The sequence below is a fragment of the Cebus imitator genome, unplaced genomic scaffold, assembly GCF_001604975.1.
Source record: "Cebus imitator isolate Cc_AM_T3 unplaced genomic scaffold, Cebus_imitator-1.0 Scaffold151, whole genome shotgun sequence".
In the NCBI taxonomy this organism is placed as follows: domain Eukaryota; kingdom Metazoa; phylum Chordata; class Mammalia; order Primates; family Cebidae; genus Cebus; species Cebus imitator.
This window is the reverse complement of record NW_016107466.1, coordinates 908,289-980,377: the sequence shown is the minus strand read 5'-3', so window position 1 is coordinate 980,377 and position 72,089 is coordinate 908,289. Positions and strand designations below refer to the sequence as shown.

The following is a 72,089-nucleotide window of genomic DNA, read 5'->3' as shown; positions in this document are numbered from 1 at the left end:
GAGAACCATTGGCTTAAACTATGTTCACAGCTTGATAAGTAATCCCTTTATTACACAGTCCAGAATCATCCAATTTGAATGTTCTGTGGGTTCACCAACTGAGTTAACATGCCACTAAACTCTCTGGGACCCAGCTTCCTAATCTGCTTAAATAAGGTAAATAGTAGAATTGTTCCCATCTTATAATTCAATGGAGGGATGAAATGAGAGAATGGGTGAACAGTATGTGGCATGAACCAAAGGCTGCAGATGTACTAGCTATTGTTACCAAGTTGCAAAATCTCATTCTTGCCTTCTTTCCAAGGCATATTCTGTATTTCAGCCAAATACAAGTAATTAAAATTGCTCAAAAATAAACTCTCACATTTCTATGGATACCATAGTTAATGTAGGTACTTTAGCCTGAAGTGCTCTCTGGCAGCTTTCCTGCCTCTTATATTTGTAATTTAATGCTTCAGGACTCAATTCAAGACTCTGGTGCATTCTTAGGATGAATGCTTTCACTTTCACTTCCTGATGCCATCATACTTTTATCCTAACTTGGTTTTAAACTTGCCATAGGACACTCTTTTCATGCTGCTCTTCCTCACTGCAGTGTTGTGGGTGTAGCCATAGTGTTTTATGCATCTTGGTAACCACAGTTTCTTGTCTATTACCTGAAGCAGAGTAAATATTCAATAAAGTTGAATCAAATTAATGCATGAATTATTTCTAGACTTTGTTTCCTAAAAGTGACCATGTTATTTAGTTTTGCCTATGACACTCAGAAAAATAGAAACCCAAACCCAAAATGTCAGAAACCATTAGCACTGTAGTGGCAATCTGCACCTTTACTGTCACTGTTTCTCATTATCTGAATAAGACAGCACAAGGAAACAGATGGTTTGGGAAGGCATAAAATAAACATGAGTAACACAAAACCTGCCATTCAATAACACTAATCACACTACAGATTTTGGACAGTGACGTCTTCTCCACTTGCTAATAAAACTATTGTGAAACATATGTTCTGGGAAAAGTGAAAACAGATAAAGGAAAGTTAGAAAAATTTCAATCCTGCCACTTGCTTTAAAATACTTGTCTTTCTGGGATGCTTTGCTACAAATTTAAGTGAGTATACATAAAAACTTCTCCTTTTCAGAAGGCTCTTGTAGCATATAACCCTTCTCTTATTTACTTTGAAAACCAACCTGTGCTTTCTCTGAAATCCTGTCATTTTGTTTGTGAAAGTATTTTATATTCTAAAGCTGAGATGATTTGCATAGGTCCAGGGTTCTTATTTTGTACAGATCTGACAGCTTTTCAGCAAAAATATTTCAAAGCCATTATGTAGGATTATTATTTTATAGCTTTTCTAAAGGATCATTTTGACTTTTAAAAGTTTTATGATTTTGCATGTTTAGAATTTAAATCTTCAAATAGATACATCAAGAGGATCAGTGGAATTTTTGATTCTATGCAGAAAATTTTATAATATAATGTATTTGAAATAAAAGTAGCAAGACCCATTTCTGTACCAGAGAACATGGCACCAGGTCAGTTTCACTATTGGAAAGCATCATATATAATTTTTTCCTTATTAAATTTTTTACCTTGGTCAAGTCTCCACTTCTTGCTCCAGTTAAAACCCTGGCTTTAGAATACCATATCATTTAAAAAAATGTATAAAAGATAGTGTCTGAAACCATTTAGCGTTTGAAGATTTTTAACTCAAAGATATTTGACTCTTAGAAAAAGATACTTGATAATAATCCAAACACAGAATGGATTCAAGTTAAATTCTTCTAAATTCAGCCCACAAATACTTGGCACTACTTAAGTCTCTGGGTAGAATGTAAAAACTGGCTCATCCTTCAAATATTTATTTGGTACTTTCTGTACTGCAGGCATTGAACTTGACCATGATGGTACAAAGAAGAATATCAGACTTGTATCACTTATTTCCTTGGGTTTACCAAAAATCATTGTGAAATGAAGGAGACAGGTCCTTAGAGAAGTGGCTGTGACTCAATGAGAAGTCAAAAGGAACTGAGTGTTACAGGAATATAAAGAATCAAGGGATTAACTGAAAGAGAGTCAGAGGGATTATTCAGTTAAGTTGAGATACACCAGTGGGCAATTACTCATGGAATCTGAGAGCAGAGACTTACAGACACAGGAAATCATGCTGAACAGATGCAAAACACGAAGTGAACTCCCATGTACTTTGAGACATCAGACTTTAAACTCCACAAGTAAGTGGCCATGTCTAGTTCATGTGCCATTTTAGCCTAGTATCTAACACAGTGTATAGCGTATTTTTTATTGGACATGAAATACTAATACTAAATGAAAGAATAAATGCATGACTAAGCTAAAGCTTTTCTCTTGTGATAGTAAAAGAGATAGTGAGTCCTCAAACTAAAAATTTTGTCCAGGCATAATGGCTCAAACCTGCAATCCCAGAACTTTGTGAGGCCAAGGCAGGAGGATTGCTTGAGGCCAGGAGTTAAAGACCAGCCTGGGCAACATAGTGAGACCCAGCCTCTACAAAAATAATAAATTAGCTTGGTGTGGTGGTGTGTACCTGTAGTCCTAGCTACTCAGGAGGCTGAGGCAGGAGAATTCCTGGAGCCCAGGAAGTTGAGGTTGGAGTGAGCCATGATTGCACCAATGTACAGGCTGAGTGACAGAGTGACACTGTGCCTTAAAGTGCTCACACACACACACACACACACTCACACCTCATTAGGTTGGGAGTTTGTTGAAGTATGTGTTATGATAATTACCTCTGACTTTATTCTGCAGGATATGAAGGATCATTATGGCTAAATATTAAACCAAAATACCTCTGAACTAATACATTCTCCTTTAAATAAATATTTATTGAGCATCTACTGTGTACAATTGCAATATGATGAAGTGCAACTACACTCTGCCTCCTGTCCTCCTGAAGTTGTTATTCTAATGAGTATTATGACAATAAATAGGTATAAAATAACATAAATGTTCCAACCATGATTTGCAATAAGTATTATGAAGAAGAAAGTCACCCAATTACCTCTGCTTGCAGAATCCTACCAGCTTCCTGTTTTGTGAATAAAATGATATTGTTACACAGCCACGGTCTTTGTTTACGTATTGTCTGTGGCTGCTTTTAGTTTATGGCGATAGAGTTGAATGAGTGTGATAGATACCTTAGGGCCTGTGAATCCTAAACTATTCCCATCTGGCTTTTTGCAGAAAGAATTTGCCAACCCTTGCCATAAATGAAACAAATGAGGAACAGAGATTAAAATGAACAAAGAGTAGACCCTGCCAGATAGGATTCCAGAACTTACTTTGGTAAACAGGTAGCATTTAGTCAAAGGTGTAAATGATGAACACAAGTCAGCCACATGAAGATAGGGAGGGGGCCTCGAACAGGCAATAATGTGAGAAAAGGCCAAAGGCTGGAATGGCGTTGGTATGTTTGGTGTCCTCAGAGATGAGCAATGTAACTTGGAAGCATGATCAAACAGAGAAAGGGGTTGCTATGAGTTGATGTTAGAGATAAACCGCATTGATCTCTCTATCAATCTGTCCATCTTTTTATCTATGGAGATAAAACTTTGATGGGATTAAAAAAATCAGTTTAAAAACAACTCATGCAGACTTTAGCCTTTCAGTAAACACCTCTTGGATTTTCACTGTGAATATTTTTAATAGACATAGCGGGTATATTGATGACAAAGATAGGCTCTTCTCCAACTGTGGCAATAAAGCTGGCATGAAGAAGGTTATTTGTGAGGCAAAGCCAATTAAATCTGCATTTACGCTGATTTTGCAGTGATTCTAGAGTGATTCTTTTTTTCTTTTGAATGGCAGAGCTGGCAAAATGCTAACAAATTCAATGTACCATGCACCACATGAAGCCCAGAGAGTATTTCTAGAAAATGATGATGGTTTTCTAAACTAGTCGAAAAGGGGAGGGTTATTTTAGCCCTAATGCACTCCACTATATCAAGTTGTTTGCTTGAATTATTTATGTGTGTATTGCGATTTTTAAACGGGAGCATCAGAGACACTTAAGCCACTGATAAGTTAAAGACCTTGTAGGTCATTCAAGGAGAATGTTAACTAGGGCAAGCGGCAGTGGCTGGAGAAATATGTCCAATCCACTTCCCAAGTCACAGGGGCTTGGCTGTCAGAGAGATGTGGATATGAAGATGGATTCAGCTATTTTTCAACTCCATGAACTGAGGCACTTACTACCTTACACCTAGCCTCAGTTTCCAAATCTCTAACCTTGAGATCATACATTCTGGACTAGAGTTTACTATAGGATTTAGTAATATGCCAAAAGAATAAAATATATAGTAAACATAATGAATTATAACTATTGCTATGATGATTATTATTATTTTACTCCAGAAAAATCTCAGTAAACAAAAGAATGCAAACTCACCACTAGGGATTTCACTGGGTACAGAACACCTTGGTTCTTGTGGTGTTGAAGAAAACATAAATCTCACATAACTTAAAATCTATGGGGAATAGGCCAGTGTTTTATGATTATCCTTGAGCGCTTGTTAAAATCCTGTATCCTAAGCCCCATTCTAAAAATCACCATATCAGAAGCTCCTAGGGAACAGCTAGAAAGCTACTAAGTCCCATTCTAAAAATCACCGTATCAGAAGCTCCTAGGGAACAGCTAGAAAGCTACTTGTTCAACAGATGACCACGTAATACAAATTGTTTGATATTATTCCGTGATCATCCATGCAGACAAACACATATATGAATTTCTGACTTAAAGGAAACATAAACAAAATGCATTAGGGAATCCAAGGTGGGAAAAATACCCCTACATAAGGTCCTGATTTTCTGACTCTGAGAACATATTTAGGAAAAAGACAATTGTTATATACAATTAAAAATAAAATGAGTGAGACTAAATGATAAGATATGTCTGAACCAAAAACAGTGTTGAATCTGAATAAAGTACTTACTTGCAGGTAAACTTCTTCTAGGATTTGCCGTTGAGAAATCATTTCTCATAGCTAAAATATCATGAAATTTTGGTCACAGATGCTTTGTGAGAAGAGGGAGTATGTTTTGTTCAAATCTAATTAGCAAAATGCAGCAAGCAAACAAGGACCTGCCCTTAACATGTATCATACCAGGTTGCCCCACTTTCCAGGAAGGAATATGCTACAAGAAGTCAGACATTAACAAGTCCAGGTCTCACATAGCCATTGGGGATAAGAATACCCAGCCCTGATTTTTTTAAACTTCTATTTTAGGTTCAGGAGTACATGTGCAGATTTGTTATATAGGTAAATTACATGTCATGGGGGGCTGATATGCAGATTATTTTGTCACCCAGGTAATAAGCATAGTAGCTGATAGGTAGTTCTTCAGTCCTCTCCCTTCTCCCACCCTGAATGCTCAAGTAGACCCTGGTGTCTTTTACTTTCTTTGTGTCCATGTTTTCTCATCATCTCATCGCTTATGATGATGTTGTCGTCATAAGTAAGAACATGTGATGCTTGGTTTTCTGTTCCTGCATTAGTTTGCTTAGAATAATGGCCTCTAGTTCCATCCATACTGTTGAAAAGGACATCATCTCATTCTTTTTTCTGACAACATAGTAGTTCATGGTATATATGATTTTCTTTAATCTACCATTGATGAGCATTTACACTGATTCCATGTCTTTGCTCTTGTAAATAGTGCTGCAGTGAACATACATGTGAATGTATCTTTATGTTAGAATGACTCATATTCCTTTGGGTATATACCTAGTGAAGCAGACTTGTTGTCTGGGCAATACCAGAGGTTCATTGTCTCAGAGCCAAGGAGATCAAGGACGTGGACACACAAAGGGTGAGGTTTAGAGTAGAAATTTTATAGGTGAAAGAAAGAGAATAGCTCTCTCTCACAGACAGGTGTTCCAGAAAATGGGTTTTTGTTTCACAGTTTGGATACAGAGGCTTTTATAAGAAACCCATAGGGGATTGGTCATCTTATTTGCATAAGGCATACATTTCTGGTACTTCCATCCTGTCTTCCTAGTGCACATGTGGGCTCTTAGCTTGAGATACTCCATGTTGCTTTGTTCCCCTTACTGTGCATGCATCAGGGGACAAAATTTTTTATTGTGGGCATATGTGGGCAATCTCCTGTGTAGCCTTTCTTATCTATGTGCTTGTGGGGATGTCTTAGGCAAGCTCCCTGAGGAAGTTCCCTTATCTGTGCCTACAGCTTGATTTTTCAGGCTATTTTTTCGTTTGAAAGAATTTAAGCAAGAACCTACTCTAAAACTGAGGACCCAACCTGGCTTCCTGATCGGTTTCTTCCTTTTTCCTCTCTTACTAGTAATAGGATTGTCAATCCAGAGTTTAAAACCCATCTGAACAATCCAAAGTCAGATCTGGGGACAAATACACAGAAAAAAAAGGCAGATCTTGAATTTTATCCTATAAAGAAAAGTTAGATAAAATAGCAGTGGTAAGAGGTAGTTGTAGCCAAAACAGTAGCGATAGAAAGGCAATGGTGAGGCAACTATGGGCTCACTATAATCCAGTACCAAAAGCTTGAGTGCAACATCTCTGTTAATCTTCTGCCATTTTATGCATGGATAGTAACATTGACTCCATTTGACAGAGAAAGAAAATCAGCTGGGATGCAGTCAAGTGCATTTCATTAGGTCAAAAGCTTATAAATGGTTAAGCTGAGATTTGAACCCATGCTCTCTGACCTCTGACCTTATTTCAATTTAAAATTGCATCTAAGGAATTAGGAATGAGAAGTCTGATTCTATTTCTTGTTGTTGGACTATGGACAGCTTTTAGACTCACCTCCTCGTGCTCCATATCTGAAAAAAACATAAGAAAGCTTTCCTCGTTTGGCCCCCACAGGAAATTAAAACTGTGCAAATCCCTGCCCACTTGGACCTCTCACTGTGGGACCCTAACCTTTAATAATAAAAACCCAAACTGTTACCTACACAAAGGGTCAATTCAATTGCTTGGTTTCTGTGACAATCCAATGACCACAACCAAGGAGGATTTAACAAGGAGATTGCATTACTTGCAAAGAGTAAAATGGGCACCCACCAGGAATAGTCCCTTAAAGCAGTGCTGCCTTGAACAACAAGGAAAACAGAGCTTTCATTAGGCTGGTTAGTTGAGTCATTGTATGTAGAGGTGTAGTAAAGGCAGAGCAGATACAATCACCAATCATGCCCCTACATACCTCATGTGTACAGGAGATAGCAGATAAGCTCCTCCCAGAGAGGTGTTTTTAGTATGGTAGTGAGGAAACTTCACCATGATTCATCTCCAACTCAGGCATCTCTGGATCCGACAAGTTTTTGTTTTTCTCAGGCTGAGTTTCTTCCAGGCACTTTTTGAAACAACAAGAACTCAAAGTTCGAACATTACAAGTGAAAACTTTTTCACAGTACATATCCCAAAACCCAGGAACCCTTGGTTACAGAAACCAGTTTTCTTTCCTTGCTATCTCAGGCCATATTTTGACCTTTCTGAAAATCTTGCCCCATTCTTCCCAGAGATTTAAGTTATGTAAGTAATAAACCTTTTAATTACGTAAGTAATAAACCTTTTAAACCCTCTTGGGTTTAAATTTTGGGTGGGAGTTCATCTGCCTCTACAGGTGACCATAAAAATGTATCATTTAACTTGTCTCCAATTTTTGTTTTTTCCCCATGTGCATAATTTTGATATTCTGCACAAAACACCCTCATCTCCATCTTCCTCCCTATTGCACTCAGGAAATGTTTTTCAACAGTAAATGTTGAACATAACAGGTCTTTCTCTCTGAACATTGGAAATTATCACTAACCAAGTATAGCCTCACAACCTCCTGAGATCTGTGGCTGCTCGGGCATTTTTCTTCTTCTTATTATTTTTTCCAGACAGCCAGAGTTGATTAATGTTGAGAAAATAGATGAAATATTTTTACCACCCTAGACCTATGTGTTTGTCTTAGGACAGGCAGGGAACTGTGGATATTCTTCAACTGTAGTCATATACGATGCCTGAGATACAGTAGTCGTTGGAAATACTAAGCAATAGGAAAGGGACACTCTGTCTCAGAAGTCCTTCAAAGAGGCAGGAAAGTAAGTGATATCAGAAATATACCTGAGATATAATACTGATACCAGGGCTTTGCTTTATATAGTTGAGACCTGTAGTTATCTAATAAATATTTTTCTCAGATTTGATTAAAAAACAAATAATGAAGCAACAGAAAACCTTATTTTCCTTAGCACCAACTGAGTAGCACCCATTAGAGAGACCCCTGTAGGTACCTTTACATTCCTGAGAAAATATCATGATATTAAAGTCAGGGCGTGACACAGTTGGCAGAATATCCCTTGAAAATATTTTGCCTTTCAGCTGCGAAAGTTTCTCTAACAAAGTGGATGTTAGAAGAAGCTCCCAGGCACCCCTGGCTATGTCTAGAGCTCATTATCTCCTCATTACAGGGAACCTGAGGGGGATGAGAAAAATGCATTCGGAAAGATGCATTCATGTTTTATTGATTGCCAACAGAGCTCAATTCTCTGAATTCTCACACTCTGGGATATTTTGTTAGGAAAATAAGCACAGTAGGCTCTTGTTTACATGCCCTCTTCCTTCTGGTACTATTGATTCCAGCACAGCACAAAACTGAGCATCTTCCCCAATTAGGTTCTCATGAGCCACCTCCACACACGAGCTAAAGCAAAGCTTTCAATAAGCACATTGCTTATTGTCTCAGAGGATCTGAAACATATCCTATTGATTCAACCCCCTCTTTTGATGAATAAGAAAACTTGGGATTGGAGAAGTTAATTGGCTTATTCCTGGTCACAGAGCCAGTGGTGACAGAGCCTAGGTTAGAATTCAGGGTTCCTCATGTCTTCAATCACACCTATTTGGTTATTCTAACAAATCTGCAAATATTTTCCCATTTCTAGAGAAAAAAAGTAATAAAGAGGTAATTTTAAACTCTCCTCTATAATTAAAACACATATTATAGAGCCCATCTTGTCATGTTATGATAACTCAGTTTGTGGAGAACTCGGATTGTACTGGGAGGTAGCAAACTGGTGAGGGGGACGGGCAGTTGTACTGAGGCTATGACAGATAATAGATCTGTGAAGAAACTTAGGAGATTTCATCCTGACGTAAAGATACAACATAGTGAAAGCATTATTACTGTCTTGAGGAAAAAGGAATTGATTGACTCTTAAGGGCAGAGGCAGGTAGAACCAATGAGAAAATTGTTATCAGCATGGACTTTGGAATTAGAGTGACTAGGATAACTGGGCAAAATATTAAACTTTTTGAGTTTCAGTTTCTGTGCCTGTAAAACAGCGATAATACTTAACTTATGGAGATAATACTTAGAACAACTTCATAGGGTAGGTGTGAAAAATATATTAGACCATATTAAGAATGGCTCTTCATGACATAATGATTGTGACAGGCAGTATTCTAAGCATTTTACATGTGTACATTTATTTTTGTCCTCCCATAACCCTATGAAGCAAGTGCTATTAATTCTTTTTGAATAACAGAAAAACTGATGCACAGAAGTCAGAACTTATGGTTGGAAGAGCAAAGTTTTTGGGGTTTTGGTTTTTATCCACTAAGTCAAATTGGCTCCAAAATTCATGATCTTCACCCTTATGTTAGAATTAGCATACTTTACGAGCCTTTTACTGACCACGTAATAGCTGCTCAGTAACTTCTATAAAATGGTAATTTCTATAACAATAATAATAATTATTATTGTCATAAAATTAATGACGATAAATAAGAAAAAAAAAGGAAGAGGAGGTAGAGGGGCAGAGGAAGAGGGTAACTAAGGAACTTGTCAAAGTTCACATAGGTGGTACCTCAGCCAGAAAAGGCTCATTTTGCTAACAACTGCGCACAAAATCTTAGTGGATTGATACAAATCACTTCTACTTACATCGAATTTTTCAAGGTAAGACACTAATCACACTTAATATCAGAGTGGGTAGGGAAGTTCCATGATATGTTTGCTTAGAAGAAGAAATTAAATAGTTATTAAAAGTCTTAATGACTTCTATTGTTAGTAAGTAGGAGATCTAGAAATAGAAAATGGGTTTTAGTTTTTAATAAAAACATCTCTGTATTCATTTTCTATGGCCATATTCGAAATTATCATCTATTTGTCAGATTAAAGCAATTCACACTTTTCTCACATTTCTCAGGTCAGAAGTCCATTTGAGCTCAACTGGGTTCTCTAATGAAGGTCTCAGGAGGCTGAGATCAAGGGATGTGCAGGGCTGGACTCTTACACTTGAAGAAAAAGTTCATTTTCATGTTCATTCAGGTTGTTCACAGAATACTTTTTGTAGTTGGAAGGTCCCCGTTTCCCTGGGAGATTTCAAGCTGTAGCCTCTCATTGATTCTAGAGGCCATCCCCAGGTCTTTTTAGATGACCTGTTTCATCTTCCAATCAGGAACAGTGTGTCATCTAAAACTTAATTTCTCTGGTTTCTCCTTCTGTCACTAGCCAGATAAAACGTCCTATTTTTAACAGCCTACGCAATTATTAGGTTGGTGCAAAAGTAATTGCAATTTTTGCCACTACTTTTAATAGTTCAGGCCTACCCAGATAATCTCTCTAACTGAATCACTTTTGCTGTGTAACATACACAGTCATGGAAGTGGTAGTTCATCATATTTCTGAGTTCTAAGGTGTCTTAGTCAGTTTGTGCTGCTGTAAGAAAATATCAAACGCTGGCTGTTGTGTTGTGAAGGCTGGGAAGTCAAAGATCAAGGCACCAGCAGATTCAGTGTTTTTGCATATATGGTGCCTTCTTATCCTCTCTTCACATATGGAAGGGGCTAGCTATCTCTTTTTCATTTATTTTATAAGGGCACTAATCCCAATTATAAGGGCGCTGCCCTCATCAACTAATCAGTTCTCCAAAAGCTCCACCTCCTAATATCTAAAATAATTTCAACATATACACTTTAAGGGATTCAAACATTCAGACAATAGCATGAGGTTAAAGTGAAACGTCTCTGATGGACTGTTTTAAAAAATTCATCTGCTGCACCATAGTATTTACCAAGGGTGATATAGATTGTTTTCCAGGGTGGGTATTTCCTTCATTGCAAGCAAAAGTCACAGCCCAGGATGGAAGATCTTCTTTCAATTAAGTTGCAGAGAGGATATTTTGGCTTTCTGGAGCCTAAATTAAATACTTAACTGCTGACTCTTGTTTATTTTTACATAGAAGAAGTAAATGTAATTTAACTGTATTATCGTGTAACAAATTACCACTAATATAGTTGCTTAAGCTATCCAAATTTATTATCCTACAAGTCTTTAGGTGGAAAATGTGACAGAGGTCTCACTAGGCTAAAATGAAGGTGTCATCAGGGATGTATCCTATCCTTTTTCAGGTTTTAGAAAGACTCATTTCCTACCTTTTTTTGGATTTTAGAAACTGCCCACATTCCTTGATTCATGGTCTCCTTTTTCCATCTTCAAAGTCTACAATGCCAGATCAAGTCCTCACATTAGCATCTCTGCTACTTCATTCGAAATTGTAGCTCTCTTTAACCAAGTGTCCTTTAAAGGTTCTAAGTAGGCCGGGTGTGTTGGCTCACTTCTGTAATCCCAGCACTTTGGGAAGCCAAGGTGGGCAGATCACAAGGTCAGGAGATTGAGACCATCCTGGCCAACATGGTAAAACCGCGTCTCTACTAAAATACAAAAAAATTAGCCAGGCATGGTGGTGCGTGCCTGTAATCCCAGCTACTTGAGGGGCTGAGGCAGGGGAATGGCTTGAACCCAAGAGGCGGAGATTGCAGTGAGCTGAGATTAAGCTGTTGCACTCCAGCCTGGTGACAGAGCCAGAAAAAAAAAAAAAGTTCCGAATTATTATTTGTTTTTAAGGACTCATTTATTTAGATTTGTCTAGTCCAATATTCCAGGGTAATCTCCCCATTTCAAGATCATTATCCTTGATCACATCTACAAAATTCCTTTTGTGATATAAGGTAATACATTCACAGGTTTCAGGATTAGGTGACAGACAATTCTGTGGGTCATTTTTTCTGCCTATCACACTGACTTAACGAAAAAAAAGTGGAAATCAATTCTGAGGATTTTGCATTTCTCAGGTAAATTTAGGATTTCCAAAAGAGTTTGGGATTATAAACTGGAAGAATAGCTTCAGCCTCTCCCCATGTGTTCTTTCTGCTCCTTCTGAAAATCTGCTTAATTTTTTTCTCACAGAAACCACCTTTTCTGTTTATCCAGTCCACATAATACAAAATGGCTGTTCCACATCATCTCTTGATTTCATGATATTGGTCTACCACTGGCAGAGATTGTCTTGGCTATTTATCTGACCATATTTTCAAAAAAACTAATAGTGAAGCCTTGGTCTAATAAGCAACACCAAGTGATGTAGGATTATGAGGCCAAATAACAGCTGCTAAAGATCAACCACAGGGTTCAAGGATGATTACTCATAGACGGTGTCCATTTCATGTCAATCTGACCATGATTTTTATTGTATTCCTGCTGTAATTATGGTCTTTTCCACCAGAACAGTAAGATTACACATTGCCAGAAGAAATGTCTTCAGTTACCATGCAGCTAACATGATGCACATGTGTGAAGCAGCTTTACATGTGCAGCTCATTGATGCATTAAAACTAATCTTGTGAATATCAAAACATGAAAGAAACCAGACAAAATGCCACAGAAGAGATGACAGAAAGTTTTATATGCATGAAGAAATGGAAAAGCCAGACACACATGGGATTTTGTTTCCATACATGTGGACACTGATGGTCAGGGCAGCAGTGTTTGCCAGGCAAAAATCATCAGGTAGCTTTCTAATGTTTCCTTCATTTTATATTGAATTGAGCTGATCAATAAAATTAAAAACTGGCAAAGATACCATATAAAAACTCAGCATAAGATAGGTAGAAATGTTGTCTTATGGTTGGGCATAATATCAGACCCAGTCTTATATCTGGTCTACTTGGGGAAAATATATTGTCAAGATATATAATAAAGATGCATTGTAGTAATTGTGAAAAAAGAAGGTCTGATTCAGAAGTAACAACAACAACTGAAAAATAGATATGTATAATTATGCACTTGCTCAATTTAAATTTAAAACACTTATTTTTAAGTAAGTGTTTATTAGGTTTTATAATGTGCTAAGTCAGTGGTTCTCAAATAAGGATGATTTCCAACTTAGGAAATTTGGCTAAGTCTGGAGACATTTTTGGTTGTTGGATCTGGGACAGTACTACTGGCATTCAGTGGATAGAGGCCGAGAATGCTGCTTGGAACTTCCTACAGTATACAGGTCAGCCCCACCTACCCCATAAACAAAGAATTATCTGGCCCAGAAGGTTTGTAGTAGTAAGGTTGAGAAACCCCATGCTAGGCTTTGTGCTAGTCATCTGGGAAAATGGGAGCAGTTGTGAGTAAAGCACACGTCCCTATCCTTTTGCAGTACATATTAGATTTTTCCATATTTCATCTAATATCTGAGAGAACCCTGAAGCATGATTAAGGTCAGTGAAGTTGCTGAACACTAGGAGTATAAGAAATTAGATTTCTGCTCATCATTTAGGGAGACTCTTCCTGGGAATGAGGCATTAGATCGAATAAAGCATTACTTTCTTTAAGTGTATCTGGAATGGACTGTCCCTGTTGCATGAGACAATTACAACTGAGATGTGACTGGAAATAACATACACAGTATTCTTCTTACTCAGATTTACTCCAAACCATTCAACTTTAAAATAATTGATCAACTAATTTTATGCTGATATTGTTGGTTAATCTGGCAGCAACACTCACTGATTTATTCAAATCCAACATACAACTAAAAGTAAACTATAATTTTGAATCCTGCATGTGCAACTCCTGGGTTACATCTTGACTGTTCTGCACTGAATTGGCTAAAAAGACTTTACTCTCTCCTGTGGAATTTATACTATTTTGTGTAAGGCCAATGAGGTAAATTTGAGTTGCATTCCCAAATTTTAAATAATAAGAACTATTTTGTCTGGAAAATATTGCAAAGCATAGAAAAGTATAAAGGAAAAGAAAAACACCTGTAAACACATCACTGTATACATGATTCACTGTATATGTAAGATATACAGTGATTCACTGTATATGTAAGAATGTGTGCGATTATATGCCACATATATAACACATGTACATATATTCATGAAAAACACATGGAGGGTCAAATGTATATATTAAACTGTTGACCATGGGTTTCAATACACTGATTCAACCAACTGAGAATTTAAAATATTAAAAATGAAATTATAGAACAGTAAAAAGTAATATAAATAAAAATACAATATGACAAATATTTACATGGCATTTACATTGTATTAGGTATTATAAGTAATCTAGAGGTGATTTAAAATATACAGAAGGATATGTCTAGGTTATATGCAAATACTATGTCATTTTATAATAAGGGACTTGAACATCTGCTGATTGTATATTCCACAGGGATCCTGGAACAAATCCCTCATGGATCCCAAAGGACAACTGTATACATACATGCATATATAAGTATATTTACACACAAAATAGCATCATTCTGTGCAAACCTGACATTTGATGGAAAATATGAACATCAGTTGCTATGTAAAGTTTATTCTTTTATTTGGCTATACCCTAAGCCCATTAGTCCAAATCCTATTGCTGAAATTTTGTGTATTTACAGTTCTTCACTATTATGTACAAAATTGCAATTTCTTTGTTTATTTCAGGATTAAATTTCTAGAAATTATTTCTTTTCTGTAAATGGAATGAGGCTATTGATGCATCTTTAAAAACTACCATTTATAAAGTTCGAATTAAAGAGTTGTCTTACTGCTTTGGTTATCCCTTTTGCTTAACCTAAATGTTGAATGAATTTTTCCCCAAATTATATACAAGCATTATTTTTCTCTCTCAAAAAACACTAATGCTAAATATCATCATTAAATCAAAAAGAAACAAATACCCAACAGTTTACAATTTTTAAATATTGAATAATATGATTTTATTTTACAAAAGGAAATAGAAAATTGTGGAGGCGCACCTAGGTAGAGGATAGTAGAGGATAATAGGTAGAGAATACTTTGCAAGATTTTGGACACCTATTGTCAAACGATCTGAGTAGATATTTCTTCAAAGACAGAATACAAAAGACTGATGAGATCATTAAAAAGTATGGTCCATACTGTAAGAAGTACTTTTTAAGTGGTCCATTTTCAGAAAACAGGCCCAGGCAAGACGGGGCTGCTCCCTTGTGGACGTGACAAGCCACATAGTACAGACATCTGGGAAGAGTGATAAGAGTCATAGAAGTCAGACGGGAGGGAGAAAAAGGGAGGGATTCTAATCCATAAAAAGAATGAAAGTTTTGCCATTGGGAAATTGAAACTTCAAGTGGGGAAGGGGACAAGATGTAATTTTATAAGGAGATAATGGAACCTAGGCGTTTCCAGGAAGATTGTAACCGTGTAGTACTCAGCCTATGAGAAACTGGGGGAGGGACTTGTGCACTAGGGGATAAATTGCTTGTTGAAAATGAGCTGGGTGTGCCTGCTTGCCAGACACCTGATCTTGCAAGATCACCATTAAAGTCTCACTCTCACTCTTCGTGCCAGTAAGTCCATTCTTTGGGTTTGGACAGGTAAGTGTGTTTCTCACCAACAACATTAGCTATCAGGGAAATTTTAAAAAACAAAAAACAAAACAAAAATAAAAATAAGACACCACTTCATATACATTAAGACTGCTATAACCAAAAAGAAAAGTATTAGTACTGACAAGAATGTGGAGACATTGAAACCCTCAAACACTGTTGTGCAAATATAAAATGCTACATCGACTTTGGAAAACCATCTGGCAGTGCATCAATAATTTTATACACGTGGTTATCTTGTGACCCAACAGTTCTGCTCCTAGGTATATGCCCAAGAGAAGTGAAAATATATGTTCATGCAAAAACGTATATTCAAATACTTACAGCAGCGTTATTCATAATTGCCAAAAAGTAGAAACTTCCCCAATGCCCTTTAATCAGTGAATGGATAAACAAAACTTGGTATATCTATTCAACAGAATGTTGACAATTAAAAGGAATAAATTAATGATATATGACACAACGTGGAGATATTGTTAAATGAAAGAAGATAGTCAGACATACCTCACTTATTTTATGATTCAATTCGTATAAAATGTTTGGATTAGACAAATCAATAGAAACAGAAGTAGACTAATAGTTGCCTAGGGCTGAGGGTTTCTAAGGTAAATTGACACTGGCTGATAATGGGTATGGATTGTTTTAGGGGTAATGAAATGTCAGAAAACTGATTGTGGTGATATTTGTACAAGGCTGTGAATATACTAAAACAGACAAACAAACAAAAAAACCACTCCACTGAATTGTATGATGTAAATGTGTGAATTTTATATTATATGAATTATATCTCACAAAGATATTATGTTTTAAAAGATATATATATATAAACTTTTCAGAGACATATTTATCTAGAAATTATGAAGATGAAAAAATCATGGGCAGTTAATACTAAGGCAGAGGCATATATTGATTAAGGTTTATTAAGCTTATACATTACATGACTTTCTAGCCATTATGTTATTTTATTTTCTCTGATTCTTTACCTTTAATGGATTGACTGGTTTTCTTTCAAAAGGAATATTAGAAACATTAAATTAGAAGCAAGAGACTATGACATTAAGGAGAAAGAAATGAAAGTTTTACAAATAACAGTAAGGATGTAACTACAAAAAACTATATAAATAAATAGTATAATTAGGGGTCATTTTTCTACAGAGCAAGTGACTGGTCGCTCTTCAGCAATTGATATCTATGAAGATGGTCACAATAATCAAGGTGGTTTTAACTTCAATTAACGATTTGTATTTAGTAAATCAGCAAGTACATAAATGTTTCAAAACAATTTAAAGCCAAAATGATTGATTTAAACAAATTTAGATTTCAAAGTTTGATATATCAGCTATCTGGTATATATTTTATAAAATAATAAATTTCTACTTATTTCAAAGAAGATATCATTAATATTTCCTTAGGTTTAACATATAGAGACCACTTAGAAATGTCCCTTTTATACCATGAATATGTTTCCGATAAAGATGTTGTAAACTGTGTGTTTATGTTATCATGTGTGTGTGAATTTGTGTGTGTGATCATATGTTATCTACAAATTTGATAAGTGCAGAAGAACCCTATTAAAGAATCAAATACTCATCTTCCATGCCATCATAATTCAAATCCAATGTCAACACAGGATCTATGACTCCTCCAAGTGTGGTTTTATCGCAAGTGTATGCAAGTGACATCCAGCACCTGTAAATGCTCTTCATAACAATTCTAGATTTTCTGTCCAGTTCAGCTTTCCCCAAGCAATCTCTCCCAGTTAGTAATTAATGGTTTATTCAATGTACGAAGTTTATTGTTTGTCTTTGAATGTGTCCCACTTATGTTTCTGGCAATAGTTAACAAATTAAAGTAATAAAGGAGGAGAAAGCAAATAGAGTCCTGGAAATGTCAATGCTGGAAGATTGTAACTACACAGTCACATTCTGGTTTAGGGTTTCCATGTATTTGATTGGAAACAGTGGGGTTCAGTATTTCTGGGAAAGAGATTGAGAAATACACTTTTAAGTGTCCAGTATTTTCAAATTAAGTTTCACTATTTCCATTTTAGACTGTGATGTGCACTGGAGGATTCCTTTTCGCTTTCTCAATTTGGATTATATGTCGCTATGTGGTTTATGACTCAGACACAGTCATCTGTAACATTACTGACCTAGCAACAAGGGAACCTCAAAAACTGTGCTGGCCAGAGGCCTGTTGGCATGGTTATAAGTCCATATTAACATTGTCTGCCTTACAGTCTGCATGCAAACTGGTCAGCAGTACCAAATATTTTTTTTTACAGCTGTGTGAGTTGTGTACATGTTTTTCCTGCCTTTAAATACCTTTTATCTAACAATACAATGATTTAAAGAGAATTACTTTCTTGTGTTTTTAAATAAAAAAGCTTATTGCCAAAAATTAAACCCACCCAGGAAAACACAAGGAGGAAAGCAAAAAATATATAAATATCATACCTCCCACATAAGCCAAATCATCATTATTTTCATTAGGGGAACAGCATTCCTCAAATACATCGTATTTTAGGGTAAAATTGCATGTCAGCTGCATCTACAAACAGTAATTATAAAATATATATATTGCTGAGATTTTCTTTAAAAGAAAGAACGAATGCTTTATTTTCCTATAGGGAAATTGAATTTTCCATAAAAGAAATATACAGTGGTTGTACTCCATGTAGTTGGTAAGCATGCTTGAATCAGAGAGTCTGTGCCGAAGTGTACATCAGCACTGGGAGAACATAGTGTCTTTAAGAATTCACCACATTACTTTTTGAATGTTTCAACTTTTGCCAGAACTGAACACATATGTGTATGTACATAAATTCATAGTTTGAAGTGGCAATTAAAATTATATTTGTGCCACTATGAGAAATAGAACCTCCTCTACAATAGCAAATAGGTACTCTGAACATGTTAACTTATCTGAAGAAAATCATATCTATTAACAAATATTAAGTTAAAAATAAAGTCCATCTCACATTTTTTGTAAGAGCTGCATATATTTCTTTTCATTTCTGTTAAGGGCAGACCCTGAAAGAATTGCCAGTTATTCCTGACTTCTGGTATTCATAGTAGAAGGGACTGTGCTGTCTCCTCCCATGGAGGAGTGGTGATAGGACTTGTTCCTAAGCCATAGGATATTGCAAAGGAGATGGAATGTCACTCCCTCCATTATGTTACATTATATAGCAAAGGTCATGGGATGTCACTTCATGATTACCTTATATTATAAGAGACACAACCTTCTTTGAAAACCTACATTAGATTTTTTTACTCTCTTAAGGGCATTGTAAAAGCAAGCTGCAATATTACGAGCTGTCTTTAAAGAGAACCTTTAGCAGGGAACTGCATAAGCCATCTAAAGACTGAGAGTGATCTATAAGAAAGCTAATTAAGACCTGGGTACCTCAGTCCTATTTTCATAAATGATAAATTCTATCAACAACCTAAGGGAGTTTGGGAATGGATCCATCTCCAGTTAAGCCTTCGGAAGAGCACTGCCAACACCATGACAGCAGTCACACAGAGGAAGCAGGCAATCCATACCAAAATTCCTGCTCCCTACTGTGAGCTAATCAATGTGTATTATTTGAAACTACTAAGTGTGCACAATTTATTATATGTTAATTGATAACTAGTATATTTTTCTAAATTAATTGCAAGTGTGGACAAAAAAATGGTATGGATTCAACATATGGATGCAACAAATTGGTAGTGCAGATAGTTGAGAATAGATTATTTTAAATATATATTTATTATATATAGATTATTTTATATATGTATATGTACATATATACATAAACATGTATATAGACATATACACATATATATACTTATATATATATTTTGGTTTGAAAATACAATGTGCATCTGACAAAATGGTGGATGGATATTAAAGCACTATTCTATGGGAAGCCTGAACTGTGATGCCCATTGCCATGGGAAACTTTGTGTAGTGTTTCTATGGGTGCATATGTGTTACAGAATGTTTATTACATGCCTGTTGTCCCCAGAGTAGGGAGGCATGAGAATCAAGACTCTCTTTATAGATGGTCTTACTCAGGCTATAAGTCTTCCTATGTCATCCTTTATTCTTTCAAATTTATTATCTTTTATGATATGTAGATGTGGAGATTATTCCCACTTTACAGATGAAGGAGCATTTATTTGAAAGAATGCAGAATAAAAACAGATATAATTCATATACTAAAAGACACTTCATAGACAATGTCACAATTAATTCTCCAAACAGCCCTACATTGTATGATTTCTTATCTTCATTGTGTTAATGATTAAATAGTTTAAGTGATTTATCCAGTTCCTTTTAGGAAGTGGCAGAATAGAAAGCTGTGATGGTTAATTTTATGTGTCAGCATGACTGAACCATGGGGTGCCCAGCATTTAGTCAAACATTATTCTGTGTGTATCTATGAGGATCCTTCTGGATGAAATCAACATTTGAATTGTTAGACTGAATAAAGCAGATTGCTCTCCCCAATGTAGACAGGCTCATCCTTTCAGTTAAAGGTCTGAATAGAACAAAAGAAAAAATGTTGACTTTCTGTCTTACTCCTTTCTGTGTTACTGTAAAGAAGGACCTCTTCAATGAGAACTACAAGCCACTGCTCAAGAAAATAACAGAGGACACAAACAGATGGAAAAACATTCCATGCTCATGGTTAGGAAGAATCAATATTGTGAAAATGGCCATACTGCCCAAAGTAATTTATAGATTCAATGCTATCCTCATCAAGCTACCAATGACCCTCTTCAAAGAACTGGAAAAAAAAACCTTAAACTTCATATGGAACCAAAAGAGAGCCTACATAGCCAAGTCAATTCTAAGCAAAAAGAACAAAGCTGGAGGCACCATGCAACCTGACTTCAAACTATACTACAAGGCTACAGTAATCAAAACAGCATGGTACTAGTACCAAAACAGAGATATAGACCAATGGAACAGAACAGAGGCCTCGGAGGCAACACAACATATCTACAACCATCTGACCTTTGACAAACCAGACAAAAACAAGCAATTGGGAAAGGATTCCCTGTTTAATAAATCGTGTTGGGAAAACTGGATAGCCATGTGCAGAAAGCAGAAACTGGACCCCTTCCTGACAACTTACACTAAAATTAACTCCAGATGGATTAAAGACTTAAACATAAGACCTAACACCATAAAAACCCTAGAAGCAAATCTAGGCCAAACCATCCATGACATAGGCATAGGCAAGAACTTCATGACTAAAACACCAAAAGCATGGGCAACAAAAGCCAAAATGGACAAATGGAATCTAATTAAACTCCAGAGCTTCTGCACAGCAAAAGAAACAATCATTAGCATGAACTGGCAACTAATAGAGTGGGAAAAAATTTCTGCAATCTATCCAACCGACAAAAGGCTAATATCCAGAATCCTCAAAGAACTAAAACAGATTTACAAGAAAAAATCAAACAAACCCATTCAAAAGTGGGCAAAGGATATAAGCAGACACTTTTCAAAAGAAGATGTTTATGAGGCCAACAAATGTGAAAAAATGTTCATCATCCCTGGTCATTAGAGAAATGAAAATCAAAACCACATTGAGATACCATCTCATGCCAGTTAGAATGGTGATTATTAAAAAATCTGGAGACAACAGATGCTGGAGAGGATGGGGAGAAATAGGAACACTTTTACACTGTTGGTTGGAGTATAAATTAGTTCAACTATTGTGGAAGACAGTGTAGGGATTCCTCAAGAACCTAGAAATAGAAATTCCATTTGACCCAGCAATCCCATTACTGGGTATATATCCAAAGGATTATAAATTGTTCTATTATAAAGATACATGCACATATATGTTAATTGTGGCACTGTTTGTAATAGCAAAGATCTGGAACCAACCCAAATGCCCGTAGATGATAGACTGGACAAGGAAAATGTGTCACATATACACCATGGAATACTGTGTAGCCATAAAAAACGATGAGTTTGTGTGTTTTGTAGGGACATGGATGAATCTGTAAACCATCATTCTCAGCAAACTGACACAAGAACAGAAAATCAAACACCACTTGTTCTCACTCATAGGCAGGTATTGAACAATGAGAACACATGGACACAGGGAGGGGGGCATCACATACTGCGGTCTGTTGGGGGGACTAGGGGAGGGATAGCAGGGGGTAGGGAGGTTGGGGAGGGATAACATGGGGAGAAATGCCAGATATAGGTGACAGGGGGATGGAGGCAGCAAACCACATTGCCACATAGGTACCTATGCAACAATCCTGCATGCTCTGCAAATGTACCCCAGAACCTAAAGTACAATTATATATATATATATATATATATATATATATATATACATATGTAATTTCTAGTTTATAATTTGCATATACAGGGCTTTTCCTAGGTGAATACAAATAGCAATTTATTTATTTACATATATAAATCCAATATGTGGTGCTGAGAAGAAAAAAATAAATATGTGAGACTGTTTATTTGGCTGTTCTGCAGGGTGTGCAGGAAACATGACACAAGCATCTGCTTCCGGAAAGGGACCTCAGGAAGCTTCCAGTCATGGCAGCAGAGGACACAGGGAAGGGGAAGGCATGTCGCATGGTGAGAGAGGCAGAAAGAAGGAGAGAAGAGGAAGGTGCTAGGCTCTTTTTAACCATCAGTTATCATAGGAACTAATAGCGTGAGAACTCAGCACAAAGCTGTGCATGAAGGATCTGATCCATGATCCAAACAGCTTCCACTGGGCCCCACTTCCAATGTTGGGGATCAAAATTCAACATGAGATTCAAAGAGGACAAATGTCCAAATTATATCACCCTCCCATAAGTAAGAAGGCCCTTTGGAGCCCAGTGTATTTTAGTTCAAGCACTGGGGAGGGTGAGACAGGAGGATTACTTGTGGAGCCCAGGAGTTCAATTCCTGCCTGGGCAACATAGCACGATCCCATCTCTAAAAAAATGGAAACCCTCTTGTCAGACTACATCAGATATTTCCTGTTTTCTAACTTGAACTGAAACATCCACATTTTTTAAGTCTCAAGCCTACAGATCTTGGGACTTTTTAGCCTCCCTAATCACATGAGCCAATTTCTTATAATAATAGTGATGATGATATAATATATAAGACATATATTCGTTCTGTTTCACAGAAGCCTAGCAGCATTCTCTGTCATATCAAAATCAGTGCTTTTTCTACGACATTAATGCTTCTCTATGAATGAAAACCTGGATCACATTTTATGCTAACACTTAGGAGTAAAAAAGATATCCATTACTTATTGTACACCATAAAGCATGTTTTCACAAGCACCATCTCAATTGTTTTGAAGCTTATTCTTTGGCTTCAAAACAATTATTTTTAATGTTAAAGAAATAGAAGCGTCACTGTACTGGTTGGAGCAGAGAGATTGTAGGCAAGGCACTGTCTGCTCTCAGACCCCTTCTGCAATTCCAGAGCCCCACAAAACACATCTTGAAAAAACAGTAAATATTTCAACTGGTCTTTCACACCTCTGAAGATATGAATGACAGGGATTATTTTCTGTATCTGATATAGGAAGAAAAATCTGTGGGTTTAAGTGAATGTCTCGTGGCAAAGCATGTTTTCAGCAAAGCCTAAATAGCAGTGTCCTGATCTGGGGTACTAGAATTCTGGCTTCATCATTTACTCAATGATTATTTCCAAGAAGTTGGTTATTTCCAGTTGGCACGCTCATGTCAATCACTTATGAGCATCCCCAAACTCGTTAACATCTCAGATAACCTAACAAGTCCATACCAATTGTATTGACTCTATCTGTCTGAAATACAAATGATAAAGAAATAGTTTATGTTTCATATCGACAGCGAGACCATTATGAGAAAGCTAAAGTAGTCCAGTGGTTAAAGGAATTTTAGCTGTGTGAGTTAGGCAACTTTTTTTCCCTCCCCTGCTTAGATTACTTCTCTGAAAATGAGGATGATTATGCTATCTCATGGATTTTCTGTGACAATTGAAGGACCATCCAGAATAGCACCTGTACTAGGATTAGAGATAATTATATTAGCTATCAATAGATATGTAAATTCTTCATAAGGTAAATATTATTTTAATTTTCAGATCATGAATTGGATATATTGAAAACATAGTTAGAAAATCAATGGCAGGTTGCCTCAATGAAGAGCAGCATGTTTTGTATAATACAGAAAAATAGAATTTCAATTTATTTTCAATAAGACCAAGTTCTACTAGCACACTGAAGTACTGAATGCCAAATTATCTCATTCAGACAAAAGTGAAATGTCCCAAGCTTAATAAAATAAGATAATTGGTTTTGGCTTTTATATTAAATTACTATTTGGCTACACACTGTAGTTTCAGAGCAGATGCCCTGCAGGTGAATGGAGCTATAGATGAGGTTACACATAAACCATATGTCCCCTTTATAAGGCTCCTTGTACTGTCTGTGGTTCATTGCTTTCCAGAACATAATGAAGACCAAGTGCTTATAATGCAGAAAGGGGGTCAATCAGAAAGCACAGAAGCTAGAATGGGGTCTCTTCCTAGTCCAGGTAATGACTCACATCCTTATGTAGTGGCATGCAGTGTAAAGCAGGAAGAAACACCTATCTGACCCTAGAGGTGTTCTTGGCCTTAAAACTGCAAAATCTCATGTCAGGATCTGAAGATTAATAGGTCATTGGCAGGCTCCATGTGCTTTTCCCAAAAAAAAAGGGGGAAAAAAAGTACTAACAAAGAGGATCCCCGTCGAGTTTTTAGTTAACTCATTAACAAGTTTAAGCACCTAAGCTAACCACATACAGATAATTGGTGTGTTGTTTGTACTGGGTCTTAAGTTCACACAGTTAGAAAATATTTGTTTTTTACTTAAGTACTAAAGGTACTTCTAACCTGGCTCTCAAATAACAGATACTATGCTAAAAAGGAAATGAAATTATAAATCAAAATGTCTAGGTTTTAATTCTTCTTCTGCCATTAAAGTCTATCAGTCTCTATTGCTAAGTTATTTAGGTATTTAGGGTCTTAGTAAACTCACCGTGAGGTTGAAACCATTGAAATCCCCATTTAAACAAATAAGGAAACTGAAGGTCAAAGAGTTGAGATATTTTATGGAAGATAACACAGCTGGTAAGCCACAGAGTCAAGTTTAAACCAGGTTTGTTAACGCCAATGCCCACAGTCTTGGACCTGCCTTTCTATCTCCTACTGTACTGAGTGCTTATCAAATCATTCTGAACAAGTGTCAATGTGAATTGCTGGTTTTCACAGGACATCATCTTCTCTTTTATTAACTCTGTGGTCATAAGTCAATTATTCCAACTTTTCTGAGCCTCTGTTTCCTTATCTGTAAAATGTAAATGAGATGATAAGAGTAGTTAAGTCAGCTTATTTTAAGGACTAAATGAATTATTACTTTTAAAGTGCTTAGAACAGGACATCAATAAACATTGTCTATAATTATTATTATTTATTATTTATTGAGGCTACCCAGTGACTTAAAGCACCAATTAATATAGAGCCAGTATCAGCTGACAGACACAAGTGTCATTCACATTCAAGCAAACCGTTTAATAAAGATAAATATCACATCTAAATGCTACATTAAAAACACTGCTATTTATGGTACTAGCAAAAGACAGAGTTGAGCTGAGGCTGTGGCATAATCTCTCATGTTGGAAAAGCATTAGAGTCACCTAGGAGCTTTAAAAAATGTCCATGCCCAAGTCCCATTTGAGACCAATTAAAATAGAATCTCTGGGTGTGGATCTACATATCCTTACATTTTAAAATCACACCTACATCAGTTGACTTGGAGTTAAGAAGGGGCCAGTTTATGAAGGATTTTGAATTCCATGACGAATTAGTATTTAGGTAGGGAAGTGGGGCTAGAAAATATTAGAGATTCTGCACAGGGCTACTATATGCTTATTTATAAATCTTTTCACCTTTTAGGGATGGCTTCTGTTGTTGTCCTTTGGTTCAGAATAAAGGAGCTTTTAGTTTCCTCTGTTTCTTGAAGTTCATCTAAACACACTTTCTCTGACTTGGTTGTTCCATAATCAAGTGGCCATCTCACTGGAAGCCACCCTAATCCTATTCAGAGAATAACCATTTTCATCCTGACCTGAAGTCTCGCGTTTTATCTTGTTGGCTGGGGATTCAAGAAGTGCATTCAAACTGTTTAAAATCCTGGGAGTTAAGATCACCCTGACATTGTCAGGTAAAAAAAAAAAAAGGAGAAGAAAGCAGAATAGAATTTGCCTACTTTCAACATAGCTTTATTTCTTCCAGTTTTAAGCATGGCTTTGAATTTGTGTGTGTGTGTGTGTGTGTGTGTTAGTAGTAAGGACTAGGACTGTTTGGGAGCTCAGAGATGGGAAATGACAACTCTCTAGTCATGGAACCATAACACATCTCCTCTCTGAGCAGTAACTCCTAACAAAAATCACCTTTTGGGTGTTTAAGCATTTTTTTTTGCAAGAGAGTTACCCATGTCCAACCTGGTGAGTGAGTTGGCCCAGTAGACTGGGATTGTTAATCAATCGGAGAACCATTTTAAGATCCAAGTATTTACCGTCTACAGCTCATTAAAGTCTGCCCTATGTATGTAGTCTTTGTCACTCCCCAACTGCTAAGTTGTGTTAGTTTTAAGCTGTTTACTTAATGCAGGCTTTTGTTCTATCAGGAATGATATAGGAAAAAAGGAACAAGAGACGAAGAGACAGTGCCCACCCTCAGAGTCATAATCCATTTGTGCATGTTTGGGAGGAAGACAGAGAAAGAAACTTCCAAATGCATTACTGTATGGTAAGTAGCAGGAGTGGAGAGGGTGAAACACACTGGAACAGCCCCTACCTGACCCTCGGCCAATAAAGAAAGACTTATTCAAAGAGGTGACCTGAATTGAGTTTTCTAGGGCTTGTATATGAGAAAAGGGAAAAACACAGCCTGTGGAAAGCCAGAAGCAGCAAGAAAAAAAGGCTTTTCTGCAGAGGTGCAGTGTCAAGGGGTGCTATGAGTGAGTCAGACAAGAGATTGGCACATAGAACATCATAGGCATTAAATGTGACAGACAAGATTTCATCCTTTATTCTGAAGGTGACTCAAAAATAATTTTGGCTTTTAAGTGGGAGAGCAACATAGTTTGGTTATTACTTTAAGTGAGAAGGAAGTCATTCCTGATTGCTACGTTTAAAATCACATGGGAATATCAGAGGAAAATGTCAGGTTATTGAAGGAATTCACATTATATCATATAAGGAACAGATGATAGAACTGGTGCAGATTTTAGTCTGGGGGGATAAGACCAGTGTAGAATACCTGATGCCAGGTGAAAGAGGAAGAGGCATTTTTATTTGAAATTTTTGGAAACCAAAGGCCTATTAATTACCGATGCCATATTACAGTTCAACATAAATACACTCCCTCTTGATGTTCAGAATTGTTTCAAGATGGGTTGCTTTGCCTTTTGCATCTGATTGATGTTTGGCTGATGCTGTAAATGCACATATCCAGTGGATACTGGCTTGGGTTTACTTAAATTCTTTGCAAAGACTGTATGCTCATGTGGATAGCTTTGGTCACCATATGCAGCCACTAGAAAGTGTGCTGAGGAAACAAACCAGTTAAAGGTCACTAGTGGAGCAAACTTCCTCAAGGGCTGAGATGGAAGTTCAGATAATGAGAATTCTTTGTACTCGTTGTAGGCACATCTTTCAATTAGATGCAAATAACAAAGTTAAGGTCCTTAGAAATCTGTGGCCTTCACCTTATAAGCAGAAGGGCATGATTCAAAGAGCTCTTGGTTGGGTCCCCCATGCAAGGGATCTTATATCACTTTTTTTTCATAAGCTGTCATGATTTATAGGGCCCAGGCTCATCTTTACAATTATATTACTGAACGTCTTTTTTTTTTTTTTTTAAATTTTCAGAAAGCTGGAAGTAAAATGTAGCTCATAAAATGCTACATGTTAATAAAAAGGATATTTTGAACTGGAACAAAGCATAGAATAGTTATATGTGCTTTACATGTACAAATAGTTATGTATATGTTATCACACATAATATGACTTTAACATACTATCTTTTAAACTACAATATTATAGACATGATAATCTATGAGTAATGAGAATATTCATGGACACTCAGAAAAATAAGAGAAAGGAAGGTTTGTAAATATATATTCTTTCAGTTTAATATGCATTTCAGTGACAAATATGAACCAGTATCCTGAGCAGCTGCAATGAGATCTAGAACCATTTTACTTGACATTTCATTTGACATTTTGAATTAACTTGCCTTTGCAATCATGGAACCAGAATAAAATTATATGTTGATTGATAATCTTAGAGCACTGTACTTGGAATCTATTAGGTTGAACCATACAATGTTACCAATATTTAAACATTTTAACCTAATAATTGGCAATTCCTGTGGTTTACACTAAGGGAAGCCTTTGTTTCAGTCTTTGTTGTACCACAGAGACTTGAAAAGTAAATAAGTTATTCAACTTTTCAGAACCTAAATTTTTCTCATCCTGTTAAATGTGGACAATAGCAGCAATCTTTTACAGGTGTGTGGATTAAATGAGACACTGGGTGGGAAAACATATTGAAAATTGTAAACTAATTTGAATTGCATTTAGAATCCTTAAAAACCCCAGTGAGATGGTTGGGTTTATAAACTTTCACTCCCTGCTGGTTAAGTGATTGCTTGGTTATAATACACAGGAGTTTATGTGTTTATATTTCTTTCTGAATATGATCTGACTTTCCTCTCGTTTAGTGTTTATTCTCAAAGCTGTTTTTTTCCATCCTTGGATTTACAGTACAGATTTCTTCTGAATGGGTAGAATATTTATACATTTCATTAACAATATGTACCCAGGCTTTCTGGTTCATTCATCCAGTGAAATGCTCAGCAGAAAATGTGCTTGAGGATTTTCCCCTACCGTTAGGGAGCTGAAATTAATTCTATTATAATTTCCAGGAGCTTTAAGCATTTGTTTTGTTTAGGAGTCAAACAGCTGTGTTGGCAAGGCTTTTCTTATTGTTAATGTGTTTTGGCCATTTATATCTGGATGATACATTTTACAAGCATTGATCAGACAGCACTTTCACCAACTCTTTTATGGACTATGGTTCCAAACTCCAGCGAGCCCTTTTCAACTTTCAGTTTCTCTCCCTTTCAAATCTATTGTCCAACTTACCAGCAGAGTTTTACTTCCAATCATAAATGGGATTGTAATATCCTCTATTTAAAAAGAAGCTTTTGTGACTCCCCTGTGTGTAAAGAATACAATTCCCAATACATGGTCTACTGTACAAGGACTCCTTAAAATATTACTTGGCAAGAAATTGTCTGTAGCTTTTACTCTCCCTTCTATTAAATCCAACTTACTAGACTCTTCACCATTCTCTAAATATTCTATCATAATGTTATTTTTTCTCTGCCTATTCACAACCTGGTCCTCTACCTGGAATGGCTTCTATTTTCTTTCACTAGCAAAATCATCCTTATATGACAGCTCAAATGCCATTTCTCTGTGAAGCCTCTTTCTCCTCCCCTAGGCAATTCATCATTTATTCCCCTTAGAACTGTGCATAATCTTTCTATGATGGTAATCTTCTTACTTACCTGTTTCTCTTTCTCCAGTTTGTGACCTCCCATAAGCAAGGCCTCTTACTTACTCATGCTTGCTTCTCCAGGGCCTAGAGGCTCAGCTAACATTTTTTAAAGGACATGTGAAAGGTAGATCTTTCCTACATTTATGAATCCTGAGTCCTGCCTAAATGACTCACAATGAAAATTTGTAATTACTCAGTGAATGTCCAAATGTCTGAAGCTGTCAGAGAAGAAAATTACTGGAGTTTTCAAGAAAGACTGACTTTCAGTTATAAGATTTCCTACACCCTGGCAAAATGTGAAGGGGTATGCATTGGGTCTTCTTCCCCAAATCTGGCCATAAATAGAGATAACATGGAGATGATTTGTTTTGGTGTCTGGGAATAGCATCTGGCATTTGAGCTGATCACTGGCTTAATGAGATGCTGTAGATGTTGGTGTTATATTCACATCACAGAAAGTGGTTGTTTAACTGTATTTGCCCTCAGGGAGAGCACATCTGCATTAGTTGGTTCATTGCACAGGATTTTTTTTTTTAAGAGGGACAATGTTGAGTTACAACTGTCCCATAAATGAGGAACCACAAAGATGAGGGGTACACATGACATCATTAAAATAAAAGAAATTGAGGTAATTAGATGAACATGAAGAATAAAAGAGCTTCTATGTATTCACATTTGAGCCCACATAGGTGAAGATTTGACACATGAAAGAGCTGTGGAATGCATGTCCCATTGCCAAAAGGAAAGTATACTCACTACAGGGAGGGCATCTTGTTTCTGCTAGAGGGAGACAGCTTTCCTTAGCAAGTTAGCAAGTGAAAGAAACTACCACATAAAATAGTTTTCTTGCCCTCTAAGCAGGAGGCAAACAATAATTTGTGTTGCGTTTATAGTAGTAGGGAGTAGACTAAATCAATGTTTCACAAACATTATTATGCATATGAACAACCTAGGATCTGGGTTAAATCCAGATTCTTTTTCTGACGATCTGGGGTGGAACCTTTGATTCTTCAGTTCTAACATATTCCTAGCTAATGCTGCTACTGCTGCTCAGTGATTCACACTCTGAGTAATGCTGCACTGGGTAATAGGGAAATGTAGTATGTCATAACTGTTAGGAACATACATTTAAAAATCAGAAAGCCCTGATTTGAGTCTCAATCAGATGTAACTCTGGGAAAGGTACTTACCTTTCTGAGCTTTAATTTCCTCATCTATAAAATAGGAATTACTATTGCCTCTCATATTATCTTGGACCAGCTTAATGAGATGCTTGTATGTAGAACATTTGATGTCATGCTCAGTACATAGTAAGCTCCTCAATAATGTTAGTTATTATATTTTAGCTTTAACAATATAGTGTCTTTCATTTCATTTCAATAATTACATTATTCTGATTTATTTCCAAATGTATCAGAATAGTAAGAAGACAAAAACTGCCCATAAAAATTAATTAAAGTGAATTTCATTATTCTGATCATATAATATTTAATAAAACTACAGCCAAGATTATCCCAGTGCAATTTTTTTTTCTGATAAGTAACTATACCTATTGGAAGATTTAACTGAAATATCAGCTATTTTTAAAATTTTATACCTTACTGATAACAACCAGGGGATTATCGCTCATCTTTCGGGATCTTCTTGTGTACCTGCGCAGGCATCTCTTAAAGCATTCCTCATAGAACTATGCAAACAACTGCCTGAGAGCAAGTATATCTCCCCCTCTGAAATGGGAATGTATTACATTCATGGACTACGTCCTACACACATTATGTCCCTACATGTATATCTAACATGCAGTATGGTCAATAATGGGTCCTCTACAATAACCAATGAACAAAAAGCACAGATGAATAGCTTAATGGATTAATGACTTGGGAAAAGTCAATTGTTGGTGCTCACATTTTTCTTTCAAAAACTTCTTACCCTGTCATAAATTTTTCTACCTCATTGAGATGGGGTTTTGCCCCAAGATACTGTGATGATAATTTCTATCAAGATATTTTCAACAAAAAATATAATACTTGTCTTCTCTTTGAGGAAATTATATTTTAACCAGGGTTATTAGGAGATATGTAGACACATGTGAAGATATATCATTATATAAAAACAAACCAGAAACTGAGATATGATATGGATATTTGAAGTGAATTATAGACCATTTCAAATTCTTTCCAAATGATGAATATGCAACTCAGTTTGTTCATGAGATCAGTTTCACATCATATCAAGAATGAAAATTAGGAATAAGGAAATTGCTCTGTTTGTGCTTTTGCTCTGACTTTATGGAAAGACACTTCCTTTTTTGGCACTAACTGGAGACACTCCATCCACTCAGCCAAGAGCATCATGCAGAGTATGCATCATCTGAGGAAATTCAAATGGCTGGGAAGTTAAGACCTCTAGATTCTAAAGAATCTTGCAGATCATCTTGTCTGTTCTTTTGTTTCTAGAGACAACAGCAATGTTGAAATGCAGGCAGCCCCTTGTTTATATCCTCCTTGTGGACTAAAAATAATTGATTTATAACTCTTTTTTTGCAAATACTTTCAAATAGTACAAAGGAAAGTGAGGCCAGGCATGGTACGACCCTTGCCCTGCTGACAATGGCAGCTACTAGAATTGCAAGTAGGGTAGATAGATAAATCTCTGCAATTCCTCATGAAACAAACTAACAACAGCAGAAAAAAAATATTGTTTATTTTATAATATCGATAATTGTTACACTATTAATAACAGTAGCTGCTATTTATTCAGTGCTTCCAATATTTTAGGCATTGTACTAACATCTAAATGCATTTTCATTTTGGTTTGCTTTTTAATCTCTACCAAACATCTGAGAAGGAGGTGCTATTATCCAATTTTAGACAATAGGAAAGTCATCTTAGAGATTAATGATGTAGACAATATCAGATCTCTGTACATGCAAAGTCATGTCCATCACAGCACTCTATGCCTCGCTATCCACAGAAGCACTGTGATATCCATTTCAAAAATGGCAGCATTGCTTGTTCAAAATCTTTAAGATTGGTGAAAGATACACAAGAATTGGATTTCCCAGATAAAAAGTTTATCTTTTTGGATCATAAAGATTAAGAGCACTAGTGTTTTTAAAAGCTTCTTAAGCAAATGCCTTAGAAGTATAATAAGCACAATTCCTTGAATTCCTCTCTGAAGCTGCTCATGGAGTTTCACTCTCTATGTTGGCCACTAAAATCTTTAGCCCTATCTGTGCTTTGTGGCTTTCATTACAATGTTCCTCCTAGTGTCTGTAGTCGGAGGCTATAGGATACATGTGGCTGGATACAAAGTTAACCCTAGCATGAGGCACTCAGAACCAGCGGAGACCAGTATTAGGGCACACAATAATCAACTCTTCTGCAGGCTTAAGATCTTTAGGTTTTCCCCTATCTTTCAATTGAGGAGCTCCCAATTTGTGAGTTTTCCTTTTTGTTTTTTATGTTAGGTACAGCTGAGCCCACCTAGAGGGTCTGGCAGACCCATTGCTCAAGTCTGTAACTGAAATTGGGTGGCCTGACTTCATATTCAGTTGGAACATTTTTCTTCTTATTTCTCTTTTTAAAAATCAATAAATGGTTTATGATGCCTTTCAAAGGGATTGAATGTGTGGAAATTAGGTTTTTCCATAGTATTATGGCAACTAAACACTCTGGAATAGATCCAATTTTCAAATATCCATTCTTGTCCCCCATTTGTACATAAGGTCAATATTTGCTGACTTTTTATTAGAGAGATATGCTTTCCTCAGAGAGCAGAAAAGGAAAGGAAGTCTTTTTGATCATAAACATTTCTGGTCAGGAATTAGACTTGGAGATACACACACACACACACACACACACACGCACACACATATATACACATATACATATACACATATGTATATACTTCTATATATATGTATAGATGTGTGTGTGTATTTTGTCCTTATCATGCTCCCATTATAAAAGTGGAAAAATTTAAGCTTACAGATTTCTCATGGCTATACTGCTTTTGAGTAGCTGAGATAGAGCTCTAACCCGATAGTCTGTCTTTAAAGTCTATGGTCATTTTTCTCAATCTTCCTATATGCTCAAACTTATTTCTTAAAGGCAAATTTTTCCTTCTTCATCCAAACCTATTTCTACTGAGAATGCATCCCAGGCACCTGGTCATCTGGCTGCAGATGCCAGGTAAAGGGGTAAATTTGTTCGTCCTGAGCCTTCTATCTATTCTACCCCACTTCCTGCCTGTCCTCTCTTTCCTAACTCCTTAATTCTTGTTCCTGGGACATGTGAATCAAACATCATACACCGGAACTGGTGCCTGCCTGAAGAGCCGTGATTGATTGCCATGTACTAATTACTTGGAAGGATTGGAAGTGGGTACCAGAATAAAGATGATCATAGCACATTTAAAAAGAGATTTGTTTCTCTTTTTGCTGCTCCCCTGTCATTTGCAAATGTCTGTTGGTTTTCTTTCAGCATATTTGTGATTAAGAATCCTGCTGAGATGACACCCGGTGGTTAGAAAAGCCAATTGTTTCTGCATTTCTGCAGGCAATTCAGCAGTGCATCCACAGGAAGCTCATCCACACAATACAAGAGCAAGGCTCTCCATAACCTTCTGAAAAGTCTGTAACCATTGATGTAAAAATGCTAAGGTGAAATTTTCTAGTGAGAATATAACTGATGACATATTGTGAAGATTTTCATTAATAAGTTCTTTGACTATCAGGTTTTCACTTTATCTTGCTGCTTCTCTTAAACACATGCAACAACACCATTCTCATGATGGTTAATAATCAAAAAAGTAAACAAAGCTTTTAGGTAATTTAGGTGGCAGACACTCCCATCAGGTATCTTTACTGGAATATTTCTATGTATGAGTCAGGGCCAGGGGAGCGTTGAAATTAAATCTTTCTAAGGAAAATAACCTACACAGGTTTGCAAGATTCAAAATTATAAGAGTGACCCCTAGTGACTATGAAACTGCTTAAATATTTCCTGAATCATAGTATAGTGTTCAATGTGAACGTCTGAAGAAAGTGGATATCCTTTTTTAAAGCACAAACAAATTATTTATTTTGAATTTAGTAGTTATGTTTTGAAAATAATAGGAATGGACTATCCCTCAAAACACTGTTTTTCAACCCCAGTAAAATACATATGTACTTTACTATTCCTCCTTCAGTTTACATAAAATATCCTGCATTTTGAACCTACTGCATGCAAAGTGCCCCAAACCTCTTGAGGATAGGAATATTAAGGTCTCCTCATGGTTTCTACGGTGCCAGAAGAGTCAGGAGGAAAAAGACAAGCAAACAGAAGCCTTGCAGGGCAGTGGGGGGATGAAGGGATAAGTGAGACCACAAAGTGTCATAACAGGGGGATCTAAGAGCAGAACCATTTGTATAATGGTTGCATGGCCATTCCTATGCAGGACAGATCAGAATAAGAGTTTACCCAATGGGAAGTGACAGGGAGCAGCTCTACCTAGGCACAAATAAATAAAACAACATGTGCTTGTGTAAGAATCACAAGTAGGCCAGGAGCTGTGGCTCATGACTATAATTGCAGCACTTTGGGAGGCCGAGGTGGGCGGATCACTTGAGGTCAGGAGTTTGAGACCAGCCTGGCCAACATGGTGAGACTTCATCAACTAAAATACAAAAATTAGCTGGGTGTGGTGGCATGCGCCTGTAGTCCCGTCTACTTGGGAGGCTGAGGCAGGAAAATGTTTGAAATCCAGGAGACAGATGTTACAGTGAGCTGAGATCGTGCCATTGTATTCCAGCCTAGAAGACAGAGCAAGACTCTGTCTTAACAACAGCAACAAAATAATAATAATTAAAAAAGAATCACAAGTATTTCAGCAGGGATAGAAACTTGAGCTATCAAGATGTACAAGATGGAGCTTGAGACATAAGCATGAGATAGCTCAGGACAGTCTTTGTATATCGCTGTTGACCATCCTGCTGAATGCAATAGGACTAAGTTTAAGCAAGAAACTAAGGTGCACTGATTAGCATTTTGGAAAAATTATCTGGCTTCTAGGCAAAAGGTAGTCTCAGAGCAACCAAGACTAGTTGCATAGAGACCAGATAGGAGGACTCCAGCATTCTCACTGCTGGAAATGTAAGGATTCTCTTTCTTCAGCTAGATCATAGGTATCTGAGCCTGGTGTTTTATACTTCATTCAAATTCCAAATTCGTATTATCAGTAAACGTAATACATTTCGAAAAATGCGTATTGAATAAAAATTAGCATTAATTTTGCCCTGAGCTAAATTACAATGCCATCTCTGTGTGCATGTATAAATATGTTACGTATACATATTTATATATGAATATGTCTGTGAATTATAAACACATATATACTTTGATAATACATATTAATGAAAAAGTATATATTTTGGTTGTATAGAAGTAGAAACATTAATTTAGATATAGTAGCTATATAAACCACATCTTATTTCATTTTAGAATCAAACCTTTTAAATCATCATTACATAAAGACTTTCAGTCAGGCACTGTGGCATGCACTTATGGTTCCACCTATTTTGGAAGAGGCTTGAACCCAGGAGTTTGAATCTGCAGTGGGCTATGATCATGCCTGTGAATAGCCAATGCATTCCAGCCTGGGCAGTATAGCAAGACACTATCTCAAATGTGTGTGTGTGTGTGTGTGTGTGTGTGTGTGTATGTATATATATATATATATATATATATATATATATATATATATATAAAAAAAGAATGTGCCTGAAGAAGGTTTTGTAACCCTAGTTTTTCCAGATATAATGTTAGAAATCCAAACATGGAACTATAAACATTGTGTTGATGATTGAATGCTCACCTTTTTGTTACATAAAAACATTTAATTCAACATCTTGCTAACTTAGTTTGCTGGGGCTGCCATAAGAGAATGTCACACACTGAATAGCTTCAACAACAGAAATTTATTTTCTCACATTTCTGAAGGCTGGAAGTCCAAGATCAAAGTGTTGGCAGGTTTGTTTTTTCCTGAGGCCTTGCCCCCTTGGCTTGCAGACGGTATGGCCAGCTTCTTGCAATGTTCCCACATAGTCTTTTCTCTGTGCTTCCCTGATACCTTTTCATCTTCCTATAAGGATACCAGACATATTAGCTTAGGGTCTTAACTAACCTGACCTCTGGCTTCAACTTCCAAATATACAGTCACATTGGGAATTAGAGTTTTGATATACGAATTTTGAGGGAGCACAATTCATTCCATAATGGCCATAAATTTCCCCAATCAGGAAATGATGAAGAAGAGAACTCTTCTTCTAGAGTTATACTTTAAGGAAACATCTTGGGCATAATTAGAAGTGAGACTTTTGGCGACAGGAAAGGCAATAGCATTGGAAAAATCTGTGAAAGCTGTGGAGTGTTACCCTATTGTCACCTTCAAAACTAGGGCATTCATTCCTCCAGCTGCTGCAAGTGTTGTCTGCAGAGACAGCTCAAGGTTGGGTCGCTTTCCAGAATTTCCCAAAGCAAAAATCAGTTTCCTTGCCCAATGCTAGGTAGCGATACAAATTCAAAGATGGACAAATGTAGGCTTCCAAAGCCTAGCCCCTAAGCTTCTACATGAATGGGACAACTCAGAAGTGACATCCAAAGCCCAGACTTTCCTGTGCTGATGGCGAAATCCTTCATTGAGCTTGCAGTGCAGCCCATCTTCTACCTCTGCCTAATTCTCTTTTCCAGCTTCTCTTTCACAGAGTAGAACAGAGAGTACTGAACACAAATCTATCTCATTATTCTTAAGAAATCTAATTATATGTATGCCAAACATTGAGTGATGACCAACGCAAAAATAATCCATTTTAATGATATCAATCTTCAGAAATAGATGACATAATTTATATCCACATTGTTTTCAAATTATTGAATATTCCTTAGTAATTTGTTTGGTATTACATTACACCATGATATAAGCACCAGGAAGACAGGAATCTTATGAAATTAGTTTTTGGAAGCATTTGTAGCATCAAATAATATACCTGAAATATTGGTCAAACACAAAGAGTATGTAAAATTATAGCTTGTTGCATCTTCTCTAGAAAGCAGATACAAATCTTGGTATAGTTTTGCATGTATAATTATTGCCTATCCATCAAAGACTGGGTCAAAAGCTACTCCTTCATAATGCTTGCATTGATTTTTCCCAGGTAAAAGAATCATTCCTCACTGAGTTCTCTGCTGCTTCTTTTCAATGTCTATTACTTCCTACCATCTATTGCAGTTATTTAGCTCTCTTTGCTACATTTTTTTTATTAGACAGCAAACCAAGAAGCTGAATGAAGGAAATTGCATCCATTCTCCATGATGGCTGGAGAAGGTGTGGAAGAGGTAAGCCACATGTGCATAGAATCTTTTTGAAGCATAAACATTTGGATACATCTAAGATTTGGAACAATCTTCACCATGATCAGGCAATAGCTTATATTGCAGTATCCCCTACTTTGCCTAACAATGTAATGTGTTCACTCTGTTTTACAATTAATTTCTAATGAGTTTACACTTATATATCTTCTTCGTGTCTTAAAGTAAATTTCAAATAAAGGGATGTCAAGCATCAGAATAGAGGGGTAGAGGTATACATATATTCTGTTATATATTGCAATTATCTCCCTGATATTGATGTAAGTAATCACCACCTACCTCTATTCTGACATTGCTATAAATCACAAACCTTGGCAAATTTTATAGCTGCCACCTTTGTCTGCTCCTATACTCTTAAATCTATCCAGTCCACCTATGCATGAAGTGGGAGGAAGAAAACCACCACAAACTAAACTTACATCTCCAGCTTGACATCAGGAAGTTCCAGACCCCCTCAGTATCTACTGTATAGGTTCATGCTCTGATCAAGTTCTGCGGCATAACAAATTCTTGAGCTCTGAGAGTTCTCTCTCACTTCTAGAATTCATCTTGCTGTAGATTGGCAGTAGAATTTAACTCCTGCATCTTAAACATGCTACTTTTTGCAGGACATAGTTAGAGCTCACACTCTTTCTCTTCTTTTAGATATTTTAGTCAATCAACTATCTTCAACAAATATGAAGAATGGCTGTTTTTCAGATAGCTTCTGCTTAATTTAGGTTCCCAGAAATAAATATTGAGATGGAGATTGGTGTGTAAGCCTTTTTCTTTTCTTTTTTCTTCTTCTTTTTCTTCTTCTTCTTTTTTTTTTTTTTTTGGTGAGTGCTGTCTTCAACATTGTCCCACATTAAGATGAAGTGCTTTTTATGTTCCTCCATGAAAAAGTTATCTGAGGCAGGCTGCCTCCAGGGGAGAGGATGTGATCTTGGCAAGACAACTGTCTTTATCTGAGGCAATTCTCCAAGATGCTTGACAACTGAGGTCTGTCTGTTGGCAGCATTCCCAGCAGCTGAGGAATAAGCCCTGTCTTAAAGCAAGATCTGGACAGTGTTGCATAGGTTCCTATATTTGAAAAGGTCCAAAAACCTTCTAATAGGTGAAAATGTCTAATATTTGGAAATATAAGAAAAAATTCAGTGTGATGGTCTCCCTGTGAGAATAATATAGTGTTTCTCAAAGTGTGATTCTGGAACACCACTATTATTAGGAATACGTTGGATACTGAATGACAATCTCTGCAAACAGGCTCAAGGTTATTATATTAATTAATAGCCCCCTAAAACCAGATGCAACAGATCATATAGAGTCTGTGGAAAAGACTGCAATGTAAAGGAGAGGATTTTCCTGGTCTTAAGGCAAAGCCATCTTTACTGGTATGTATTTGGCAGGAGAGAGGCAAGTGTATGTGTGTTGAATGAATAAATATTCATGTTGATAATGTGACACACCCAGCAATTTAAGTGCAAACGGTATATGAAGGCCTATTTTAATAAAAACAATTTTTTGAGGATTTAGGTTTTGTTGTTGTTGTTGTTAATGTAGACTTTGAATGAGTGTTGAAAAAATCTTTGAAAGAGGAGTAAATTCATTGAAATGTAAGACATTTAACAATTTCAAGTATCCACAAGCAAGCTCAGATATCCAAAGTCATTTTGAAGCCTTGGAGAAATGAGAATTTGGTTAAAATATCTTCTTAGATGCTGGCCAGGAATGAATCACCAGCTAGTGAAATCCATTTAGTAATAACCTGGAATCTACGAAAAAATACAGTTTTGTGCACAGGGACTGCAAGAGATGATATAAATGTTGGCCTTCAAGATAGCCACAATTTTTTTATTATCACAATGAATCAAATTCATTGTCATTATAATCTCAGCTCTGTCAGCCCCTTGCCTTCCAGCTCCGTGACGATGACTCAACATTTACATCTCCATTTGCAATATCTTGGCTAATCTCCAGATTTATTAATTCAAATGCCTGCTTGAAATCTCTACTTAGAGTTCATATAATTCCACCTGAGCATCGACAGAGCCAAAAGGAAAGCTTTCCTTCTGTACCCACATCCTTCCAAATCTGTCTGTTCTCTGGCCTCCCCTATATCATTAAGTAATGCACAATATTAAATTTGTTCAACTGAAAACTTGGAAAACAGCTTTAATCTCTGATTCCTTCAGCACCTCCCTAAAGGTTAACGCAGTATAATTGTCTTCAATTTGCCTCCTTTTCACTCTTTTCCCAACTCCAAACCTATATTTTCTCCCTACAGCAGCCAGAGCCATCTTTTCATGTTATCATTAGGAAGCATTATTACCCTTTTGAAATCATCAAAATCTTTTCATAATACATTTTATGGCACCTACCCTATACTACACTTCCCTACTTGGTATGACCTCTGCTCATTTTCCTGAATCTTTCATCATTCTTTTCCTTGATTATTCTTCAAAGCACAGTGACATTCCTATTGATTCTGGGAAAATGAAAGTGAATTCTTATCTTGGAAATTTTTTCTTGCTGCATTATTTTTCTGGAATGATCTCCCTCCAGATCTTCTCCAGGAGGGAGTCTGAATATTCCCACACGTACCCAAATATTATATTTCAGCCAGGCTTTTTCTTACAATCCAGTATAAGCCACCACTTTGCCCATCTTCCCCTAACACATCACCTCTTATTTATTTCTTACATTTGTCACTATATTATTAGTGCTTGTTAATTTATTAATATTATTCTTAAGATAATTGAAACTCTACAGATAAAGCATCTTTCTTGGCTTATTGGCTACCATGTTTTTAGCTTCAGTAACAATGCCTTCCACTCAACAAATATTTCTGGATTAATTAATTGATATCAATCATAACAGCAATTGCTAACTTTATTTAGCACTTAATATGCACCAGTTTTAAGCAATTTAAAGGTGCTATTTCATTCCATACTTACATTGGCTTAATGAGACACCACTATACTAAAGAAAATTATAGTTATTAAAAATATATAGTTTTATCCTGTAGAAGTTACATTAATAAAGTTATGAGTGCATTTATTTATCTGTTTATTATATAAGTATGGATATGAAAGTGTTCACAAATTTTTAATCAATTTCTACATAACTTCAAGGTGAAAAAGAATATACTAAAAGTAGTATATGTGAACTGGGGTATTTTTGTAAAACACTGTCTTGGTCCACTTTGTGTTGCTATAAATATACCAGAGACTGGGTAATTTTTAAAAAAAGGAGCTTCAAGTAGCTCATGGTTCTTCAGGCTAAGAAGTTCAAAGACCTAACCCTGACTCCCAGCGAGGGCTTTCTGACTGTATTACAAGTGGAGATGGTGGAGAAGGAAAAAAAGGAAGTGGGCTCATTTAAAGATGGGAAAACATAAGTGGCGTCCTGGCTTTATGACAAACTCACTCTGGTGGAAACGAATCCATTCTCTCAAGAACAATCCAGCTTCACAGGAGAGAGAACTGACTAATTCCTGCTAGAAGAGAAGCAAGTCCTTCAGAGGCATCTGTACCCCTAACCAATTACCTCCTAATAGGTCTCCCCTCTCAACGTCACAGCATGGGGATCACACCTCAACATGAGTTTTGATAGAGGCAAACAAATCATACCCAAACCATAGTAAACTCACATATTTTCCTTGGCAATGTTAAAAATCTACTTACTTAAAGCAGATGAACTAGTGTCTAGAAGTAGAATGTCTTTTAGTTATACACAGATATTATGCTAATGGGGCTTATTCTTTTATTACTATAACATAATGTGAAAATGTTCTCAAACTCTTTTGGAAAATAATTCATAGAAAAGATAACAATTCCTCATAGAACTTCAGAAAGCTGGAAAACAAAAAATATGTGATGGTGTTTTATTGATGGTAACAATATCATCTAACACTTGCTTGGCAAGATTAATATGTATCTAGGACTTGGAGCTATTAAAACTCATCAAAAGTATCTCAGACTTTAAAGTATTAAGGAAATAGAATTGTAATTATCTAAATCATCAAAATAAGTCTGCTTAAAATTTTATTCTCAGAGGTTTAGTAAAGAAGATATCATACGGCATTTTAAAATAAATATTCCTCATGACTATTCAAAGTAATCATGAGATTCTTCATCTTGGCCACATAGAGAAGTATGAGTTGCTGCTCTGAATTGTCCTGAGATGGCAAGACCTTCAAGGTGTGGATATCTAATAAACTCCCTGAGTGTTAGCTAATTAGCGTCATGCTATCCTTCCAAGTAAGTTGAATATGATGTGCAAGTTATGGATTTGGGAAAATGGGAAGGAGAACTTAAGAATAGTTTGGAATCATCAGACTTAAAAACTAATTTAAGATTTTTTTGTCATTGTTGTTGTTGTTTTTCAAGTAGAGGCAATAAATTGAGCTTCATAACCAATAGAGTCTGAGATTATGGTCAGGGAGGTTATTACCAGGTTCTGATCTGGACACCTTCTATCTTTATTTATTTTTCTTTATGGTATTTACTATTGAACAATGTGTGTAACATAAATTAGTGGGCATATTGGCATGTGCTTGTAGTCCCAGCTGCTCGTGGAGGCTGAGGCAGAATCATCTCTTAAACCTGAGAGGCAGTGGTTGCAGTCAGCTGAGATTGAGCCACTGCACTCCGGCCTGGGTTACAGAGTGAGCCTCTGTCTTGGAAAAAAAAAGTACCTATTAATTATAAAGAAAACTAAATGCTTACTACATACCTCATTCTCTCAGTCATTCTGTTTGATAGATGTTATGATCAATAATCTTTCATATAGAAAATAGAGACTCAGATAATTAAGTAATTTCTCAAATAGGTTAAAAAAACTGAAGTTCAAATTCAGGTGCAGTGTCGATTAGAAAACACTGGGCCCCAATCTATGATCCTTAGCCTGTTCTCGACCTCTTTTCTTCCATTTTCTTTTATAAAAGTTCAATACAAGAGTATAGAGTGATCATCACCATGCCAGAGCCCACAGGAGATGACAAATAAAAAAGGATACATACTTGGATCTAATTCATACTTTTGTGCTGATAATTAAATGTGATTTTTAAAAAATACTAAGCACATTGTCTGGGTTATAATAATGCTTACCAAATCATGTAGTTTAGTTGTTCTCCTTCTCCTCCTATTTGATGATGATGGTGATGATAATGGTAATGATGACTCTATTTCTGTCTTCAGAAATTTAAATCTAATGAAAGCAACAGGTATAACGACAAATAAAATCATTAAAAGAAAGAAATTTGGTAGATGATAGAGGCGCTGTGAGTATAGGAGATGAGTCTTAGAGTATTTGGTTTAAGAGATATTTTAAATTTCGAGTATGATTTATCTTAGTAGAGAAGAAGGAAGTCTCAACATTAAAACTTTTTTGATCAGAGATGTGAAAGAAACTCTCTCAGTCCCAAATCAACTTAAGGATGAGTAGATGGTGGTAGAAGATCCTCTTCGGGAGATTCTGACTTCCTTCTCTTCAATGCAGACCATCAAAGCTCCTGAAGTTTATAAAACTCCCTGCCGAATCCCACTCCATTTCAGAAGTGTCAAATTTCCCTACAAGAGAGGAATAAAAACGAAAACCTCTGTGGTGTCACAGATATTCATGTCTCTCAACATATGCTTTAGAGCTAAAATGTTCTGCCTCGGATCCAACAGAGCGTACTGTTCTAGGGCTTTCTAGAACCAATGGCTCTGCGAATACCTGTTCTGGCTCTGATAACTTCCTCCATGAAACTTTCTGGCATTAAATTGACTGATTTTAGTCAGTCCTATCCCTGCCCTGCCAAACCATGGTGACTTGTAATGATTTTTTTTTTTTCTAGTCACGGATTAGTTCAGCTAGGATGAATCTGATTTTTGCTTAGCTCTGTGCAGATTTCCTCCTGTGAACTGCTGCTCGTCTGCTGGGTCTCTGCCAAGGACACTTCCTCACCTGGAATCTTGTTTAGCGTTTCAGGCATCAAGTTGGCAGCTGAGATATTTGTAGTCATAGTAACTCCAGGGGAAGATCAGGGATGCACCCACGTGAAGATGTTTAGCCGTGTGAAAGTGAAGCTGCCTTTCTCAATTCTTCCTTCTATCCATTCATTCACTGATTCATCTTCCACACACCTTCATTGAGAATCTCCTACATTTCCTACCTTGCATTTGATACAGGAAATGCAGACTTGAACATTACTTAGATGCTTCCTTTAAAAGGACCATTTATCATTTGATCCATGAAAAATAAATTTTAGGACTTATATATGCCAACTCTTCTCTGAATTATTGAAATGTAGGGAGGAGATGAATAAGACACAGTGCTTATCTGTAGAGTATGTGTCATCTAGAAAAATCCAGAAAAAAAAAAGGAACCACTATGCATAGGGCTCAGTAGCATATACTTTATTTCAATCTAGTAAAATACACAGACATAAAAGCAAACTTCACTGCAGTGAGGGAAGTGTCGCATAACTTAATAGCAGTGGATCTCAACCAGGGACTATTTGGCAATACCTGGGTACATTTAGTAATGTCTAGAGACAAGTTTTAATGTCAGACCTGAGGCGTGTTACCAGCACTGAATAGGTTAAAGACAGCAGTGCTGCTAAAGGCCCTACAGTTTACAGGACAGCCCTCCACAACAGATAGTTATCCAGCCCCATGTGTGAATAGTGCCCGAACTGAGCTTCACTCTACAGACATATGCAGATGACTATGAGTGAAAAGGAAGGTTTGAGTCACCATCTTGAGGATCAAAAAAAAAAAAAGGCTTTTCAAGAAGAAGACATTTAAATTGGCAATTGTGGGCTTCACTATAAATTAGTATGATTTCTTATGACCCTGAAATCTTACAGATTAAACACCAAGTGACAGAAAATCCGTTTGGTTTCTTTTCACCAAAATTACTGGGGAATATTTTTTCCATGTAATTTTGTTAGATAGTCCCAACTACTCTGTCATGGATATGAAACAAATGACAAATACTATTTTCCTGTGAAAATTAATACCCACAGGGATTGTGTTTTGTTTTATATATCCCTCTTAGTTCTAAGTCACCACTGTTCATAAATGACATTGCTCATCAAGTCTGATAATTGCCAAAAATAAACCAGCCTACTCCAGCAATGAATAGACAGGAAAAATAACAGAAATTCTCCGCAAGGTATAATGATAAAGTTTTGTTGGACCAAAAGTTGTACTTTTGGGTGATTAAGTATCAGGTGCCTTCAATTTTTTTTTAAGTTCATTAGTGGCCTTCTATAATTTTACAATACCCTAGTTAAATAATCTGACAATACCATGCTGTTTTGGCTATTGTAGCCTTGTAGTATACTTTGAAGTCAGGTAGCATGATGCCTCCAGCTTTGTTCTTTTGCTTAGGACTGTCTTGCCTCTATGGGCTCATTTTTGGTTTCAGATGAAATTTAAACTTTTTCTTTTCTGATTTGGTTTTTTATCCTCTTTGTATAAATTGTAAATGAAAGATCACTCATGATTTAGCTCTGTTTGTCTATTATTGGTGTATAGGTATGCTTATGATTTTTGCACATTGATTTTGTATCCTTAGATTTTGCTGGAGTTGCTTATCAACTTAAGGAGATTCTGGGCTGAGAGGATGGGGTTTTCTAAATATACAATCCAAAACCAACATATAGACCAATGGAACAGAACAGAGGCCTCAGAAATAATGCCACCCATCTATGACCATCTGAGATTTGACAAACCTGACAAAAACAAGCAACACGGAAAGGATTTCCTATTTAATAAATGGTGTTGGAAAAACTGGCTAGCCATGTGCAGAAAACTGAAACTGGACCCCTTCCTTACACCTTATACAAAAATTAACTCAATATGGATTAAAGATGTAAATGTAAGACCTAAAACCATAAAAACCCTAAAAGAAAATCTAGGCAATACCATTCAGCACATAGGCATGGGCAAAGACTTCATGACTATAACACCAAAAGCAATGGCAACAGAAGCCAAAATAGACATACGGGACGTAATTAAACTTAAGAGCTTCTGCATAGTAAAAGAAACTATCAGCAGAGTGAACAGGCAACCTACAGAAGGGAAGAAAATTCTTGCAATCCGTTCATCTGACAAAGGGCTAATATCCAGAATCTCCTTAGAACATAAACAAATTTATAAGAAGAAAACAAACAATGCCATCAAAAAGTGGGCAAAGGATATGAACAGACACTTCTCAAAAGAAGACATTTATGGGGCCAACAAACATATGAAAAAAAGAAAAAAGCTCATCATCACTGGTCATTAGAGAAATGCAAATCAAAACCACAATGAGATACTATCTCATGCCAATTAGAATGGCGATCATTAAAAAGTCAGGAAACGACAGATGCTGGAGAGGATGTGGAGAAATAGGAACACTTTTACACTGTTGGTGGGAGTGTAAGTTAATTCAACCATTGTGGAAGATAGTGTGGCAATTCCTCAATAATCTAGAATCAGAAATACCATTTGACCCAGAAATGCCATTACTGGGTATATACCCAAAAGATTATAAATCATTCTACTCTAAAGACAAATGCACATCTATGTTTATTGCAGCACTATTCCCAATAGCAAAGACTTGGAACCAACCCAAATGCCCATCAATGATAGACTGGATAAAGAAAATGTGGCACATATGCATTATGGAATACTATGCAGCCATAAAAAAGATGAGTTCATGTCCTTTGCAGGGACATGCATGAAGCTGGAAATCATCATTCTCAAAAAACTGACACAGGAACAGAAAACCAAACACCACATATTCTCACTCATAAGTGAGAGTTGATCAATGAGAACACATGGGCACAGGGAGGGGAACATCACCTACTGGGGCCTGTGGGTGGGTGCGAGACAAGGGGAGGGAGAGCATTAGGAGAAATATCTAATGTACATGATGGGTTGATGGGTGCAGCAAACTACCATGACACATGTATACCTATGTAACAAACTTGCATGTTCTGCACATATGTCTTAGAACTTAAAGTAAAATAAAATAATAATCTGACAAACAACATGGATTTAAATAAGGACCATTAATGATGACTATTCAAACCCTTTAGAAGAGCATTGATTTGGGGAACTCTCCAAAAAACTGCCAAGAAAACATAGAATTGTGCAGAGATCACATTTGGCAAGAAACAGAATAAGGAATGTAGTTGAGCTTCATTATTTATTTCTCTAATGGACTTCCCACCTGCAGGCAATGCCAGAGTTAATCAGGTAGATAACTTTTCAGATACCTGCATCACCTATTGGTTTAGTTGAGGCTTATAATCATTTGCCTACTTGACCATCTGTAACTATTTCCTTTCAAAACAAGTCACCAATGTCTGCTTATTCTACTATCTAAACATTTCTCTAATCTATTTCTAATCTCTGCTGTCCAGCGCACAGCTGGTTTAGGATACTGACTACAGTATTTTTTTATAGTCTGTTCCCATGTTACATCTAAATTATTCAGCTAACATATTTATCTAAAATCACAAAAGTAAATGCATTTATTTTGAAAGAAATAATGAGGAATAAAAAACTAAATCAGGACAGAAATAGAAGATAACCTTAAAGCAATTACAATAAAAAACAAAAGGAGTTGTTTAATGCTACCTGAAAGCCATTATCTGGAGGTCACCTCTAACTGCTGAGAATGGGATTAGCAAATTTTAGAGAGGTGTTAACAGCCATGATCAAACTGTGACCCTCTCTTCCATGTAACCAAGACAGAAATAGCACTGATAAAAGAACCTCATCATGTGAATGGTGCTAATTTTAACTTACTTTGCACCCTATAACTCATTCCATGCCTCACCAGTGGTATGGAACCCTCACTTTGAGAAACACTGATTTAGGCTTGTCATCTTAGCCTGGACCATGACAAGGCATTTAAATTGGCCTCTGTCTCATGCCCTCCCAAAGTGTCCACCACACTAGGCTCCCATGTGACCTGAAAAAGTAGTTTTTATTTTTTCTTTTTAAACTTTCTAGCTTAAAACCATACAGTGGTTTCATTGTATGGTATGTGTCTCCAATAACAGTTACTACAATATTACAAGAAACAGAACTTAAAAAATTTTTTTTTCAAATCCTGAAAGTTGTGATTTGAGTTACCAAAAGACAAGCATGAGAAGGTTGAAAGGTGTAGATGTAGTTTATTTCTTTCATCTTAGTCAATAATAATAACTAATATTTATAATATCAAATTACTCAACATACTTAAAAGACCAACAGTGTCAGGAACTATTCTAAGTAGTGGTATATATTAACAAATGAAACAGATCAGAAAACTAGAGTACAGTGAAGTGTCCCGTCTGACATTTCAAACCCTATTAGTGGCAGAGACAAAGAATCACTCAAATTGAATACAGGAGGTCTGGCTTCCGAGTCAATGTTTTCAGTCATCTTTTGTGTTATTCAAAAGTCAATGTTTTCAGCCATCTTTTGTGTTATTCAAAAGTCAATGTTTTCAGCCATCTTTTGTGTTATATCTCATTAGAATTTTTGGTTACATACACGTTTAATAGGTTTGCATCCTTTCAGCTTGTTTAGATGAAATGAGGGACACTGATATGAAACACCAATTTTATGCAAACTACAAGCACCCAGTTTTCTTCAGTTTGGTTATCAGTGGGCCTGAATTCCTGTGTGTGAGTGTGTGTGTGTGTGTGTGTGTGTGTGTGTGTGTGTCTTTGTCAAGACAAGAAGGGAAGACAAGAAGGGAAGAACAGAGAGTAGCTTTGCTAAATTTTATCAAAACAGTATATTAAGAGGTGGATTGTAAGATCATTTTTACACATTGGACATTAATTCTATAGAATACCGTTGGATTTTGAAACTCTTTTTGTAGATTCTTTAAAATGATATTTTTCAGCTTGTGCTAAGCATAAAAAAAGGATTATGCATTTTTAGGCCTGTCTTGCAAAGAGTTTATGATATCAACAGTTTCTATTTCCCATTTTCAGGGCAGAAGTAAATCTAGATTCCTTTTGCAAGACACAGCTTGTCACAAATGCTAGACTAAACATTCAGAAATAAAGGTGAGCTCCAGAGAGAGCACAGAGCTTCCAAAGGCCAATTTGTACACCCTGTCTTGAGAGCTATTTTCTGACAGACAACAAAAGATGCTGTTCTCGAAAGAAGAAGAGTTTATTTATTTGGGTTCTCTGCAGTAAGCTTGTTTGATGTTTCTTTGACTCTTGATCTTTGTTGGAGAAAAGTAGAAGAGAAAGAGACAGAGGAAAAAAAGTCTATTAAACTGGTAAAGTTCTGGTTCTAATTTTGGAATAAAGAGTTCTTTAACCCAGCTGGAAATACACATCTACCTTGGTTTGCCTTTCTCTGGCTCCCACAGCTCTTTGCTGTGGGCTGTACTCCAGCTCTCCTTGCTGGCTCAGAAACACTTGGTCCTTGGGACGACGCTGGCAAGGGGAGGAAGATATTCAATACTTTCAACTTACTCTCACCCCTTTTACGAATATACAGGGGATTAAGATTAAGTTTCTACCTCCTGTGTGGAATCTGGAGAGTCAGCTTTGATTATTCGACGCTGGCTCATCAGAATGGATGGTTGAGTACAGGGTCATTTTGAGTCTCAAAACCCTTTCTTATTCCATAGTCTTGGGCTAGTTAGTAGCACTCTTCTCAATTCTTTTCCCCCTTCTTTCCTTCTCTCTCTTTCCCCCTTTCTGATTCTCTCTCTTGTGCATTCATTTAACAAACATTTCTTACAGGTTTTCTACTATTATCTATGGGAATTATAAAGAAATTTCACAGGTATATTAAAAGACAATTCCCTTATAAAGATGGCATAATATATAGGAAACTATATGTAATACCAGTTATTGGTTGGCTATTGGAATATCTTTGGAAGATACCTAGGACCTCTGCAGAACAGGAATTAGAAAAGCCACAGAAAGCCCAGACAATCCTGTATCTTCATACTTCTCTTCTATGCTTATCTCTGAATCTGTGCTATGTTCCCCTTATATAAACTGCTTTTCTTGGTTCTTCATGTTCATGGCACATATTTTCTAGGTTAAATTTCCTCAATCACGTAAGTAAAACCAAACTAATTTATAGGCTCCCAGTCATAATTCCAAATTACACAGAAAGACAGTCTGATTGGCTCAGCTTACTTGAGATGCAATGCCAATGTTTAAGTGATTTCTTGAAGAAGAGCTTCTCTCTCTTTGCAGCCATAATCACTTGCTCTGTCTGGTAGGGAAGACCTCTCGTCTACTTTTGTAATTTTTTCTTGAAGCCCCACATCATCATTATCGTCATCATCATCATCATCATCATTGCCCTGATGATCTAATAGGGTCATGTTATGGCACCCTCTGGACTTGATTTCTCTCTCTGGGTACCAACAGAGTACTTTAACATATAATAAATGTTCAATAAAAGTTAGTGACAGTATAATAGTGATGATGATGGTGATCAAGAAGAAAAGAAAAAAAATAAATCCAGGCCAAATTGAAGTTAATTGAGTCAAATTTATCTCAATTAATTAATTGGATTAATAAGTCTGCTTAGGCCAAATTTATGTCCCCACACGGTAGCTATATAGGTAAATAAATAGAGATAGTCTTAGAACAATGCATATGTAAGCAATTAGTAAATGACAGTTAATACTATTTATTCTTTCATATAAAGTAGCTTGAGGTGTGGAAAAAAAACCTGTGTGTGTGCTTCTCTGTGTGTGTGTTTGTGTAAATGTGTCTTTTCCCAAAATCCTTTTATTAAAAAAAAATTCCTAGGTCATTTTCCACAATCTTAATTATCCATTTTGGAATATGTCTTATCTTTTGTGAATTGGTGTTTTGGGGGTACACACAGTTCAACACGGATTTTTGAAAATTATTTAATATTGTTAGTTGGTGCTGCTGGATGGGATAAGGACAAAAGGATGTCTTTATGGAAAATGTTTTTTTACTGTAAGAAAAAAAAAGTTCTGGAAGTCCTAGCCTAGACAGAGCAATTATACACATGCAGGCACACACACATACACACACAGAGATAGAGAGAGACAGAGAGAGACATGAAGGGCATCCAAATTGGAAAAGAAAGTGAAATTCCTTGGTGGCAGATAGTATGATGTTATATTTAGAAAAACCTAAAGGGTCTACCAAAAAACTATTAGAACTCATAAACAAATTCAGTAAAATTGTGGATATAAAATTGAAGTACAAAAATCAGTAGCATTTTTATACGCCAAGAGCAAACAATCTGAAAAAGAAACTAGGAAGGCAATAACATCTACAATCTCTGCAAACAAAATAAAATTCCTAGAATTAAATTTACCCAAAGATGTTAAATATCTCTACATTTAAAACTGCAAATGTTAATGAAAGAAATTGGAGGGGGCACAAGAAATTGAAAAATGTCCCATATTTATGGATAAGAAGAATTAGTATTGTTAAAATGTCAATATTACCCTCCCCAAAAGAACTACAGAATCAATACAATATCTATCAAAATAACACAGATATTTGAATCACAGAGGACCCAGAAAAGCTCAAGCAATTCTGAGCGAAAAGGACAAAGCTGAAGATATCACATTACCTGATTTCAAATTACAGTACAAAGCTATAGTTAACAAGACAACATGATACTGGCGTAATAACCATACATATAGGCTAATGGAAGAGAATAGAACACCCTGAAATAAATCCAGGTTATTTGCAGTGAATTCGTTTTCAACAAAGGTGCCAAGAACCTACACTGAGGAAAGGACAGTCTCTTCAAAAAATGTTGCTAAGAAAGCTGGATATCCATATGCAAAAAATGAAACTATGTTTCTATCTCTCACCATATAAGAAATCAAACTGAAATAGATTAAAGACATGACGCAAATCTAAGATATGAAACTATAAAATTTCTAGAAGAAAACAGGAGAAACACTTCAGGTTGTTTGTCTGGGCAAAGATTTCTTAAGTAAGACTTCAAAAGCATAGGCAACCAAAGTAAAAATGGACACATAGAATCACATCAAGCTAAAAAGCTTCAGCATAGCAGAGGAAACAATCAACAAAGTGAAGAAGTAACCCACAAAATGGGAGAAAATATTTGCAAACTACCCATCTGGCAAGGGATTAATAACCAGAATTTATAAGGAGCTAAGACACTGCAATAGGAAAAAATAATTAGATTAAAAATGGGCAAAAAATCTGAAGAGACATTTCTCAAAAAAAAAGGACACACAAATGGCCAGTAAATACATGAAAAAATGACCAACATTAGTAATCATCAGGAAAACGTAAATCAAATAACAGTGGGCTACCATTCCAGCTGAGTTATAATGACTTTCATTGAAAAGGTAGACGATAATAGATACCGGTGAGGATGTGGAGAAAGGGAAAACCCATTCATGAAGGCTCTTCAAAAAACTAAAAATAGAACTACTACGTGATTCAGCAATCCCACAGCTGGTCATATCTCCAAAAGAAAGGAAATCAGTATATTGAAGAGATATCTGCACTACCATGTTTGTTGCAGCACCATTTATAATAACCAAAGATATAGAATCAACCTTAGTCCATTAGCAGACTAATGGATAAAACAAATGTGTCATATATAAACAGTAAAACATTATTAAGCCACAAAAGAATTAAATTCTATCATTTGCAACCACATAGATGAACTAGAAGACATTATGTTAAGTGAAATAAGCCAGGCATAGAAAGAAAAGAATATTACCTGAAAGAATTGATTAATGAGTACAAAAATAGTTTGACGGAATAAATAAGAGATAGTGTTTGATGGCAGAATAGGATGATTAGTTAAGAATAATTTGTTGTATATTTTAAAACAATTGAAACAGTGTAATTGAAGTGTTCCTATCACAAAGAAATGATAAATTTTTGAGGTGATGGGTATCCCAAATACCCTGATTTGATCATTACAATTCGTATGCTTCTATTGAACTATCACAGCTGCTCCAGAAATATGTACAACTACTATGTATCCTTAATAATAAAAAATAAAAATAAAAATAAACAAAAAGAAATGAGAAAACAAAACAAAAATCTTAAGTGATTACTTAGATTTGCCTTTTCTCTCTTACCCAAACATATTGTGTACTTTTATGTACCACTGCTTTATAAGAGCTGTTTTCTATCCTAATGTATCTGGGTGGGCATCAAATTCTCTTATAATATATAAAACTTAGAATATTTACTATAGCCTTTGTGAATATGTCCCCAATTCTCACCTATTGACCCTGAATATGTCTTCTTTAGGCATGCACAACACAAGATAATCTTTGCCCTGTGAAAGGCCTTGAGCAATATATTTTTGATCTGCTATTCAGTATTTGAGTTTCTGCCTTTGTGTATTAAGAAGTCCATTAGGTACCTGCAGTATCGTGCTAGGCACACGGGAAATAGCGGTGAACAAAACAGACATCCAGATGCTTCTAGAACATATAGGTTAAGGGTCAATATGAACTATAAACCATAAACCAAAAAAAAAAAAATACAAATCATTAACTGATTTTTAAAGAGTAAATGCCAGGAAGGTAAAGCTCAAGAAAAGTTATAATATCCTACACAAAGGTGCAAAATTTAGATTTGACACTCAAAACAAAAAGGTGTCCCTGTGGAAATGGTGTTTAAGCTGACACCTCAAGGATGAGTACAAGTTATCCAGTTATTGAAAAAGCAGACAATCAATTTGAGAAGGGGGGAAAGAAAAAGCAGATATGCTAACTCTCCTTCATACATGCATTTATCTATTCAACAAACATTAATTGAGTGCTCACTTGATACTGAATGCTGTTGGAGATCAAGGAAGCTCAGAAGAGAACAAGTTGGGAAATTTTAAATTGTTTGAACTGAAATTCTGGTGACGAAGGCAGAGAGTACAAGTTCTTTTGGAACTTAAATTCTAGTGGGGAAGACAAACACATGAGAAAGTGTTGCTGTTTCAAGCTCTGACCTGTGTAATGAATGAAATCTATGGTCAGGCATGGATGGTGGCTCATGTCTGTAATCCCAGCACTTTGGGAGGCCGAAGCACGCAGATCAGGAGTTTGAAATTAGCCTGACCAACATGGTGAAAACCTATCCCTACCAAAAATACAAAAAGTAGCCTGGAGTGGCACCCGTAATTCCAGCCACGTGGGAGGCTGAGACAGGAGAATCGCTTGAACCCCGGAAGCAGAGGTTGCGGTGACTGAGATTGCACAACTGCACTCCAGCCTAGGCGACAGCAAGACTCCATCTCAAAAAAAAAAAAAAAAAAAAACAATTATACACACACACGCACACACACACGTTATAGATATACACACATTATATACATATATATATACACACATATTAGGGCTATGTGATAAGTGATGTCAGGAGAGAAGGAGGCAGCCATATATAATAGGTGGGTCTGGGAAAATCTTTCAGAGGAGTTAAGTCTCAGTGGGTGAAAATGCAGTATGCATGGGGTTCAGTATAGTCGGAGTGAAGAAAGTCAGGGGCAGAGATGTGCAAAATTTGTCTGGAAAAGTATGTGACACCAGATCCTGCAGGAATCTGTGAATTTTGAGTATTTTCCCAAGGGCAGTGTGCAGCTATTAAAAGGTATTAAACAGAGGCATCACATGGTCTTATTTGCATTTTGTAAAATGAGTAAAAACATCTTCTTGTGGAGCAAGGATGGCTGTTAAACTCTCTCCTGAGATGCTAGTAGGCATATAAATACTCGACACTGACTGTCTGTACTACTAAAGCTGACATGCATGCAACCAGGTAACTCTTTAATCCCACTCCTAAGTACATTACTCAACATAAATGCATGAATATTTGTGCCAAAACAGATGTGCAGCATTCGATATTTGAAAAATTAGAAATTGATAGAAACACTGTTTGTAGTACCTCCAACCTAAAACCAAACCAAATGTTCATCAAAAGTAGATTAAATAAATAATTGGCCAAACGCGGTGGCTCACGCCTAATCCCAGCACTTTGGGAGGCCGAGGCGGGTGGATTACAAGGTCAAGAAATCAAGACCATACTGGTCAACATGGCAAAACCCCGTCTCTACTAAAAATACAAAAAAGTTAGCTGGGCATGGGGGTGCACGCCTGTAGTCCCAGCTACTCAGGAGGCTGAGGCAGGAGAATTCCTTGAACCCAGGAGGCAGAGGTTGCAGTGAGCCGAGATCCCGCCATTGCACTCCAGCCTGGGTAACAAGAGCAAAACTCTGTCTCAAAAATAAAGTAAAATAAAATAAATAAATAAATAAATAAATAAATAAATATGTCATATTCATATAATGGAATACTTTGTAGCAATAAGAATAAACAAATTATTGCTACACACAACATTGAGGACTAGGGCAAGCAAGATGTTGAACAAAGGAGCTACATGTCCAAGAGCATTGTGTGATTTCATTTATATAAATTTTCAACTCAGGCCTTCAGTGTTTGAATTCAGAATCTGGTTGTCTTTGAGGAGGAGAATGGGAATACCTTGGAGATGGCTTTTGGGTACTGATGATGTTCCATTTCTTGGTCCAGGGAGAAGTAGGATACATGGGAATTTACATTACTTTGAGTCACTGAGTTGCACAATTGTGATTTTTGCCCTTTTATTGTGTATTTTATAATTCAAATAAAATTATAATAAAACCAAGATCCCCCCCCTCAAAAAAATGTTAAGAATGATGGCCATAGGCCAGTCAAGAATTGATCATATCCCAGACTGGAAGGTATAAGAATTAATAAGTAGATTAAAGTGATACTATATGGACATTAAGATACTCAGTGATTGATCACTGAGGCATCAGGAGGAATGAGATAATTCTTAGAATTTTGTGTAACTTACTCTCTCCCTCTCTTTTGTAAGCTTCTTAAAGGTGTGTCTGTATCTCGTTCCTATTATCCCCACAGCCAAGCACTACAATGGATGTGAAATAAACGTTCAACAAATGTTGAATTAATAAATAAACACCATACTTGGTGATGAAGCTGGAGGCTCTCATTTGATAGCAGAGGATAAAGAGAAGAAGAAAAGCAGGTCAGTAAGCTGTCACACTCTCAACTGTTACTTCATAGAAAAGGAAATAAATTTAGAGTTGTTTGGAACAGTGGTATTGATGTTTTCTTAGGTCTCATGGACACAGCAATGAGTCCTGACGTGGGGTGGGCAACCATCTATTTACAATCGGCCCTCATCATAAGACTTTTAAAGTTTTCTGCGGAAAGCCCAGATGAAGTAAAAATAGCACCGTATTATTCCAAGTCTGACTGATGGGAACAGTTGCATAAAGGTTTCTTGTTAAGCGCATCAAATGTTACCCTTTGTGTGACTTTGGTTTAGCTTGCTAGTGATTAAATTCCATTCACCAGCAGAGGAAGTGATTGGTATTTATATGTCTGAAGCTGATCTGAGTCTGGTTGTCCTAGACAATGTGGATATTTCTAGAGAGAGAGAGAGAGAGAAAAGCCAGGGTTTATCCACTTCGTTTATAAATGGTCACCGAGAACAAACAGATATTGTGTAACCACACGGAGTGCAGTCAGGTTTAGTAGATCTGCCTGCATCTGAGCTGTTTCACGTTAGCTTTTTTTTCCTTCCTGGATTTATAAAGCTTTTCACAGTCATGTGCCAAAACATTTTTTTTTCTTTGTGGTAAGTGGATTTTTTTCTACAGTATATTAGATACTTAAACACTTTCTTAAAATGGGTGTATTTAGAAAAACTGTTTCTTTAAAAAAAAAAAATGTTTGTGACTATCAACAACTTCACAGCCTGGAACCATGGCTGGACCAAGGGATTTTGAGTGAGGCTGGCTAAGTTTTCACATCTCTGCACTTACTCTTGTAACAGACATGTAACACGAGTGAAGGTATTTGGATTATGGGCCTGGTTTTCCTTAGCTGTAAAATTGTTAGCATACTATATACCTAACCGTTTTATCAATATTTCAACCTTGAAATAATGTATATTTAATGCCCAAAATGATTCCTGGCATACGGAGACATGAACATATATACTACTGACATTCTCTTTGTCTCTATTCTGAGGCTGAATTACGGTTCATCTTTATGAGCAGTTTTGTTTGATCTTATACCAAGAGCCCTAATTTATTTAACCATGAGATAATTATATTTCAATTTCAATTTTTGCTTCCATTTACTTTCTCACCATCAACCATCAGTATTATTACTGTGTGTCAGTGGATGTTGGTATTCCCATTTATTCCTTTATCCACTGTGAAATCAGATATCTGCATTCACAGAAAGGAAGAGCAGGGTCTGAGTTCAGGCCTAAGGGGGCCTTCATGGGTGAGTCCTTGAGCTCTTAACACAGCCCTTGTACATTTTTCTTGACTGCTCAGGGTTCAACTCCTTATCCTTGAGGATTCTTGTTGGATAAGTGAGGTCTTGCTGATAAGTGTTGGAAACTCCTCAAAAACTCATACTTATGTGCATGAAGGATAGAAGCCCATTGTAAAGGTGAATAGAAATAAAGCTCAAATATCCTCAAAATATGACTATAACGCATTTTGTGAGGATAGACATTCTGCTATGCTCATTTGAAAAAGGCACCAATATTTGGCCGGGTATGGTGGCTCACGCCTATAATCCCAGCATTTTGGGAGGCTGAGGCAGGTGGATCATGTTTGTTGGTCAGGAGTTTGAGACCCGCCTAACCAACACGGTGAAACCCCGTCTCTATTAAAAATACAAAAATTAGCTGGGTGTGGTGGCACATGCCTATAATCCCAGCTACTCAGGAGACTGAGGCAGGAGAATCACTTCAACCTGGGAGGCGGAAGCTGCAGTGAGCCAAGATTGTGCCACTGCACTCCAGCCGGGGCAACAGAACGAGACTCTGTCTCAAAAAGAAAAAAGAAAAAGGCACCAATGTTAAGAATAACTACATATTCCTACTTTAATAAAAAGACAAGTAGCTGAAACCAGTTTTACCAATAAGGAAAAATTAATATACTTTGAAAGGATCAGAGCAGAGCAAGGGGAGAAAAATAGCAGATTTATAAGTTGGGCATGGTGACAAGTGCCTGTAATCCCAGCTACTCCGGAGGCTGCAAAGGGAGAATCGCTTGAGCCCAGGAGTTCAAGATCAGACTGGGAAACATAGTGAGACTCTGTCTCAAACACAACACACACACACACACACGACTGGGAAACATAGCGAGACTCTGTCTCAAACACAACACGCACACACACACTACTGGGAAACATAGTGAGACTCTATCTCAAACACACACACACACACACACACACACACACACACACACGCCCCAAACCCAGTTCATTGGGTTTCACCCTGTATCTGAGGTAGTCGGTCTGGAAGGAACTGGCATGATAATCTGAAATGCAGATGATCCCATCAGGTAATGCCAGTGCTTCTGGTTGTGGGGCTCTGCTTTGAGAACTGGTTTGGATACTGGCTATTCAGAGGGGTTAAGCATGTTGCACAGACCGGTAGCACTGACGACAGCTGCGAGCAGTGTCATGCATGCAGCCTCAGACCTACTGAATCAGAACTTGTGGGCACAGTAAAACCTAAGACTTACTAGTTTTTGTTTGTTTGTTTTAAAGCAGATCTGAAAGCAAACAGGCAAATGGTCAGCCCACTGGTGGAAGAAAATCAGCTGCAATCAAGGGTTAACATTTGGGCAGATTCATACTGAAATGGAGTATAAATAATTCTGCGTGTCAGGGAATTAAAATGGCACAGGGTAAGGGGAGTTGTCACAATAATATCTCACAAATGGAGAAATACAGTTGTCTAGGATGCCTGACTGTGTACAGTTACTTTTCATCCTCTGGGTGTGAACAGAGCTCAAAGAGTATATCCATGACCTTCCTTTCTTCTATAAATTAGTGACGCTAGTACCTCCCTGTCTGTGGATGCACTGAGAGAGAAAAATGCATGCTGATCTATGGCCTCTTTCCTTCAGATTCTCAATCTTCAGTGCATGGATAAAGCCACCAATCTGGCAAAGCACCCAGGAAAAGCAATTACTTCATTTATGACACATTTAAATTTGTTGAATAAACAATTTTGTGTCTTCTATGAGGCCTATTACACTTGAGCCTGAGAAGTACTTATTAATAATTTTTCAGTTAGTATTTACTCTAAGCACTCTAAATCAGCATTTCTAAATAAAGCTGAGTCCAAAGGGCAGAGGGCTGGTAGGCAGATGATGAGGAAAGCTGACTCTCAACATTCCTTTAGAAAGTTGAGGTTTATAGAGGGTTGGTTTTGGCAACTCCACTGGAAACTTATGTTTGGATAGCCGTCTAATTCTAAACCAGTTCTGACTTTGCCCATAATTTGGGTATGAGACAATAAATTAGCCTGATACTGTTGGAAAGAAAACTACTCAGGTTAAGAGTCAGAAAACAAACTTGCTTTTATTAGCTCTGTGACCTTGAATATAGCATTTAACATTGCTGAGGCTTAGAAGGTAGGGCAGTACCGGTGGGAGGTGAGGGGACATTTACTGAGAGCAAAGACAAAAGTCTCCTACAACAACAGGTATGAGCCCTGCTTACTGTGTCTCCGTGCACTCAAAGACACATGCAAGAAACACAGGGACGTGCACTAAAATGCAGTTTGCTGCAAGCAGTTATCAAATCAACTTGATCATATCAGCCATGTTTCTAAACTTACCTGTCTTGATTGATTCTTCTTCAGGAACAACTTTAGGCTGGTAAGCAGATCCTACAGTATAGTAGTTAAGCTTATAATATTTGGTGTTTGACAGATATAGGCACAAATCGCAGGTCCACAACTATGTGAACATAGGTAAGTTGCAAAACATTGTTAAGCCATTGTTTCCACATCTATAAAATGGAAAAAAATAATGGCTTCTACCTCAATGCCATATATGCTGAATGAGAGGGAAAAATGCACAAAATCTCTTAGCATAACAGAGTACAGAACCTAACACATTAGCCTCAATCAAGTCTAAATATTTTTACCACTGTGAATTGTGGATTATTTACTTACATTTTAATCAAAGTGGTTATTTCCATCTACTTCACGATCTTTGTCCTTCTAGGTATCTCCCATGTGACACTTTCACCTGGACTGCATTTCTGGCTATTTAACGATTCCTAGGTCCTATGCATGAAATATGACCAGTCCTTTATCCCACCCTAAGTTCAATTCCCATTCACGTCCTAACCACATTCATCTTTTTTCCAGGTATATTAAGTCGAGTTCCTTAGAAGTAGGTACCAGGAAAAGGATCCATGTAATACAAATAAATCAAGAATCATTTTCTTAAACATGGTAAGAGATAGGGAATGGGGGAAGAAAAGACGGCCACACAAGAGTGTGATATCAAACAAAGTGTCAGGGAGGTAAATGTTGGTTCAGTCCCACAGTGATCTCTGGAGAAAGCATAGATGATACACAGGTTTGCAGGTAAACTAGCTCCCTGGAAATAATGGAATTATCCCAAACAGATGGCAAGAAAACTGGCTATATCCATCACTTATTTGATAGCTGCCCCAGAAATTTGAAGGTCTCCATGTATTAAGGCAAATTAGCTACTGATAGCCTGAGGGAAGGCTGCCTACTAAGAAGCACACGTGCCAGCTGTTGTGAATAAAGGTATACATGGAACGGACATGTGAAAACAGTGTAAAAGGAATCATGGAAACATAGGCAGAGCCTGACAGCATCTGCCATCACAATAATGCTAATATTAATGTAACCAGAGAAGGAGTCTTGATGCAGCCCCCAGGAGCATGTTCTTGCAGAAAGGAATTCAAGGTGAGTCGTAGAAAGAAGAGAGAGCTCATAGAAAGCTACTCTATTACAGAGTAAAGCATACTCAGAAAGCAAGAAGAGGAATGCTTCACAGTGAAAAGAGATAGTTTCTTGAAAGCTACTCCATTACTGGGTAGATTGTCCTCAGAAAGCAAGTGGAGGAACTCACTATCTTTGTTTGAAGTTTTTCTTATATAGGAGTCTTGTCTATGTAAAGAATAAACTACGCTGTACCTACATGTGGGTGGGCTGATAGCATGACAGAATTTATTATTTTATTGATTTAAAGAAAACTATCTGTGACATGTTAGCATGTAAGTACATTAAATTGTAACTATAATTACCTTGAAAGCATATATTGTTATGGGAATTGAGACATTTGGGCTTCTGTTTTTGTAGGAGTTTATCCTTACAGACGTTACCAAGCTGATTCCTTAGGTAAAAACATCTTAGGACTACGGGCCATGATTAGCAAAGACTGTGCATTGCCAGTTTTAAGATGATTTGATTTTAAAATGGTGTCACTCTGGCCTTCCTAGGCTCCTGCTTTCCTAACATTAATATCCCAGCAAAAAGTTTCCATGAACATAGTAGTATGCCCTTTATACTTTCACCTTCATTTCATTTAGCTGGGTAAGGATTATTAGTCCCATTGATGGATGGTTTAGGTTAATATCATTTGACGTATACTCATATGTACACATACATAGACATAAATACCTTCAAATTTCAATTTAATAATTTATTACATGATATTTGGCTTTACCATTAAAGTAGGTCATTTAGTTAATGAATTAATAGTAGTTATACAAATTTGTGCTATAGTGATTTACATAAAAAGGAGAACAGTCTTTGACAGAATGTATTTTTATTTTAAGTATTTAAATCCCTTTTGAGTTAAGGCAGTTTCAGTCATCAAAAGTTTGCATGTATAAATTGCATGACAAAATCCCAGAAGAGTGCAAAGAGAACACTTGTCTCTCATCTGGGCTACAAGAGACACATTTTTCTGAGATTGACTCATGATAGTTGTTATAATGGCGCACATTAAAACTTTTTCTCAATAATATCAGAGCCAATATTAATTTTCAATTACACATGTAAAGAGCTGAATAAAGAATACCTGGATTTCTGCTATGTATTCCTTACTCCAGTTCCCGCCGATCAGTTGAACCTCTCATAATAAGTTATGGATCAAAGTTGGTCCTCAGAATTCCCCACTTATCAGTTCCTAGAATGAGAAAAGAGTTAAGAAACATCTAAATTCCTGATGTCTATTGATTCTGACATGCACATAAAGCAAACTGCAGTAATTAGGGTCATACAAAGTTCCTATAGCCATCAGTCCATCACCTTTCCTCATGGGAAAAAAGAACCAGGCAGTGGATCTTCTCCTTGACTCCTGGAACCTCAGGCTGCCTTTCTTTTTATGTGAGTTAAGATGTGTTGGTTGCCTGGATACAGCTGAGCTTGTGAAAAAAATGTCACTGAGCTGCTGTCATGATGGCCATTTTATTACCATGATTTATAAATGGATTATCTGTGAAAATGGCTCTGGTTTTAATCATGCCCCCTGCAGGAAATGGCCTGTTCTTATTGGTTTGTTTCAATGACAGGTCCAGATATCCTGATATTTTATAACAGTTGGCAGATGCTTTACTGCAAATGATATCCATCCTCCAGAAAGAATTAGTTAACTTCTAATAGCATTAACCTCAGGAAGTGTATCCTGCCCACCCCCTCAATCTTATTTCAGATTCCTTCATCTGGGGCATCAAGCTCCCTTTAGCTTTCAATCCTGCTTTCTTGTAACTCTGTTCTAAGGAGGAAGCAATCAACAACAACAAATTGCTTCCACAATGTTCCACATATGGGAATCAGTCTTTGATGTTTTACAACAAATGGATTTCAAATAGTGAATGGGAGAAGATGCACAGTTTCCTCTGTTTTGTGGTTCCACAGGAGGAAGCCAATGCTTCCCTGGAGTGCCTGTAACCAAGCCTATCATCATCATCATCAATTTCAGTCATTATCCCAATCTGATAGCTCTACCTGTATTGTTCCTCACTTTCAAAACAAAGCAGATAGTATTCAAAACAGGAATGATCCTTGTCACTCCCAGTCACACAAGGTTAATTTAAGTGACATAGTTAAATTGGTAGGAATGAGATTCCACCCCGGTGACTAGGATACAAATCTTCACTGCATTGCTTCCTCAAGTTTGGTCCACAGAACACTAGTCCTCTACAGTTTCCAAACCTCCATTCCCTACCTGCAAAAAGATTCAAAAATAAAGAAGCAAAAATAAATATCTGGGGAATAATCTTGAAGACTCATTGTACATGCTAATATTCTGAAATCTTTGAGGGTTTCTACTTTCTGTTGATAATTTTGTTTAACTGATCTTTTCTTAAAACTTAGACAAGCATGAAACAAAGTTTTGCTAAAAGTTTTACTAGAGTATGTTTCAGTGCCTACACTTATAGATTTTTTCTTTGTTATTTTTTTAAATCTACTTACATTTTAGGAGTTTGATATAATTTTATAATATCTGTAAAATCCATACACTCTGGCATTTCTTCCTTTGAAACACTCCTCTTTTTCCCTCTTCGCCATTTCCTTGCCTTGCTGATCTCCTTCCTTCTTATGTCTTGGTCCATCATTATCTTTTTTTTTTTCATCACCACAATGACCTTTATTTCACATGAGTGCCATGTGAGTACCATGGTTTTCCTCACTACATCACAACTACAAAGATAAAAAGATTAAGGATTTTGTCTAAAATTACAGAGCTAGAAAATGGCTGAGCAGAGAGTCAACCCCCAAAGTTACTTTTGAATTTTGAACATGGAATCACAAGAAAGTGTGCCTAGACATAGTCTAATCCTATTGCATTTTTTTTTTTTTTTTTTGCTCTTGGAAATTTGAGTTTTTGAAGATTTAAGAGGTGATACTCAAGCTTCAGAGTGAAAAGGCAGTGAAGCAAGTATTAGAATTCAAACCTTCCATCCTCAGGCTAAATCTGTTTCCAGAAGGATCTGAGTGTCACTTCTGGCAACACATCAAAAAGATTTTCTACCACTCCTTCTCATTTTAGGAGTTCAAATATGTGAATCAGGTCATCTAGCATGCAATATGCTCAACACCCTAACGCATTTTGTAACTAAATGGAAACTCCACTTTTAATTAACTAACATTGATTAGCATATCAGTTACTCTAACTCATTACAAACAAATTGGACCAAAAATCTGACCATATGAGCATGAAATAAACACTATTAAATTTCTATTTAGATAGAGATTCGACTAAACTGTTGCTTCTGGTATCAAAAAGCAAAATTATCCTTTACTAAGATTTAGCTTGGAATCAATATTAAAAGCCGTCTCTAGTTTTCATTTTATGTATTCCTCTCAGTGGAATTTCCTGATCACCTGAATGGTAATTAAATCACACAAAATGCAACTTACATTCAGCTATAAGATTTTGTCAGACATTAAAAAAAAATTAATAGATCTTAACATCTGAACATTTGCAAGATTTAAGATTTCCTTTAGGAATAGAAAAGAGACTATAGTTGTGTTCTTTTTGTAGGAAGCATATAAATAGGATATACACAGATCTGACCTAAATTGAGGCATGGTTATTTTCATTTATTAATATTCCAATTTTTAGAGCCGATTAAATGTGCTTCGTATAAACAGTAATTCCCTCTAGCATTGCAAGATGATTTATGTATTATTAGTTGTGTCTGCTACTATAGGACAGTAAAAAAGAGAAAAATGCCAATCTGCTCAAGTAACTCAGATGATGACCAGGTAAAAAACAACCAAAAAAGAGGTAATATAAGCTTGAAACCATAGCACTATGACAATCAATATCGGCCATATCTGGCTTACTAAAACATATATAAGAATACAGTAAAGAAAATGGAATACATCTGATTTGAAGTCAAGATATTTACATTTAAATCTTATTTCTCCACTAACTTTCATCCTTTGGTGAGAATGTTAATCTCTGTGAGCCCTAAATATTTTCATCTGGAATTTACAGAGAAACTGCATTTCCCCCCCCCCTTACTGTCATTTACTGTGAGTCAAAGGTAATTGATGTAAGTTTGTAATACATGTCTCACACAGTAGGAATTCAACACAAGCGTATTACATTACCTTGTGATTGACATTTGCATGAAAATGATGCTATATAGCCAGGTTTGGTTCCAAGTGGGTTATGAATTGAGTACAGTTCTACTTATAGGTACAGGGACTTTGTTTATGTTGGCTTCTTAAAGTTGAGATAGACAATTGATACATAAGAAAGTGTAAGCATATTTAATTTATTCACAGACGGTAATCTCATTGGTGCTAATCAAATTGGAAACACTGCATTACTTTTTAAGCTATTACAATTACAGCTGAATAAATCTCCGATTTATTCAACAATGCCTATTGGAGACAACTGTCATAGAATAAACTGAGCTGAAAATGAATGGCAGTCAGCAGGTTATCATCTCTCAAAGAGACCCAAAGCAGAGCAGTGTATGAAAATATCATGAGATAGTTTGGTTGTGTGATCTTTGCCAATACACTGATGTTCTGAGATTTCCAGCTTCTTTACATGTCAAGTGGCACTAATAATAATATATGGAGATCTGTGTCTGAACCTATGACATAGATATGTGTGTATTATTTTGTATACATATTGGGTTTTTTTTATTAGTGTGGCTTGTATATACACACATATATGTACATACATAATCACTTTTCAGAAAATACTTATTACTATTGGAGAGTTATTAGGCACTAAGGTGAGCATGATGTCTATTTGTGTTATCAAAATAATAACATTGGAGTAGAATATCAGGCTCATATTCCCCACATTTTGTTTGTCAAGATAGCATCAACTATACACCAAAGAAGTCAACTTTAAAATTAATTTTTTAAAAAGGAGAAAAAGGGAATGATTTAGAGATTTGTACTAGAGCAACCATCATGAAATCTGTTTGGTTCAACACAGTATTGGACAGTTTTATTTAAATATGGTCTGGCACTTGGCTCAGAAGTTGACTGCCATCTTGAGTCTCTGACCTGAATTGCGAGACTGCATGAAGATTCTCTCTCTCTCTCTCTCTCTCTCTCTCATTCAATTCTTACAAAGAATATTATGAACTTCTACTTTAAAGCAATAGTCTGCTTTCTCACTGAGTTTTCAAATATAAGGCATAGTTTCAATGCTTTTAGAAAGAACTTCCGTCTTGCCAAAAATCATTGTTCTGGTACATTGGCATAATCCTCAAGTTTTGATTTTCTTTTTTCCTATCTACATATAAATTATTTTACAGTTTTAAAAATTAAAATTAAGATGTTTCAGTATTTTGTTTTCCATTTTTCTGTATCATTTTCTTTCTTAAATTCATAGAAAGTAAACTCTAGAGAAAAGGAGGAGGGTGACATTTAGAGAGAACCAATGCTGTACCAGGCATAGAACAGAACATATTACAGTGGTGGTTTTGTTGAATCAGCACAGCCATCCTGTGAGATGGGTATAATTTCCAGATCTCACAAGTGAGGAAACCGAGGTACAGAGTGACTCTCCAGGAAGAGCTGAGCCTTGAACATGAGTTTTGGTGATTACAAACTACAGTTTTTCCACGCACTTGTTCCTTTGAATGTCAGGGATCAAACTCCTAGTCTATATAACTTGTCAGTCAAACAGAATGCTAAGCTTAGTTTTATCATACAGAGCCTCCAATAAATGACAGTTAGTGGTGAAAAACAGGAGTAGATCATGCAATGAAATGGTCGTTAAAGATTGGCTTTGTTTTATTGATTAAGTTAATGGGAAACTAGTGAAAAATATTTAATACATTAGCTCTTCTCTGAATGAGAAGCTCATGTGGAGACTTGGCAGTAATACAGAGGAGATTTTTGTATACTGGTCAGATGTGGTAGTGGTGCCCCTTCCAGCCTTCTCTTTCATTCCCTTCATCAATAGCGCCAAGCCTATCCTGATATCATCATCAACATAAGTTAATGATGCTGATTCCTTCATCATGAATAGGATCACTTTACTGAAGATCACTGGAAATGCCCCTTTGACCTGGGGAATCCAGTCATCCTATCCAATCTTAGAGTGACTTCTTGGGAAGTTGTCTCTCATATCTTAATGGTCTGCAAGTCTTTGTCATTGGAAAATTGAATTTCCTGTTATAGTGGCAGAATTTGCTTATTGTTAAAACAATTACCACATTAGATGTCTCTGCTTGCAATTTATTTGGAAAGATAAGACGATATTTTAGAAAGTACTACAAATCCCACACAAATGATACATGAGACACAAATAAACATACATGCACACGTGCAGGAAAAAAAAAATGCTTGCTTCTTTACTGATGTCATTTGAAAAATCCTAGGTTCAATCATGTTGAAAATATTTTAAGCAGTAAACTTTTTTTCAGACTCATTAAAATTGCCATATGAATGCCTGGCAAATGTATCTTTGCACATAGGGTTTTCTTCTATTCCTGGATTAAGTCTGAATTCTCGCTAAGTCAGTATAATTATACAGAAGGCATATATGAATGTATGGGACTATGATTATCCACAAACTTTGAAGATTTCTAAACAACATGTGCACAGAGCTTTATGTGGCAACACAGATTGGGGAAATGATGTCTTTCAATGAGATGGGAAGATGAGGACAAGATCATCATCAAAAGGAACAAAGAGTAAATGAAACAGCTTAGCTCCCTTTGAAAAGACTCAGGCACTTTTGTCATACGTGTTTTTAAAATTTCAGTAATGTCTAAATTGCACTGGATTCACTGGCTAGTTAAGCACCATGAACCTCCTAATAACTCCATCACTTAGGCCCTAAAGCCATTTATCTTTTCTCTGTTTTTTGTACTTTTGAGTAATCTGGAATTACAGAAAGAAGTAACTATAATGGCTACAGGCTCTGTGGCGCTCAGACTTTGAAGTCAGATAAAACTTCATTACATCCTTGAGTTAATTGCCAGTATTTTAAAACCTTGCTTTCAACAATATCCCCTTCTCAGCAAAATTTGCCCAAAACATTTCCCCTGCCAAATGATTATGGGTGAAGTTACAAACTCATTTTACACCTGAATCGTAGTTTTGTCTATTTTTTTGTTTTATGGTAAAAGTGAATACTATTTATCTAAAAAATTTGATATATTAAATAAAAACATAAATACGAAGCCCTTAATATAAAGCTGGCATTGGTCAAAGATTCTTTAATTATAAATGGTATCAGTAGTAGAAGCAGTAATAGAGACCTAGTAGTAATATCCATATTACTTATTGGTACATAATATTTTTAATTCCATTTATAAACAACCCTATGTCTACAGGTAGTTCCCAAGAGAAAAAGGAAACTAAGTATTTTATAAATGGTTCTAGATCCCCATCATAAACCAGCACAAAGCCTTGTGTTAAGCAAAGAGCTAAGCACCTCTATGTTGTTCAATGCCCGCACTCACCACAGTAGACCCTTCTGCTACATGAGTCCCATGTTTGCTACAGATGGCTTTCTTCAGTTCTCAACAAACATTTTGAAAATGTTCCTGGAGACTAGGATCATTTAATTGTTCGAATTGTTCTTTTGAGAAAGCAAGTGGACCAGGCACAGTGTCTCATGTCTGTAATCTCAGCAGTTTAGGAGGCCAAGGTGTGCGGATCACTTGAGGTAGGAGTTCGAGACCAGCCTGGTCAACATGGTGAAACCCCGTCTCTACTAAAAATACAAAGAATTAGCCAGGCATGGTGGCGCGCGACTGTAATCCCAGCTACTCGGGAGGCTGAGGCATGAGAATTGCTTAAACCTGGGAGGTGAAAGTTGCAATGAACTGAGATCATGCCACTGCACTCCAGCCTGGGCAATGGAGCGAGACTTTGTCTCAAACAAACCAAAAGAAACCAAGTGGACAACACAGCAGTTCTCACCCAAATCAGTCCATGTTATGATGAGACAAAAAAAAAAGAAACAAGGTCTTTACCAAGTATAGATGAGAAGGACTATGAGCTTTAGATGACATAATCAACACATTAAATAGTATTCAAAGTAGGGCAACTAAAATAGTGAGGAATTAAAAAGAAATACTTGTACCATTAGAATAACATGTAAAGGCCAGTGAGTGGTTAATTTGATGATGAGAAATCAGAGTGAACAAAGATCTGGCTACAACTATGTGTAACTTAGTAAATTCAACCATAATTTATATTAATCTGGAAGGTCTATTAAGGAGCAATAGAGGCCAACTCTTTCTAATAAAAGAGTGCTCTAATAGAAAGACTTATCCAAATACATATTGTGCTACTTCAGAAGGTAGGACGCCTCCATCAATAAAGTTATTCAAGAAGTTAAATGTTCATTGTTCCTGAATCACTCTGGAGGAAAGCATACATACCATAGGGGCAAATTTTCAATGCCAAGGTGGTTTTGAAGGCAGTCCTGATGGGTTTGTGTCTTTTGAGTGTTGGTCAAGTTTTTCTGCAATCATAGTACATTCTTGTGCTTTAATTTCCCAAAAAGATCAACTGAAACTGCATTTTCAAGTCCTAATTATAATCTTAGATTCAGCATTTTGAAGCAGGAAGGGACCTCAGTAATAATGTAGACCAGCTTCTACAGACAGGTTTCACCATCCTGGCTGTCTAGCATAGAAAGTAAAATAGGGGCCTGTGGCTTTGTCCTGGCTCTGCAGGAGTGAGTGCCTGATCCTTTTATAATGACTGCAATGGGCCAGGGGATAAGGTGAGTGGGAGGAGAGCAACATATTTGTGTGTATGTAACATGTTTGCCCTATCTATGCTGCTTCCTTGCTTCATAAATGGGACTCAGAAAATTTCAGTTTCCCAATGGCAATGCTTAGGTTATGGAAGAGGACATGAGCAGTTATCAGTGATGCACAGTGCATAACTTGACTATATGCAAGATTTCTACTGACCTTTTGTTAGCTCGTGCTTTAGTTTGCATATACCACATATACAGAACTTGACTGAATGTGTTAATGATATGTTTGAATGATCCTTTAATAATGTCACTTATATGGAACTTATAATGTGTCAGGAGCTGTTCTAAGCACTTTTCTAACCTGTACTTTACTCATCCAGTTCTCACTCATAACACATATATGAAGTATGTTCTATTTTGATAACTCCTATTTTACAGATTAAAAAACTAGATCCAAAGAGGTTAAAAATTTTACTAAAGGATTGTGTAAGTAGCAGACCTAGAATTTGAACCCAGAAAACTTAGAACCAGAGTCTGTGGTCTGATCTACTTTGTTGCTTTCCTCTGTGGGATGTTTGTTAGGCTCCTGCATAAATAATTAGTGGCAGAGCCTCTTTACAATATCCTAAGTGTGTCCCTGGATGTTCCAGGAGGACTTCTCTGGATATTCCAGTATTGCACTACCCTCTAGCACCTTAACTATCAGAGAAAGAGATGAGTACAGACCACTTGGAAGAGGCTACTGATCGTCATCATAATAGCTTTAAGAAGAACAGAAAAATAAAATTCCCATTCTCTCAAGCCAAATAAAGACTTCTTTCATGGGGAAATAAGACACATGAGGCCAAAACCAATCCTAGAACTCTTTTAAAATTAAGGAATGGAGACATTGGAAGAGTGGTGTGTACACTCTCTCCTTTTAGTAGTCATTAATTTTCTTAAGAACTTGGTTTTTTTTTGACCCACTGGGCTGTAAAAATTACGTTTTAAAGTACTGAAAAGAAATTAGCAAAATTAGCAGTTTACAATAAAAAATATCTCTTTATAAAAGATGCATGCCCTAACCACAGTGTTCCTCTGAATTGTTTGCAACATGCTAATTACAAAGGACCCCGGGTTTTGTTAAGTATAGGCTTTTAATGAAAGAAACATAATCATAAGACTAACTGCAGCTGTTGAGGAAAACAAAAAAGGTTGAAATAATAAGGTGAACTGGGAAAGAATGAGAGAAATAAATTCGCTTGCAATAAGATTTGTGGACCAGTGCCAGCAAAGTCAAAGGAAGGAAGGCTCCTAATTCAGCATTTCCCCCTGGCTTGAGGACAGTATATGGGCATGTGTGCTTCCAGGACATACAATTCCCAACTTGCCCATTGGCAAGTCGAACTCACAGGCAGCTTTGGCCTGGAATAAGAGCTTAATCAAAGAACGATGGCTTCAAGGCTCTGAAAAGTTTAGGGTACTGTACTATAATAAAAATCGTGAAAGAATTTTTTAAGTACCTTCTGAGATAAATGCATAAGTGGCATGAAGAACAATGTAAGGACTCAAATGCCGTCAGATGAAAGGGAATTGAGTAAATTTTTCTGAGAGATACAGAAAAAGGATCTTTTTATGAGAAATGCAGATTATAATTAATTTTACAATTTAATTGTAAAATTAATACAAGGGCAGAGGTGTTTACTCTCAATGACCACCTGGGCTTAGATATACAACTAAGAAGAGTCTTTTCTTTCTCTCCAGTGATTCCAACTATTTTAGAACTTTCTACACCCTCTTCAATGTGCCTTTCCCCCTTTCTCTTATATCGTCCAGTTTTTTTTCTTTCTTGGTGCTTACGTTAACAGAAACTTCTTGTTCATGTATGTCATTATTTGACATCCTTTCTTTCCAATTAGAAAGTCCGCTTTGTGAGTGCTAGCACCTTGTCTATCATATTGATTACATCTTCCCAGTACCATAAATGAAATCTGATGTAGTGAGTTTGGATAAAATTTTAAATGATTGACTGACACTCACAGGAATGGTCTCCATTGGGAATTTGACCAGTATAGGACTTCGGATTCTAAGAAGAGCAGGTTTATATGTCAAGAACTTGAAAGCCTTGACAGAACAGGAGACAACAAGTAGTTCAGGGTCTCAGAGGCAAAAGAAAAAAAACCCAGATGGGACTCACAGGCAAGCTGATCTGCTGCATCACCCTCTTCTTCCTGTTATTCATTGAACACTTATTGTTCAACCACTACACTCTACACATTAGACACTTGTGAAACAGTGACAAACAATGCCTAACCACTCTACTGGAGGATCTTGGGTCTAGTAAGAAAGATAAATGTGTGATAGGACAATTACAGCACAGAGGGAGAATTGGGGTGACCTTTGGCAGAGACAGATGCCAGGGAGCATCCCTGGGCTACATAATTAAAACTTAGATCTGAGTCAGATTAGTAGGGAAGGTTGTAAGGCATGGACTAAAAAGACCTGATAATGAACAGAATAATTAGTTATCTGAATTGTGGGGAATTAGGAAATGGAGAGCTATGAAACAGGACCATTTTCCTTTTTACGACTTTTTTGGAATGGGTATGGAACGAAGATAGAGTGAGTTGCCAAACTTACTCAATGCAATACAATATTTTATTCCCAATACAATAGTCATTATTCACATGTAGCAATTTTAAGTTAAATTTTGATCAATTAAATGGAATTAAATTAAATTTTTTGCTGCTTATATTAAGTATTTGATAGCCATATGTGGCTAGTGGTTACCATATTGGACAGCACAAATGTAAATCATCCCTAACATTACAGAACGTTCTATTAGACACTGCTGGCCTAAGGAGTATTAGCT

At 36.5% G+C, this 72,089-nt stretch overlaps 2 long non-coding RNA genes across 2 annotated transcripts; one reads left to right on the top strand and one right to left on the bottom strand.

The window, feature by feature from the left end:
• The first annotated feature begins 26,400 nt into the window (after positions 1-26,400).
• LOC119473355 lies at positions 26,401-38,494 on the top strand. Its single transcript, XR_005202563.1, has 2 exons — positions 26,401-26,518; positions 37,644-38,494. It is a non-coding gene; the product is annotated as an uncharacterized LOC119473355 (long non-coding RNA).
• A 21,229-nt stretch (positions 38,495-59,723) lies between these two features.
• On the bottom strand, positions 59,724-61,912 carry LOC119473357. Its single transcript, XR_005202565.1, has 3 exons — positions 61,840-61,912; positions 61,610-61,717; positions 59,724-59,832 (listed from the first exon to the last, which is right to left on the bottom strand). It is a non-coding gene; the product is annotated as an uncharacterized LOC119473357 (long non-coding RNA).
• Positions 61,913-72,089: the final 10,177 nt, after the last annotated feature.